Here is a 68,944-nt window from a genome sequence, read left to right as displayed (position 1 = left end):
ACCCGGAGCCCGCCGGCGCCCATCGCCGCCCGCCCCAGAAACGGGCACGACCCCGTCTCGGTGCTCGCCCGAGGCCGGGCGGATCCGGGACCGGCCGCCGCCGCGGGGGAGAGGGGAGCCCCTCCGGGCACCCGCGGCTCCGCCGTCCCCATCCGGCAACCGGGCGCAAGGCTCGGGTGTCACCCGGGGGCCGAGGGCGCGGGCAGAGGAGGGGAGGGTTCCGGGGTGGCGACGAGGGGCGGCAGAGGGGACGGGGGGACGGGGGGACGGGGGGGGCGGGCACTTACGGCTCGGACCCGCAGGAGGTGCGTGATGGCGGCCTGCAGCTCGTCGCTGTAGTGTCTCAGCTCGGTGAACCTCCTGAGAGCGGGGCGGGGAGTCGGGCGGGGAGCCGGAAGGGACGGCGGGGCTCCGACGGCCCACGCCCCCGGCCCGGCCCCCGACCCCCCGGGGACGGGGGCCCGCGGGGTCCCGGCCGCAGCGGGCATCACCTCGGACGAGCCGGGCCCCTCAGGGAGCCCCGGGCCTTACCTGTCGGGGTTCCTCACGCGGTAGGTGGCACTGAGCGCTCGGAGCCGGGAGTCGGCCTGGAAGACGCCACCCCGTCAATCCACCGACGGTATTTACTGAGCGCTCGCTGACCGTGGGCCGAGCGCCGTACCGGCCGCTTGGGAGGACGGTGTCGGTGGACCAGTCCCTTCCCCTCTTCCCTCCCTGACCGCCGCCTTCGACCGTTGGCTCTCCGCTGGCTTCTTCCCCACTGCTTTCAAACCCGTCCGCGTCTCCCCCATCCTCAAAAAAATCCCTCCCCTGACCCCACGGCTCCCTCCAGTTATCGCCCCATCTCCCTCCTGTCATTCCTAATAATAATGATGTTGACGGTATTGGTTAAGCGCTTACTAGGTGCAGAGCGCTGTTCTAAGCGCCGGGGGAGATGCAGGGCCATCGGGTTGCCCCTCGTGGGGCTCCCGGTCTTCATCCCCATTTGACAGAGGAGGTCACCGAGGCCCAGAGAAGCGAAGCGACTCGCCCAAAGTCACACGGCTGCCAAGGGGCGGGGCCGGGATTAGAACCCAGGACCTCTGACTCCCAAGCCCGGGCTCTTGCCACTAAGCCACGCTGTTTCCCCACCCTCTGCCTCCATTTCCTTTAACTCCTTTCTAGACCCCTCACGTGGCAGGCGCCCAGTACGGTTCAGGGCTCCGCCCACGGCAGCCTCCCAGGACAATCGCATTTATTGAGCGCTCACCGTGTGCAGAACACCGTACTAAGCGCTCGGGAGAGCACAGTACAATAAACAGACACATTCCCCGCCCACAGGAGCTTACGTTCTAGAGGGGGAGATGGACGTCAAGAGCTCAGCTTTACGGTGCTTTACACACAGTAAGCGCTCGACAAATACGATTAAACGAATGTACATCAACACATGAGTGATACGGACAGTTCGGCGCTCTGCATACGGCAGACGCCGAGCGCGGCCGAAAGCTCTGTAAATCCATTCAACTCCTTCAGTCGTATTCATCGAGCGCTTTTTCTGTGTGCAGAGCACTGTACTAAGCGCCTGGGAGTGTAAGAATAATGCTGGTATCTGTTAAGCGCTTACTACGTGCAGAGCACTGTTCTAAGCGCCGGGGGAGATACGGGGTCATCAGGTTGGCCCCCGTGGGGCTCACGGTCTTCATCCCCATTTTCCAGGAACTGAGGCGCCGAGAAGTGAAGTGACTTGCCCAAAGTCACACCGCTGACAGGGGGCGGAGGCGGGATCAGAACCCACGACCTCTGACTCCCAAGCCCGGGCTCTTCGCACCGAGCCTCGCTAACCACAGACAGACACGTCCCCGCCCACGACGAGCTCGCGGTGTAGAGGGGGAGACGGACGTTCATATAAATATACAAATAAATAACATTCGCACACGGTAAGGGCTCAGTGAATCCGACCGAATGAATGAATGGATGAAGTGGTGCAGCCGGGATCAGAACCCGGGTCCTTCGGACTCCCGGGTCCGGGCTCTACCCACTGACCCCACCCCGCTTCCCATCCTGTGCCGAACCCGAAGGACGAAGCTCGGTGCAGGTCCCGCATCCGGATCCTCGGCCCCGCCCCCGGGCCGATCCCCAGACTCATTCCTTCATTCAATCGGATTTAATGATGATAACGATGACGACGGTGGTATGTGTTAGGCGCTTACTAGGCGCAAAGCACCGTTCTAAGCGCCGGGGAGGATACAAGGCGATCGGGCTGTCCCACGTGGGGCTCACGGTTTCTAGTCCCCACCTGACAGATGAGGGACAGAAAAGTGAAGTGCCTCGCCCCAAGTCACACAGCTGGCAAGCGGCGGGGCCGGGATTCGAACCCATGACCGCCGACTCCCAAGCCCGGCCTCTTTCCACTCAGCCAGCTGCTTCTCTGGATTTACTGAGCGCTTACCGCGCCTAGGGCACTGTACTAACGTACACCAGAGAAGCAGCGTGGCTCAGTGGAAAGGGCCTGGGTTAAGGGTTCGAATCCCACTCTGCCGCTTAGCTGCGTGAGCGCGGGCAGGTCGCTTCACTTCTCTGTGCCTCGGTTACCTCGTCTGGAAAATGGGGATGAAGACGGTGAGCCTCCCGTGGGACGACCCGATGACCCTGTATCTCCCCCGGCGCTCGGAACGGTGCTCCGCACGTAGTAGGCGCTGAACAGATACCGACACCAAGAGAGACCATCCCCGCCCACACCGGGCTCGGGCCCGACCCAACCCGCCGGTCCCGCTCGGTACCTTGGATTGAAATCCGGTTTCGTTCACCGTCTCCTTCCAGGACGTCTCCTGAAAACCAAACGGGGCGAGGGGTTGCCGCGCCCCGCCCTGGACGTGGGAACGGTCAACCCCCTTTCTGCCCCCCACCTCGCACCCAGCACCAGGGACCTGGGTTTTCGGACCCGGGCGTCCGGCGGAGCGGTGGCCGCGGGCTCCGCGGGTGCCCCTCGTCCCCACCCCCCGAGCCCCGCCGCCGGCGGGGACGGACTGGACGCGCCCCCGCCCCCCGTGCCGAGCCCCGTGCCCGGCGCCGGGGCGGGGGGTGACGGCAATAATAGTAATAATACTAGTGTGTTTTAATAATAACGTTGGTATTTGTTAAGCGCTTACTACGTGCCGAGCACTGTTCTAAGCGCTGGGTTAGACACAGGGGAATCGGGTCGTCCCACGTGGGGCTCACGGTCTTAATCCTCATTTTACAGATGAGGTAACCGAGGCACCGAGAAGTGAAGTGACTTGCCCAAAGTCACACAGCTGACAAGCGGCCGAGCCGGGATTCGAACCCATGACCTCTGACTCCAAAGCCCGGGCTCTTTCCACTGAGCCACGCTGCTTCTCTTTGCCAAACGCGTGATTATAATAACGTATCCGTTAAGCACCGACTACGTGCCAAGCACCGTTCGAAGCCCTGGGGTAGATACCAGTCAACCAGGTCGGACACAGTCCCCGCCTCCCGGGGGGGGGCGCGCGCTCTTTCTCCCCGTTTCACAGATGAGGAAACCGAGGCCCAGAGAAGTGAAGCGCTCCGCCCCGGGCCGCACGGCGGACGCGTGGCGGAGCCGGGATCAGAACCCAGGTCCCGCTGGCTCCCGGGCCCCGGCTCTACCCACTGGGCCACGCCGCTTTTAATAATGTTGGTATCTGTTAAGCGCTTACTACGTGCCGAGCACCGTTCTAAGCGCTGGGGGAGATCCAGGGTCATCGGGTCGTCCCACGGGAGGCTCACGGTCTTCATCCCCATTTTACAGATGAGGGAACCGAGGCCCAGAGAAGTGAAGCGACTCGCCCGCAGTCACCCAGCTGACAAGCGGCAGAGCCGGGAGTCGAACTCGTGACCTCTGACTCTGAAACCCAGGCTCTTTTCCACTGAGCCACGCTGCTTCCCTGCTCTTGTTGAACGCTTACTATGTACCAGGCACTGTACTAAGCACTGGGGGAGATATGTGATCACCCTGCCCCGCGCGGGGCTCAGAGTCGAAGTAGTAATAATAATGATAACGTTGGTATTTGTTAAGCGCTCGCTATGTGCAGAGCACCGTTCTAAGCGCCGGGGGAGACACGGGGTCGTCGGATTGTCCCTCGAGAGGCTCACGGTCTTCAGCCCCATTTTACGGACGGGGTCACCGAGGCCCAGAGAAGTGAAGTGACTCGCCCGCAGTCCCACAGCCGACAAGGGGTAGAGCGGGCATTCGAACCCATGCCCTCCGACTCCCAAGCCCGGGCTCTTTCCACCGAGCCACACTGCCCCTCACGGGGACCGAACCCCCATTTTGCAGCTGAGGGAACGGAGGCACAGGGAGGTGAGATGACTTGCCCAGGGTCACACGGAATGGAGCTGGAGGCCGGATTAGAACCCAGGTCCCCCGCGTCCCAGGCTCTTTCCCAGCATCGCCACTTGTCAGCTGTGTGACCGCGGGCGAGTCACTTCACTTCTCTGGGCCTCAGTGACCTCATCCGGAAAACGGGGATTAACCGCGAGCCTCCCGCGGGACACCCCGACGACCCCGTATCTCCCCCGGCGCTCGGAACGGTGCTCGGCACGTAGTGGGCGCGTAACAGATGCCAACGTTGTGATTATTTCCATTAGGCCGTACCGCTTCAGTCTGACGGGACCCAGGCCCCGCCTCCCGGGGGGCTCCGAGCGTGAGGGGGGACGGGGACCGCAGGGGGTCTGAGTTCTGCGGAAAAGGAAACCGAGGCCCGGCGAGGTCGGGCGGCCGGCCCGCGGTCCCGCAGCGGGCCGGGGTCGTCGGTGAGGACGGGGCGAGGGTCCGGGCGGAGCGGGGGGCGGGGGGCGGGGGGGTCACCTGGGTGAGGAAGGCGTGGAGGCCGGGGTCGTCGGTGAGGACGGGGTGGGCGTTGAGGCGCAGCAGGAAGTTCTCCAGCCCGACCCTGCGCCGCTCCACGAACTCCGGGTCCAGGTTGTCGGCCGACAGCTTGTGCCAGACGAACTCCGCCTGCGGGCGAGCCCGGAACGAGGCTGCGGGCGGCGCGGGGCCGGGGCCGATGACGACCGTGGTACTTTCTGAGCACTCGCTATGTGCCGGCCACCGGACTAAGCGCTGGGGTGGACCCGGTCCCCGTCCCCCGCGGGGCTCCCGGTCTCCAGCCCCATTCGACAGACGAGGGAACCGAGGCCCGGGGAAGTGACCGGCCCGAGGTCACCCAGCAGACAAGTGGCGGAGCCGGGATTAGAACCCATGACCCTCTGACCGCCAGGCCCGGGCTCCATCAGCTACGCCCCGCTGCCTCTCGTGTTGACTCTTAAGCGCTGACCGCGTGCCACGTCGGTATCCGTTAAGCGCTCACCACGTGCCGAGCACCGTTCTAAGCGCTGGGGGGGACACGGGGGAATCGGGTCGTCCCGCGGGGGGCTCCCGGTCTTAATCCCCATTTTACGGGTGAGGTAGCCGAGGCACCGAGAAGTGAAGTGCCTCGCCCCGGGTCCCACGGCTGCCAGGTGGCCGAGCCGGGATTGGAACCCGCGACCTCCGACTCCAAAGCCCGTGCCCTTTCCGCTGGGCCACGCCGCTTCTCGCGAACCGGACTAAGCGCTGGGGCGGATCCAAGCCGATCGGGACGGACGCCCTCCCTGTCCCGCGCGGGGCTCACAGTCCCCGCTTTCCAGATGAGGGAACGGAGGCCCGGAGGAGTCGGCGTGACTTGCCCGAGGCCGAGACGGGCGGCGGAGCCGGGATCAGAACCCACGACCTCCCGACTCCCGGCATAAATACCACGGGAGGATCGCCTGACGGGTGGGAGGGGACGGCGAGGGTCCGGGGAGGGGGCTCACCCTCTTCTCCGGCAGCGGCGGGACGACGACGTAGGGGTGCTGGGCGACCAGGTAGGTCCGGAGCAGCTCGAATTCGCTGTAGCGTCTCCAGACGGCGTCCGTCAGCGGCCCCCGACCGTCCGTCGACCTGGACGGGGACAGGCGGGCCCCGGGTCCGCACGGGGAGGGACCGCCCCCCGCCCCCGCCCTCGGACCCGCCACCCGACCCCCCGGCCCCTCCGGGCCCCCGTTTCCCCATCCTCCGTAGGTCGTCCCCGGGACCGGATCCCCTCCCTCCGGCCTCAGTCCCCCGGTGCCAACTGTCCATCAAAAATAATACTGACGATTACAGCGTTTAAGCGCTTACTAGGTGCCGAGCGCTGTTCCGAGCGCTGGGGTAAATACGGCCTCGGGTTGGCCCACGTGGGGCTCACGGTCTTCCTCCCCGTTTTCCAGATGAGGGGACCGAGGCCCAGAGAAGTCAGGTTGCCCAAGGCCACGCGGCAGACGAGCGGCAGAGCCGGGATCAGAACCCACGTCCCCCCGACTCCCGGGCCCGGGCTCCGTCCGCTACGCCAGGCTGTTAAGATGTGGAGCACTTACTCCGTGCAGAGCACTGTACCGAGCGCTCGGGAGGGTACGATACGACACATTCCCCGCCCTTAACGAGCTCATGATAATAATGATAACGTCGGTATTCGTTAAGCGCTTACTACGCGCAGAGCACCGTTCTAAGCCCTGGGGTAGACACGGGGGAGTCGGGTTGTCCCACGTGGGGCTCCCAGTCTTCATCCCCATTTTACAGCTGAGGTCGCTGAGGCCCAGAGAAGTGAAGTGACTCGCCCACGGTCACACAGCGGACAAGTGGCAGAGCCGGGATTCGAACCCATGACCGCGGAGTCCAAAGCCCGGGCTCTTTCCACTGAGCCACGCTGCTTACGGAGGAGAAGGTCCACCGAGAGCTGACGGCGTCCAACTCATCACTCGGTTCTGCTCCCCGAGCGCCTACTGGGTGCGCAGCACCGCACTGAGCGCTCGGGAGAGGAAATCGGAGCTAGAATAATCATGATGTCGGTATCTGTTAAGCGCTTACTACGTGCCACGCGCCGTCCTGAGCGGTGGGGGAGATACAAGGGGATCAGGTTGTCCCCCGTGGGGCTCCCGGTCTTCATCCCCGTTTTACAGATGAGGGAACCGAGGCCCAGAGAAGCGAGGCGACTCGCCCACGGTCACCCGGCTGACAAGCGGCGGAGCCGGGATTAGAACCCACGACCTCTGACTCCCAAGCCCGGGCTCTCGCCGCCGAGCCACGCCATCCCTGGCCTCGGACAGCCGATGGCGCGGCTGCCGACGCCTTCGGTACGGTGTCCCGCGCGCAGGAGGCGCTCGGTAAATATGACCGGATGAACGGAGAGAAAGTGGCTGAGAGAAACGAGGGGCCGCAGGGACAAGGAAGAGCGAGGGAGCGGAGGCGTGGAGCAAGTAGGAGGTCGTGAGACGCCGGCATAAATCCCGGCGGACGGGAGGTGGAGGGCGGGAGTTTCACGGTGCGCAGAGGACGGGGGGGGGGGAGGCAGCCGGCAGACACAAGGTGGGAAGATGAAGGAGTCGTCGGGGAAGGCCTCCGGGAGGAGGTGGGAGAGCAGCGTGGCTCGGCGGAAAGAACCCGCACTTGGGAGGCCGGGGTCATGGGTTCGAATCCCGGCTCCGCCCCTCGGCAGCCGTGTGACGTGCCCTCATCTGCAAAATGGGGACGGGGACCGGGAGCCTCCCCGGGGGACGACCCGACGACCCCGTATCTCCCCCAGCGCTTCGAGCGGCGCTCGGCACGTAGTGGGCGCTCAACGGATACCATCATCGTTATCAGTGATTCCGACTCCGCCGGGCGCCTTGCCGTGTGGCCCCGGGCAAGGCGCGTCGCTTCCCCGGGCCTCAGCCGCCTCACGGGTAAGGTGGGGATGGGGACCGCGAGTCCCACGTGGGACGAGGACCGGGTCCGGCCCAGCGCTCAGTACGGCGCCTGGCGCTCTGCAAGCATTCAGCCGACACCGTGACCGTCATCGGGTGGGCGAGGGGTCGGCGGCCGGAGAGACGAGATCGAGGCCCGGGGAGAACGACCACCTTCAGGGTGGCCCTGGCTCTCGGATCCGCCTGCTCGTTCGCTCCTTCCTCGGCCCCACGGCCCTTGGGCCCGTGACCATCGTTCATTCACTCAGTAGTACTTACGGAGCGCTCACTATGCGCAGGGCACCGGACCGAGCGCCCGGAATGGACAGATCGGTAACTGTGACGGGCTTACGGTCTAATCGGGGGAGAGATTTATTATTTTTTCATCATCGTTTAGAGACCACCCCCTCTAGACTGTAAACTCCCCGTGGGCAGGGAACACGCGGTACTTGTTAAGCGCTTACTACGTGCAGAGCACCGGTCTAAGCGCCGGGGGAGATTCAGGGTCATCGGGTTGCCCCACGTGAGGCTCACATTTTTTAGTCCCATTTTTACAGATGAGGTCACTGGGGCCCAGGGAAGGTGAGTCGCCCAAGGTCACAGAGCGGACGAGTGGCGGAGCCGGGATCAGAACCCGCGACCTCTGACTCCCAAGCCCGGGCTCTTTCCACTGTTATTCCGTATCCTCCCAAGCGCTTGGTCGGACCATCGCCGGTATTTAATAATAACAACCATGGCATCTGTTAAGCATTTACTACGTGCCAAGCACCGTTCTAAGCTCTGGGATAGATACGAGGTGATCGGGTTGTCCCACTTGGGGCTCCCAGTCTTCATCCCCATTTTCCAGATGAGGGAACCGAGGCTCAGAGAAGGGAAGTGGCTTGCCCTAAGACACGCAGCTGACAAGTGGCGGAGCTGGGATCAGAACTCGTGACCTCTGACTCCTAAGCCCGGGCTCTTTCCACTGAGCCACGCGGCTTCTCTCTGTTTCTATTTAGCGCTTAGCGCGTGCACAGCACTGTACGAAGCGCTTGGGAGAGGACAGGTGTCCAGCCCCTCGATTCTATTTATCGTGATTAAGTTGTCTTGTTTTTGTCCGTCCGTCTCCCCCGATTAGACCGTGAAGCCGTCAGTGGGCAGGGATGATAGAGAAGCAGCGCGGCTCAGTGGAAAGGGCACGGGCTTTGGAGTCAGAGGTCACGAGTTCGAATCCCAGCTCTGCCACTTGGCAGCTGCGTGACCGTGGGCGAGTCGCTTCACTTCTCTGGGCCTCAGTGACCTCATCTGGAAAATGGGGATGAAGACTGGGAGCCCCACGGGGGACAACCTTTCATTCATTCATTCATTCATTCAATAGTATTTATTGAGCGCTCACTATGTGCAGAGCACCGGACTAAGCGCTTGGAATGAACAAGTGGGCAACAGACGGAGACGGTCCCCGCCGTCTGACGGGCTCACGGTCCGATCGGGGGAGACGGACGGACGAGCACGATGGCGATAGATAGAGTCGAGGGGAAGGACGTCTCGTAAAAACCGATGGCGACTAAATAGAATCAAGATTCTATTTGAGTCCCGTGTCTATTCCAGCGCTTAGAACAGTGCTCGGCACAAAGTAAGCGCTTAACAAATACCAACATTATTATTATTATTATTATTATTACTGTTTCTATCTGTTGCCCAACTGTCCATTCCAAGCGCTTAGTACAGTGCTCTGCACATAGTAAGCGCTCAATAAATACTATCGAGTGAATGAATAATAAACAGACACGTTCCCTGCCCACAATGAGTTTACAGTCTGGAGGGAGAGGGAGACAGGAAGAGAAACAAATGCCAGATCTGGACCTAAGGGGTGCGGGGCCGGGAGGGGGGATGAAGAAAGGGAGCGAGTCGGGGCGACGCGGAGGGGAGCGGGAGAGGAGGAAAAGGGGGGCTTAGTCAGGGCAGGCCTCCCGGAGGAGGCGGGCCTCCAGGAGGGCTCTGAAGGGCGGGGAGAGTCATCGTCGGGGGGATCTGAGGAGGGAGGGCGTTCCGGGCCGGAGGCGGGACGCGGGCCGGGGGGGCGGCGGCGGGACGGGCGAGCCGGAGGCCCGGGGAGGAGGCGAGCGAGCGGCGGCAGAGGGGCGGAGCGTGCGGGCCGGGGACGGAGGAGGAGGGGAGGGAGGGGAGGCAATTCTGTTGCCAAATTGTACACTCCAAGCTCTTAGTCCAGTGCTCTGCACACAGTAAGCACTCAATAAATACTACTGAATGAACGAATGAATAACGGACGGCTTTAGAGCCAAAGGTGAGAAGTTTCTGTTTCACGCAAAAGGCGGCTGGGCAACCACTGGAATTTTTTTTGAGGGGGGAAAACACGTCCCGAGCGATTCTGTAGAAAAATGATAACAACGTTGGTATTTGTTAAGCGCTCGCTATGGGCCGAGCACCGTTCTAAGCGCTGGGGTAGACACGGGGGAATCGGGTCGTCCCACGTGGGGCTCACGGTCTTGATCCCCATTTTACAGATGAGGTAACCGAGGCACCGAGGAGTTAAGTGACTCGCCCAGAGTCACACAGCTGACAAGTGGCCGGGCCGGGATTCGAACCCACGACCTCCGACTCCAAAGCCCGGGCTCTTTCCACCGAGCCACGCTGCTTCTCTGAGCGATGCTGTAGAAAAACGATGCGGGCAGCAGATCCGCGTCTGGACTGGAGTGGGGAGAGACGGGAGGCTGGGAGGTCAGCGAGGAGGCTGATGCGGTCGTCCAGGCGGGATAATAATAATAATAATAACGATAACGATGGTACGTGTTGAGCACTTAGTAGGTTCCAAGCACTGGGGTAGGTACAGGTTTAGACCACCGTCTGCGCTTAGGAAGCGCTTGACCAATACCATCGTCATTATCATTAAGTTAATCAGGTTGGATTACGGTCCCTGTCCCACCCGGGGCTCACGCTCTTACTCCCCATTTTACAGAGGCGGTCACTGAGGCCCAGAGAAGCGATATGACTTGCCCGAGGTCACACAGCAGACACGCGACCGAGCCGGGATCAGAAGCCAGGTCCCTCTGACTCCCGGGCCCGTGTTTCAGGCTTTAGGCCACGCTGCTTCTCCGCCTGAAGTGCTTTTCTCTATCCTCTCTCTGACCGGACCCCGTTGCCAGTGAGAAACAAGCCTGGAGTCGGAAGACCTAGGTTCTAATCCCAGCTCCGCCGCTGGCCTGCTCGGTGACCTTGGACGAGTCACTTCACCTCCCCGAGCCTCGGTCTCCTCACCTGTCAAATCGGGAGAATCCGCAGGAGGGGGTGTGAGACCGGAGAGCAGCGCCGGGGAGGGAGATTTGGGGATCGTCCACGGAGAGGTGGGAGCCGAAGCCGCGGGAGCGGACGGGTCCTCCGAGGGAGCGGGTGGAGACGGAGACCAGAAGGGGACGGAGAACCGGGCCTCGGGGGACCCCCGGAGCGAGGGGGCAGGAGGCGGAGGAGGAGCCCGCCGGGGGGACGGAGAACGAGAGGCCGGAGGGACGAGAGGAGAACCGGGCCGGCGGCCGGGAGGCCGAGGCTGGATAACGTTTCCGGGGGCGGGGGGTGGCCCGTGGCGTCCGAGGCAGCCGAGGGGTCGGGGAGGATGAGGGCGGGGTAGACGCCGGTGGGTCCGGCGAGAAGGAGAACGCCGGCGACCTCCCAGAGGGACGTCGCGGCGGGGCCGGGGGGCCGGGGGCCGGATCGGGGCCGGGGGGGCCGGGACAGAATCGGAAGAAGAGCGGAAACGGCCGGCGTGGACGACTCGCTCGAGGAGCTTGGACGGGAACGGCAGCAGGGAGGCGGGGGCGTAACCGGAGGGGGCCGTGGGGTCGAGGGATGATTTATTTTTAGGATGGGGAGACACGGGCATGTTTGAAAGAAGCCGCTGGAGAACCAAGAGTTGAAGGGGGCTGTTAGGGAGGGGAGAAGCGGGGCGGGGGGCGGGTATTTCAGTAAGATGCGAAGGAATGGGGGTCGGGTGCACGGGCGGCGGGGGTGGCTTTCGAGCGGAGGCAGATCTCCTCTGGGGATACTGCCGGGAAGGATGGGAGAGTCGGAGACGGGGCAGGACGGGGGTGGGACCGAGGAGGGGCAGGGGGAGATTTTAGGGAGACGGCGCCCGATAGCGTCGATCTTCTTAATTAAGTAGTTGGCCGGTTCACTGGGGGCGAGGGACGGGGGAGGCGGGGGGACCGGAGGCCAGGGGAGGGAGCTGACTGTCCCGAACAACCGACGAGGGCGGTGGGCAAGGGGGTCAGTGGGGGAAGAGAGAGAGGTCTGCCGGGCAGAGGAGAGGACAGAGTTAAAGCAGGCAAGGAGAAACCTCGAGTGGGCCGAGTCGGCCCGGCATCCAGATTTCCGGCGGCAGCGCCCTGCGGCTTGGCTCGAGAGCCAAGGGGGCGGACGGTGGAGGCGATCCGGGGCCGTGGGTTCCCGGTACGAGATCGACGGAGGGACGGGGGAGCGGGTGAGTTGAGTTCCGCAGAGAGGGAGGTGTGGAGAGCGTCTGTTCGGTCACCCCTCCCTCTTCTCCCACTCCCTTCGGCGTCGCCCCGACTCGCTCCCTTTCTTCACCCTCCCCTCCCGGCCCCGCACCGCTTACGTCCACGTCCCTCATTTATTCATTTCTATCCAGGTCTCTCTCCCCCTCTAGACTGTAACCTCCACGTGGGCAGGGAATGTGTCCGTTTATCGTCCTCTCCCAAGCGCTCAGTACAGTGCTCCGCACACGGAAGGCGCTCCTTGAATACAACCGAACGAAGCGGGGCACGGCGAGTTGAGAAAACGGGGTCTAAAAATCGGAGGTCTCTGTGGGGGAAGAGGACAGATTCGCCCGAGGCGGGGCTAGTTGGTCACCAAGGACCCTGTACTTGGGAAGCAGCGTGGCTCAGTGGAAAGAGCCCGGGCTTGGGAGTCGCGGTCATGGGTTCGAATCCCGGCTCCGCCGCTTGTCAGCCGTGCGACTGTGGGCGAGTCACTTCACTTCTCTGGGCCTCAGTTCCCTCATCTGGAAAATGGGGATCCAGACCGTGAGCCCCACGTGGGACGACCCGATGACCCCGTATCTCCCCCAGCGCTTAGAACGGCGCTCTGCACGCGGTAAGCGCTTAACAAAGACCAACATTGTTATTATCACTCGAAGCTCTGCATATAGTAAGCGCTCAGTACGTACCACTCAATAAATGCTGACGACGGAGCGGTGGAATCTGTCAAGCGCCTACTACGTGGCAAGTATCGTGCTAACCCCTGGGGTCGATGCAAGACGACGGGGTTGGACGCCGACCCTACTCGGGGAGGGCAGGCGCTTCGAAGAGGGAGGGAGGCCGGGACGGGACGCCCGTCTTCAGATGAGGAAACCGAGGACCAGAGGAGCCGAGTGACTTGCCCGAGGTCACCCAGCGGGCCCGAGGTGGGCCGCGTACCAGCCCGCGTACATCTCCCACCCGTTCCCGGATGTCCTGCCCGCCTGGCTCCTCCACCCGCCGGCCCCCTCCCGCCCGCACGGACGTCTCCCACGCAGTCACGGCCCGCCCGGCCCCCGCCCCGGTCTCCACGAAGTAGGCCGGGGTCGCCTCCCACCTCTTCACGGTCGCCCTGCCCACCTTAATAATAAAGATGTCGGCGCTCGTTAAGCGCCTACTGTGGGCCGAGCGCCGCTCTAGGCGCCGGGGGAGATACAAGGTCGTCAGGTTGTCCCCCGCGGGGCTCACGGTCCTCGTCCCCCTTTGACAGACGGGGAACTGAGCCCCAGAGAAGTGAAGCGACTTGGCCGAGGTCACACGGCGGACACGTGGCGGGGCCGGGAATAGAACCCGTGACCTTCTGACTCTCAGGCCCGGGCTCTGTCCATTAAGGCACGCGGCTCCTCCGCCCGCCGTCGTCGCCCCCGGCCCGACCCGGTCTCCGCGAGGGAGGCCGAGGACGTCTCCCACAGGGTCCCGGCTGCCCTCCTCCCGGCCCGGTCCCCCGGAGGTGGGCCGAGGACGCCTCCCGCGCGGTCACGGGCGCCCTTCCCGCCCGCTCCTCCCACCTGGTCTCCACGAGGTAGGCCGTGTAGGTCTCCTGCAGGTTCACGGCGGTCCTGCCCGTGCGCTTCTCCGCTTCCGAGATGCCGATCTCCCTCTTCCTCGCCGCCGCCGCCGCCGCGCGGCTCCCGCCCGCCGCCTGCAAGGTGCCGGGGCAAGAGAGGGGGAGACGCAGAGACGCGGAGACACGGGGGGGGGGGGAGGGAGGACGCCGTCAGGCCGACCCGGCCGCCCGGGGACCCCGCGGGGGGACGGCCGCCCACGAGGTCACCCCCCCGGCCCGAGCCGTTCCGGGGACCCCCGCCCCCCCCCGGACGACAGACGGACTCCGATTCACGACGGCCCGACGGCCCTGAGCTCCTCTGGACTGGAAGCTCACTGTGGGCAGGGCACGGGTCTGTTATCCTCTTCTAGTGGATTCCCCCAAGGACTTAATGATTATAATGACGTTGGTATCTGTTAAGCGCTTACTATGTGCCGAGCACCGTTCTGAGCGCCGGGGGAGACACGGGGGGAATCGGGTCGTCCCCCGTGGGGCTCGCGGTCTTCATCCCCGTTTTACAGATGAGGTCACCGAGGCACCGAGGAGGTAAGTGGCTCGCCCAGAGTCACACAGCTGACAAGCGGCCGAGCCGGGATTCGAACCCATGACCTCCGACTCCAAAGCCCGTGCTCTTTCCACCGAGCCACGCTGCTTCTCTACGGTATCTGTTATTTGCCAAGCACCGTTCTAAGCGCCGGGGGAGACGCAGGGTCATCGGGTCGTCCCCCGTGGGGCTCGCGGTCTTCGTCCCCATTTTCCAGATGAGGTCACCGAGGCCCAGAGGAGCGAAGTGACTCGCCCCAAGTCACCCAGCTGATAAGTGGCGGAACCGGGATGAGAACCCAGGACCTCTGACTCCTAAGGCCGGGCTCTTTCCACCGAGCCAGGCTGCTTTTCAATAAGAATAATAATCATTACGGTATCTGTTGGGCGCTTCCTATACGACAGGCACCGGACTAAGCACTGGGGTGGACACAAGCTCATCGGGTTGGCCGCAGTCCTTGTCCCACGTCAGGCTCACCGTCTCCATCCCCATTTCACGGATGAGGGAACTGAGTCACGGTGAGGTGAAGGGACTCGCTCAGGGTCGCACGGCAGGCGAGGGGTGGAACCGGGATTCATAATGTTGGTATTTGTTAAGCGCTCGCTACGCGCCGAGCACTGTTCTAAGCGCCGGGGTAGACGTAGGGGAATCGGGTCGTCCCACGTGGGGCTCACGGTCTTCACCCCCATTTGACAGATGAGGGAACTGAGGCCCGGAGAAGTGAAGTGACTCGCCCGCAGTCACACGGCCGACAGGCGGCAGAGCTGGGATTCGAACTCACGAGCCCTGACTCCAAAGCCCGTGCTCCTTCCACTGAGCCACGCTGCTTCTCCCCCTTCTGACTCCCAGGCCCGGGCTCTAGCCACTAGGCCATCCCGCCGCAGCGCCTAAGACCCCCCGAGCTCCTGCTGCCCCTTACTGTCCTCTTCCAAGCGCTCAGCACAGTGCTCAAGCACACGGTAGGCGCTCAGGTGTCGGAGCCGGGATTAGAACCCACGACCTTCTGACTCCCGGGCCCCGGGTCCAGCCCACCCCGACCCCTTCGGCTGTCGCCGGTCTCTTCGATCCCCAACCCCCACTTCCCCCACCCACTCAAGACCCCCTGACGCTCCATCAAGCAGGAAACCCCCCGCCCCCCCCCCCGAACCCCACCTCTCCAACCAGACCCTCCCATCCCCCCCACCCCACCGGGACCGAGCCCCAGGTCGTGGGTTCTAATTCTACCTCCACCACTCGTCTGCTGTGTGACCTTAGGCAGGCCGCTTCTGCGGGCCTCGGCGACCTCATCTGTAAAGTGGGGATGAAGACGGGGAGCCCCATGTGCGACAGGGACAGAGAAGCGGCGTGGCTCAGTGGAAAGAGCCCGGGCTTGGGAGTCAGAGGTCATGAGTTCGAATCCCAGCTCTGCCCCTTGTCAGCTGGGTGACCGTGGGCGAGTCGCTTCACTTCTCTGGGCCTCGGTGACCTCATCCGTTAACGGTGGGCCTCACGTGGGACGACCCGATGACCCTGCATCTCCCCCAGCGCTTAGAACGGGGCTCTGCACGTAGTAAGCGCTTAACAAATACCAACATTATGATTATCAGGGACTGTGTCCAATCTGATCAGCTTCTATGTAAACCAGCGCTTAGTATAGTGCCTGGCAGAGAGAGAGCACCCAAGTACCATTATTAGTATCATCATCATCCTTCCCATCCAAGCGGACCCTCCTAACCCCCAATCTCCCTACCCCCCCGGACCCTCCCATCCTCCCACCTCCCCATGCAACCAGAAGACACAAGGTCGTGGGTTCCAATCCACCTCTCCTCAGCTAAGCCCCCTTTCCCTCGGCTCCTCCTCCTCCCCTCAGCACCGTGCTCATTTGGAGAGACTTTTATTCCCCAATTTATTTTGTTAATGAGGTGGCCGTCCCCTTCGTTCTATGTATCGTGATTCTGTCGTCTTGCTTTCGTCCGTCTCGCCCGATTAGACCGCGAGCCCGTCACCGGGCAGGGACGGTCTCCGTCTGTTGCCCAACTGTCCATTCCGAGCGCTCAGTCCAGTGCTCTGCACAGAGTAAGCGCTCAGTAAATACTGTTGAATGAATGAATAGTCCTGCCTCCGCCGCCTGCCTGCTGCGTGGCCTTGGGCAAGTCCCTTCACTTCTCTGGGCCTCAGTTCCCTCATCTGTCAAATGGGGATGGAGACTGGGAGCCCCGGGGGGGGGGGACGGGGACTGCGTCCGACCGGACCAACCTCTATCCACGCCGCCGGCATTTAGAACGGCGCTCTGCGCAGCGTGAGCGTTTATCAAGTACCATAATTATAATTATGTTCATTAGGCTCCCCAGCCTTCCCACCCAACTAGGCCCCCCCGCCCCATTCCGCCAGACCCTCCCTCCATAATTCTGTTGATTTCTGTTGATAATAATAAGGTTGGTATTCGTTAAGCGCTTGCTACGTGCCGAGCACTGTTCTAAGCGCTGGGGGAGATAAAGGGGAATGAGGTTGTCCCCCGTGGGGCTCCCGGTCTTCATCCCCATTTGACAGATGAGGGAACGGAGGCCCGGAGAAGTGAAGTGACTGGCCCGAAGTCACCCGGCTGACAAGGGGCGGAGCCGGGATCCGAACCCATGACCTCTGACTCCCGGGGCTCTTTCCACTGAGCCACGCTGCCGATGCCTGTTGACTTGTTTAGTTGTGGAGATATCGACAGTTCTATTCATTTCCATCGCTGCCTGGTTTTTTTTTGAACTGTCGATATCTACCATCGCTCTATTTATTTATATCAGTGCCCGTCTACTTGTTTCGACGTGTAGACATCTATAATTCTATTTACTTCTATTTATTTATATCGACGCCTGTTCACCCGTGGGGACATCCGTAATCCTATTTATTTCTACTGCTGCCCGTCTACTTATTTTGCCGCGTACGTATCGAGAGTTCTATTCGAGAAGCGGCGGGGCTCGGCGGAGAGAGCCCGGGCTTAGGGGTCGGAGGTCATGGGTTCGAATCCCGGCTCCGCCGCCTGTCAGCTGTGTGACCGTGGGCGAGTCACTTCACTTCTCAGTGCCCTCATCTGGAAAATGGGGATGAAGACCGGGGGCCTCACACGGGACAACGCGACGACCCCGTATCTCCCCCGGCGCCTGGGACCGTGCTCGGCACCTAGTAAGCGCTTAACAAATACCGACGTAATTATTATTATTTATTTCTGTCGATGCCTGTTGTTTTGTCGTGTAGATATCTGTAATTCCATTCATTTCTATTGCTGCCTGTGGACTTGTTTCGTTGGGTAGATATCTATAAACGTATTTATTTCTACCGATCCCCGTGGACTTGTTTCGTTGTGTAGATACCTAGAAACGTATTTATTTCTGCCGATCCCTGTCGACTCGTTCTGAGGAGTAGACGAGAAGCAGCGTGGCTCAGCGGAAAGAGCCCGGGCTTCGGAGTCGGAGGTCATGGGTTCAAATCCCGGCTCCGCCACTTGTCGGCTGTGTGACCCTGGGCGAGTCACTTCACTTCTCCGGGCCTCAGTTCCCTCATCTGTCAAATGGGGAGGAAGACTGGGAGCCCCCCCCCCCCCCGTGGGACCACCTGATTCCCCTGTGTCTACCGCAGCGCTCAGAACAGTGCTCGGCACATAGGAAGCGCTTATTCGAAGCGCTTAGTCCAGGGCTCTGCACCGAGTAAGCGCTCACTAAATACGACTGAATGAATCCTCCACTCTCCCTTGCCCATTAGGCGCTCAGTCCAGAGCTCTGCACATCGTAAGCGCTCAATACAGCCGATTGAATGAATGAATGAATCTCCCACCCCCTCTGGACCCTCCCATCCATTAGGCGCTCAGTGCAGCGCTCTGCACACAGTAAGCGCTCACTAAATACGACTGAGTGAATGAATGCCCCACTCTCCCTTGACCATTAGGCGCTCAATCCAGCGCTGTGCACAGAATAAGCGCTCACTCCAGATGACTGAATGAAAGACTCTCCCCCCGTGACCCTCCCATCCATTAGGCGCTTAGTGCAGCGCTGTGCACAGAGTAAGCGCTCACTAAATACTATTGAATGAATGAATGAAGGCCGGCACGTAGTGAGCGCTGCGTGCGGAGGACTGGCTGCCGCGCCCCGCCCCCCCCCCTTTACCGGTTGGGGCCGCCCGGGCAGGGGGAGAGTCCGTGTGTCCGGGCCTTCGTCGTCGTCGTCGTCGTCGTCGTCCTCCTCCTCCTCCCGGTCGTGGTCCAAGCCCGGGTCCTCGTCCGGCGGCCGCTCCATGGGGACCCCGCGGGAGCCCGGGCCCGTCTCACCGACTGCGCCTGCGCCCCGCCCGCGCCCCGCCAGGCCCCGCCCCCGCCGCGCGCCCGCGCCCCACGTGACGGCCGGCGCCGGAAGGAGGGGGGCGGGGCCCGGGCGGGGAGGGGAGGGGTCACGTGAGGAGCGGGAGGGGGCGGAGAGGAGGTCGGAGGGGGGCGGGGACAGGACGGGGAGGGGCGGGGTCACGTGAGGAGCGAGAGGGAGAGGAGGGCGGAGGGGGGCGGGGCCTCGAGCGGACCGGAAGTAGACGGGCGGGGCCCGGCCGGAGCCCGACGTTGGCGGCGGCCAATCAGCTGGAGGCCGGAGGGCGGGGCCGGCCAATGACGGGGAGGGGCGGGGCTAAAACAGGACGAGGGGGGCGGGGGAGTCAGAGGTCGTGGGTTCGAATCCCGCCTCCGTCGCTGCACTTCTCTGGGCCTCGGTTCCCTCATCTGGAGAATGGGGAGGAAGGCCGTGAGCCTCCTGTGGGACCGCCCGATGGACCCCGTATCTCCCCCAGCGCTTAGAACGGTGCTCGGCACCTAGGAGGCGCTTAGCAAATATCAACATTACTATTACCCCAGCACGTAGAGGGGGGCTCAGTACACAGGAAGCGCTTAGCAAATGCCAACATTATCATTATTACCCCAGCGCTTAGAACAGTGCTCCGCAGACAGGAAGCACAGCCAATACCAACACTATTACATTATTCTTCTCTGGGCCTCGGTTCCCTCATCTGTCAAATGGGGATGAAGACCGTGAGCCTCACGGGGGACGACCCGATGACCCTGGATCTCCCCCAGCGCTCAGAACGGCGCTCGGCACGTAGTAAGCGCTCCCTCTGCTCCCTCTCTGCCCACCCCTTCCCGTCCCCTTTCCCGTCCCCTTTCCTTCTGCTCCTCCCCCTCTCCCCTCCCCTCAGTTCTGTGCTCATCTGTATAGATTTTTATGACCCTGTTTATTTTATCGGTGAGGTGTCCATCCCCTTCATTCTATTTATCGTGATGATGTTGTCTTGTTTTTGTCCGACTCCCCCGATTAGACCGTGAGCCCGTCATCGGGCACGGATGGTCTCTCTCTGGTGCCCGATTGTCCGTCCGTTCCGAGCGCTCGGTCCAGCGCCCTGCACCTAGGAAGCGCTCAATAAATACGATCGAGTGAACAAATACCAACGTTATAAATATTGAAGCTAGGGGGGAGTGGGCGGGGCTGAAAGGGGCAGGGAGAGACGAGCGCCCTCAGGTGGGCGGGGATAAACGTGCCGGGCGAGGGGGGACGGGCGGGGGGAGGAAAAAAAATATGTTGTTTGTTGTGTTCGCTATAATAATAATGTTGGTATCCGTTAAGCGCTTACTAGGTGCAGAGCGCCGTTCTAAGCGCTGGGGGAGACCCGGGGGAATCGGGTCGTCCCACGTGGGGCGCCCGGTCTTCATCCCCATTTGACAGATGAGGTCACTGAGGCCCAGAGAAGCGAAGTGACTCGCCCACGGTCACACAGCTGACGAGTGGCAGAGCGGGGATTCGAACTCATGCCCCCCCGACTCCAAAGCCCGGCCTCTTTCCACTGAGCCACGCCGCTTCTCTCTCCCTAGGTGCCAAGCACCGTACTAAGCGCTGGGGACACACTAGAATTCGTTTTGCCCTTCTTTGCTCTGCTGTCCGTCTCCCCCGTTTAGGCCCGTGGGCCCGTCCTTCATTCACTGATTCATTCCACGGTATTTCTTGAGCGCCTACAATGTGCAGAGCGCCGGACTGAGCCCTTGGAATGGACATCTGGGCAACGGATAGAGACGGTCCCTGCCCGATGACGGGCTCACGGTCGGATCGGGGCAGACGGACGGCAGAGCAAAATAATAACGTTGGTGTTCGTTAGGCGCTTACTATGTGCCGAGCACTGTTCTTCTAAGCGCTGGGGGGGGGGGGGGGGATGCAGGGTGATGAGGTCGTCCCCCGGGGGGCTCACAGTTAATCCCCATTTGACAGATGAGGTCACCGAGGCCCAGAGAATACTAATAATAATAACGTTGGTGTTTGTTAAGCGCTTACTCTGTGCCGAGCACTGTTCTGAGCGCCGGGGGAGATACGGGGGCATCGGGCTGTCCCACGTGAGGCCTACAGTCTTCAACCCATTTTACAGATGAGGTCACTGAGACCCAGACAAGTGAAGTGACTCGCCCAGTCGCACAGCTGACAGGTGGCAGAGCCGGGAGTCGGACCCGTGACCTCTGACTCCGAAGCCCGGGCTCTTGCCACTGAGCCACGCGAACAGATGACCCTTTACCTACCCCAGCGCTTTAGAAGAATGCTCGGCACGTTGTGGGCGCCTAGCAAATACAACATTATTATAATTAAACCCTCTTCTCCCCCCTCTCCCGTCCCCTCCCCTCAGCACCGTACTGGTCCGCGCAACCGTATCTGTCTTCATCACCCTATTTATTCCGTCGACGAGACGCACATCGCCTCGATTCTGTTCATGTGCTACCGTTTCGACGAGACGTCCATCCCCTCGATTCTATTCGTCGCCATCGTCCTCGTCCGTCCGTCTCCCCCGATCAGACCCGCGAGCCCGTCGGAGGGCGGGGACCGTCTCTGTGACCGATCTGTCCATTCCAAGTGCTTAGTCCGGTGCTCTAGTAGGCGCTCAATAAATACTCTCGAATGAACGAAGAGAATAATGATAACGATGTTGGTATTTGTTACGCGCTTATTATGCGCAGAGCGCCGTTCTAAGCGCTGGGGGAGATACGGGGTCATCGGGTCGTCCCACGCGAGGCTCCCAGTTCATCCCCATTTTACAGATGAGGTCACTGAATGCTCGGCACAGAGTGAGCACTTAACAAATACCAACATTGTTCTTCTTATTCTTATTATTGAACACCCGGCACCGGAAAGGAGGTCGTGAGGTCATCTCGTAGACGTCCCCGCCTGTGGTTCTCCGGGGCTCCCGGCGGGGCCGGGGGAGAGGAGGCAGGTCGGGGCCGGTTTGCCCCCCCCGGGGGGGGGGGGAACGGTGAGTGCCCCCTGCTCATCTGAGCCGGGCCAGGCTGCGGGGGCCACCGGGGTTTGGGGTCGCGCTCGGGGTCTCGGCCCGGCCGCTCTGTAGGCCCGAGGCCTTCGAGGTCAGCAGGGGTCCGAGTCTTCCCCCCCGTCCCCCGGTCTCGCCCCCACGGGGACGGGGAACGGGCCGGACCCCCGCCCCCCGCCCCCCCACTCTCCAGCCGGATCGGTGACGTCCTCGTCTGGCCGCAGGCCGACGTCCCCCGGGGTCCCGGCCCTCCCGGGGTCGCCGACAGCCCCCGTGCGGGGCTCCGGGCATCCCCCCGACCAGCTGGTCGCGGGCAGGGAATGTGTCCGGTGAATCGTACCGTTAACGATGGCATTCGTTAAGCGCTTACTCTGTGCCAAGCGCCGTTCTAAGCCCCGGGATAGATCAGAACAATGCTGGCATCTGGTAAGCGCTCACTTCGTGCGGAGCGCCGCTCTAAGCGCCGGGGGAGATCCCGGGGCGTCGGATCGTCCCACGTGGGGCTCACGGTTTTTAATCCCCGTTTGTCCGGATGAGGTCACCGAGGCCCAGAGGAGTGAGGCGACTTGGCCGAGGTCACGCAGCAGACAAGTGGCGGAGGCGGGATTAGAACCCGCGACCTCGTGCCGCCAAACCACGGAGTTATCGGGTCGTCCCCCGTGGGGTTCATCCCCATTTTCCAGATGAGGTCACTGAGGCCCGGAGAAGTGAAGGGACTCGCCCCCCCCAGTCCCACAGCTGACAGGTGGCGGAGCCGGGATCAGAACTCGCGACCTCCGGCTCCCAAGCCCGGCCCCTTGCCACTGAGCCACGCTGCTCCCCTAATTCTCTGGTTAGTGCTGCAGCGTCTTCTCCCAGACGCTTAGTACAGTGCTCTGCCCTCCGTAAGCGCTCAATAAGTACGACCGACTGGCCGACCGCCCCGTCTCGGCAAACTCCACCTCGCCCTCCCTCTCCCGTAGACCAGAAACCCCTTGGCGGCGAGGGAGCGTGTCCGCCGACTCGGTCGTACTGTCCTCTCCCAGCCGCTTAATACGGTGCTCCGCGCTCAGTAGGGGTCCAATAAATACCAAGTGCCGGGGTAGGTACCAGATGACCAGGTCCCACGTGGGGCTCGCAGTCTAAGTAGGAGGGAAAACGGGGATTGAATGCCCATTCTGCAGATGAGGAAACTGAGGCCCAGGGAGGCGGGGTGACTGACTCACCGGAGGTCCCGCGGCCGCCAAGCGCACGGCGCAGCGGCTGCAGCCCCGGCCCGGGAGTCGGGTGGTCACGGGTTCCGATCCCGGCTCCGCCGCTTGCCTGCTGTGCGACCCTGGGCCAGTCGCTTCACCTCTCTGGGCCTCAGTGACCTCATCCGGAAAATGGGGATAATAATAATCAGGGCATCTATTAAGCGCTTACTACGTGCCAAGCGCCCGGGGGGATACGAGTTAATCAGGTTGTCCCCGGGGGGGGGGGGGGGCTCGCACTTTTAATCCCCATTTTCCAGATGAGGGGACTGAGGCGTAGAGAAGCGAAGTGACAGCCAAGTGGCGGAGCCGGGATTAGAACCCACGTCCCCCGACTCCCAAGCCGGGGCTCTTTCCACTGAGCCGCGCTGCTTCTCTACAGTCCGCTCGACTGTATATATTTTCATTACCCTATTTATTTTGTTAATGGAATGTACATCGCCTCGATTCTATTTAGTCGCTATCGTTTTAAGGAGACGTTCTTCCCCTCGACTCTATCCGTCGCCATCGTGCTCGCTCGTCCGTCCGTCTCCCCCGATCGGACCGCGAGCCCGTCGTCGGGCGGGGACCGTCTCTCTCTGTCGCCGATCTGTCCGTTCCAAGCGCTTAGTCCGGTGCTCTGCACACAGTGAGCGCTCAATAGATACTATTGAATGAATGAATGGGGGGGGGGGGGGATGGAGCGCGAGCTCTACGTGGGACGGGACTGCGACCAATCTAACTTGTAACTACCCCGGCGCTTAGGACATAGTAAGTACCCTAATTATTGCTGTCGGGGGGAGGAGGGGGATCAGAACCCAAATCCTTGGCCTGAATGGCTCGACCTCCCTGGCGCCGAGGGTAACGATAATAACAATGACGTTGGTACCTGTTAAGCGCCTACTATGTGCCGAGCGCCGTTCTAAGCGCCGGGGGAGATACGGGGTCATCGGGTTGTCCCCCGTGAGGCTCACAATCTTCATCCCCATTTTCAGATGCGGCCACTGAGGCACCGAGAAGTGAAGTGACTCGCCCACCGTCACCCAGCTGACAAGTGGCGGGGCCGGGATTCGAACCCAGGACCTCCGACTCCCAAGCCCGGGCTCTTGCCACTGAGCCGCGCTGCCACGGTTTGGCCGGGTGTGGGCAGCGTTAGGGGGCGGGTGATTTTCCCGCCCTCTGCCTCTGCCCCGTGCCACGGGATGGGGTGGGCAGGGTCCGGGTTGTCCATTCCAAGCGCTCAGTACAGTGCTCTGCACATAGTAAGCGCTCGATAAATACTATTGAATAAATGGGCTTTAGAAATATTGATGATAATTGTACTATTTAAGAACTTACCAAGTACCCCTCCCTGCACAGTTCAGAACCCCGTGGACGGAGCTCTTTATTGCCGAATTGGGCTTCCCGAGCGCTCAGCGTAGCGCTCTGCCCACAGTAAGCGCTCAATAAGTACGATCGAATGAATGGGCTTTAGAAATATTAATAACAACTGTATTATTTAAGAACTAAGTACCCCTCCCTCCACAGTTCAGACCCCAGTGGCGTCGCGGACGGAGCTATTTATTGCCGAACTGGACTTCCCGAGCGCTCAGGACAGCGCTCTGCCCACAGTAAGCGCTCAATAAGTACGATCGAACGAATGGGCTTTAGAAATATCAATAACAACAACGTACTATTTAAGAACTCGCTAAGTACCCCTCCCTCCGTTCAGACTCCCACGGTGTTGCAGACGGAGCTATTTATTGCCGAACTGGACTTGCCGAGCGCTCGGTGCAGCGCTCCGCCCACAGTAAGCGCTCAGTAAGTACGATCCAATGCATGAAGGAATGGAGCCCGAGCCCGGGGGTCTAATCCTGGTGCCGCCACCTGTCCGCTGCGTGACCTGGGGCCAGCCACTTCGCTTCTCTGGGCCTCGGTTACCGCCTCTGGAAAACGGGGATGAAGTCCGTGAGCCCCCCGTGGGACCGCCCGATCGCCTTGTATCTCCCCCGGCGCTTAGAAAGGTGCTTGGCACATAGTAAGCGCCTACTAATGGTAATCACTATTATTCTGACCTTCTGACTCCCAGCGGGCAGCCGGGGTGAGTGCGAAACTCGCCTAGGGACACTGGGGGGGTGACCCGGGCGACTCGGGGGGGGGGGGGGGGGCGTGGGACCTAGGGCAAGTCCCTTCGCTTTCCTGTGCCTCAGTTCCCTCGTCTAATGATGATAACGTCGGTATCGGTTAAGCGCTCACTACGCGCCGAGCACCGTTCCAAGCGCCGGGGGAGATCCGGGGTCATCGGGTCGTCCCGCGGGAGGCTCCCGGTTAACCCCCGTTTTCCAGACGAGGTCACCGAGGCCCAGAGAAGCGAAGCGACTCGCCCACGGGCACCCGGCTGACGAGTGGCGGAGCCGGGAGTCGAACCCGTGACCTCTGACTCCCAAGCCCGGGCTCTCTTCCACTGAGCCACGCTGCTGATGACAATAATTGTGGCATTCGTTAAGTGCTGAACTACGCGCCAGGCACCGTACCAAGCGCCGGGGTGGGCACGAGCGGATCGGGCCGGACGCGGTCCTCATCCGTCCAACAGAGGTGAAGACTGAGCTCCGCTGGGGACGGGCTCCAACTCGACTTGCTCCCCTCCACCCCGGCGCTTAGTCCGGTGCCTGGCGCATAGTAAGCGCTTCACCGATACCACGCTTATTTATTCTGGGGGGCACCAGGGGAACCCGGGGGCCGGGGAAGGGCCGCGATCCTCTAGGCCGTGAGCCCGTCGTGGGCGGGGACCGCGTCTGCCGGCACAGCGTCCTCTCCCCAGCGCTCAGTACAGCGCTCCGCACTCGGTGAGCGCTCGATACGATTACCGACGAATGAATCACTCCGGTCGCGCGAGAAGCAGCGTGGCTCCGTGGCAAGAGCCCGGCTTTGGGAGTCGGGGTCAGGGGTTCGAATCCCGGCTCCGCCGCCCGTCAGCCGGGTGACCTCGGGCAAGCCACTTCGCTTCCCCGGGCCTCGGTCCCCTCGTCCGGAAAACGGGGGTGAAGGCTGGGAGCCCTACGTGGGCCGACCGGATTAGAACCCGCGACCTGGCGACCCCCAGGCCCGGGCTCTCGCCGCTCCACCCCGCTGCCTCCCCAGGGCGCGGAGGGCGGGGGGCCCGGCGGGTCCCTCGCCCGCGGGAGAAGCCGGCCCCCGGCATCCCCTCGCCCACCCCCGGCCCGCCCTCGCCCCGGGTCAGACCGAGGCACGGCCAGAGCGGCATCTCTTTATTGTTCCCGGCCCGGGGCCCGCCCGCGAGGCGGAGGGGGGACGTGGGGGCCGGCCGGGCCCGGCCCGGAAGACGACGTCGGGGGCGGCGCGGGCCGGGGACGCGGTGGGGGCGCGGCCCGACGCCCGCGGTCCCCTCGCCCCGGGAAGACCCGCCGATAAAAAGGGGGGGGCGCGGACACGTGGAGGGAGGGAGGGAGGGAGGGAGGGACGGGGAGAGACGGGACGCTTCCGGCCGGTCCACGCGACCGCCACGTCGCGGATGCCGGCGGGGCTCGGCGCCCGGCGGCCCCCGGCCCCCCCCCCCGCCCCGCCCCGGACGGGCCGCCCCCGTCCGACGCCGGAGGCCGGCCGGTCGAGCGGCCGGTCCTCGCCCGGCCCTCGGCGGCGGGGCCGCTCTCCGGCCTCCGAGCCACGGTCCGACCCGGAGGGCGGAGAGGGAATCCCGTTGCCCCCGAGCCGGGGTCCGGCCGCCCGGGGGGGCCGGGGCCCCCCCCCCCCCCGCCCCCGGTTAAAAGCCGGCCCGGCCGGAGCCCTCGCGGGGTGACCTCCGGGAGGAGGAGGAAGGGGGCGAGGGGGCGAGGGGGCGAGGGGGCGAGGGGAGAGGGGAGAGGAGAGAGGCACCGGGCCCCGCCCGCTCCCTCTCTGACACTGATTCCGGCCGGGGTGGGGGGAGGAGGCGAGGGCCGCCCCTCCTCCGCCCCCGCCCGGGCCGACGGGCCGCCCGGTCCGTCCCCGGGACCCCCGCGGCGGGGCGGGAAGCCGGGGGGAACCGCGCGGCGCGGGGACGGGACGCGGCCGTGGCGGCCCAGCGGAGGTCGGGCGGTCAGTCGTCCGGCTGGGGCTTCGGAGCGGTCTTCCCCAGGGGCTTGCGATAGACCCAGCCGTCGCCCTGCGGAACGAGCACGGGGGGCCGGGTGGGGGGGCGGGCGGCGGGAGCGGAGGACCCCCCCCCCCGCCCCCCGGGGCCACGGCGGGGTGACCGGCGGCACCGGGGATCTGGGGAATCGGCCCGGAGCCCGGCCGGGCGGGGGTCCCGGGGTCCGTCCGGGGGAGTCGGGGAGGGAGGGGGGACGGTCAAGGGTGCGGGACGGTGAGCGGGGGGGGCGGGAGCCGGGGACGGAGAGGGGAGATCGGGGGCCCGGGCCGGGGCGCCGGGGGAGGGGGCGGGGGGGCGGGCGCGGGCCCTACCTCCGGCAGGAAGTACTTGGTGTGCCAGGGGGTGCCCGTCTCGGCGCGGTGGCGCTCCTCGCTCCTCTGCCGCTCCTCCAGGACCCGCTTGTGCTCCGTGGCTTTGTCCAGCTCAGACTCCCGCAGGGCCTCGGTCACGCGGCTCCACAGACGCCTAGGTCGCGGACGCGGACCCTGAGGCCCGGCCCGCCGGCGGCGGCCGCTCCGAAACCCGGCCCGGGTCACCGGGCGCGTTCGCGTTGCGTGAGCGGAGGGATTCGGGGCGGGGGACTGTGGTCCCGCCGTCACCCCGGGGGCCGGTCGGCGGGGGGCGTCTAGGGGGTGGGGGCCGGCTAGCCGGGGGACTCTGGGGCCCGGACGTCACCCCGCGGGTCGGATGGCGGCCGACCGGCGGGGGGCACCCGGGGGAACTGGGGGGGGGGGGACGGGACGCGAGGGCAATTCCGGGGGCCGGGGGGGAGGGGGGGGTCCCGGGGGAGACTCGGGCAAGTCCCTCCGCTTCTCTGTGCCCCGCTTCCCTCCTGTGGAAAACGGGGATGGGGACCGTGAGCCCCACGGGGGACGGGGGCCGCGGCCGACCCGACCCGCCCGCATCCGCCCCTGCGCTCGGTCCAGCGCCCGGCGCGCGGTAAGCGCTTAACGGAAACCCCGACCGCTGCCGTTATCCCGCGGGGGGCGGGAGGGCATCCGGAGGGCCGCCGTCGGGCGGGACTGACCTGGATTCGTAGGGCCCCTGCTTCTCCAGGGGCCTGACCCTCTTGGGGGTGACGGGCAGCTTGGTGAGGTCCACCTGCTTGGTCTCCCCGTTGCTGTAGGTGAACTCCAGCACGCTGTTCCACTCCCCTTGTACCCGGCACACCACCGCGTTGCCGGGGTTCTGCTTCACCTCCGCCGTGACCCTGCGGGGAGGGGCCGGGGGCGGACGGCGGGGCCGGGGGAGGGGGCCGGCTCTAGGAAGGGACGCGCGGCCCAGTTCCTCCCGTCCGGCGGGCGCTCGGTCCGAACCCTCCCTCCGACCTGAGACCGCTGGACGCCCGCCGTCGGCCGCCACCCCGTCGCCCTCCTTTTTCAAAAACGGTATTCGTCGAGCACCGACTCTGTGCCGGGTCCCGTTCTAAGCGCCGGGGTAGATACCGGTTAATAATAACGACGATGGCATTTGTTAAGCGCTCACTACGTGCCAAGCGCCGTTCTGAGCGCTGGGGAGGAGCCAAGGTGAGCGGGTTGTCCCACGGGGGGCTCGCGGTCTTCATCCCCATTTTACAGATGTGGTAACGGAGGCACGGAAGTGAGGGGACTTGCCCCAGATCGCCCCGCCGACAAGTGGCGGAGCCGGGATTTGAACCCACGACCTCTGACTCCCAAGCCCGGGCTCTCGCCGCTGAGCCGCTGTGACGCGGTCCCCGGCCCCCATGGGGCCATTGAACACACGAGGGAACTGAGGCCCAGAGAATGATGATGGTAATCATCATAATGACAACGAAGGGATTTGCTGAGCGCTTCCTACGTGTCAAGCACCGTTCTAAGCACGGCGTGGCTCAGTGGGAAGAGCACGGGCCCGGGAGTCGGAGGTCGTGAGTTCGACGCCCGGCTCTGCCGCTCGTCGGCCGTGCGACCGTGGGCGAGTCCCTTCGCTTCTCCGGGCCTCAGTTCCCTCGTCTGGAAAATGGGGATTAACCGCGAGCCCCACGGGGGACGACCTGATTCCCCTGTGTCTCCCCCAGCGCTTAGAACAGCGCTCTGCACATAGTAAGCGCTTAACGAGGACCGACATCATTATTATTATGGAAGGTAATCAGGTTGCCCCATGTGGGGCTCCCAGTCTTCATCCCCGTTTTACAGATGAGGGAACTGAGGCCCAGAGAATAATAATAATGATGATAATGATAACGATGGCATTAGTGAAGCGCTTACTATGTGCCAAGCGCGGTTCTAAGCGCTGGGGGAGATAGAAGCGAACTAGGTCGGACACAGTCCCTGTCCCCCACGGGGCTGACGCGGTCCCCCTTTTCCAGATGAGGGAACTGAGGCCCGGAGAAGTGAAGTGCCTTGCCCGAGGTCACAGAGCAGCCAAGTGGCAGAACCGGGATAAAAATCATAATCATAACAATGCCGGTACGGGTTAAGCGCTCGCTATGTGCCGAGCCCTGTCCTAAGCGCTGGGGGAGACACGGGGCACTCGGGTTGTCCCCCGGGGGGCTCCCGGTCTTCATCCCCGTTTTCCAGATGAGGGAACTGAGGCCCGGAGAAGCCAAGCGCCTCGCCCACGGTCACCCGGCCGCCGAGCGGCAGAGCCGGCACTCGAACCCACGACCTCTGACTCCCGAGCCCGGGCTCCGGCCGCCGAGCCCCGCCGCCCCCTGGGAAGACGGGCCGGGTCCTTCTGACTCCCAGGCCCGGTCCCCGGCCCCCCCGGCCCCGCCGCTTCCCCCGACCGGTGACCCGACCGGGGCGACGCAGCGGGCGGCTGGCAGGACCGGGACGGGAACCCCCGTCCTCCCGACTCCCAGGCCCGATACGGATCACGTGTGGTCGTCTCGGATGACGCGGCGGCCCCAGGGGGCCGTCGGGACCGGGGAGAGAGGTCGGGGGTGGGGCGGGGGGCCGGGGGTGGGCTCACCGGTGCACTCTGCCCCCGTAGAAGGGCTTGGTGTGGAAGACGACGCTGGCCGAGTAGCCGGTCTTGGCGCAGTTGATGCCGACCTTCCCCCCCAGCTCCACCCACGGGACGGTGAGGATGGAGCGGGCGTAGGCGGAGGGCAGGGTGAACGTGTACTCCTCGCCGTGATCCAGCAGGCTCAGGAGCCCTGGGCAGGAGGGAAGGAGAATATGGAACCGCGACCCGCCGCCGCCGGCGTCCGCGAAGCGCCTACCACGCGCCGAGCGCCGGGGGAGGCCCCGCGGGAGGCCCCGCGGTCTTCGGCCCCATTCGACGGAGGCGGTCACCGAGGCACGGAGAAGTGGCCCGCCCGCGGTCGCGCGGCCGAGCGGCCGGCATTCGAACCCGCGACCTCGGAGTCCCGGAATCCCGGCTCCGCCACTCGCCAGCTGGGCGACCGTGGGCGAGTCACTTCGCTTCTCTGGGCCTCGGTTCCCTCACCTGGAAAATGGGCATGAAGACCGTGAGCCTCACGTGGGACCGCCGGATGACCCTGCCTCTCCCCCAGCGCTTCGAACGGCGCACAGTCAGCGCTTAACAAGTACCAACGCTATCATCAGGACGACCGGTCCGGGACCACCGTCGGGTAGAACGACCGGGCCGGGGCCGCCGCGGGAGGCAGGGCGGCCAGTCCAGGCCCACCGTCAGGACGATGGGTCCGGGACCTCCGTGAGGGGTAGGACGACCGGCCCGGGGTCCCAATCGGGGGCAGGAGGGCCAGTCCGGGGCCACGATCGGAGGCAGAGCGACCGGTCCGGGGCAACTGTCGGGCAGAACGACCGGTCGGGGGCACTACGAGAGTTAGGATGACCAGTCCGGGGCCACTCCGAGGGGTAGGACGACGGGTCCGGGACTCTCATCGGGGGCAGACCGACCGGTCCGGGGCCACTACGGGAGGCAGAGTGACCGCTTCGGGGCCGCCATCGGGTAGAACGACAGGGCCGGGGCCACCGCGAGAGGCCGGGCGACCGGTCCCGAGGCCGCCGCCCCCCCCCCCCCGCCCCGCGGGGCGTCGCGGGCCGGCCCGCTCACCTTCGCCGGCCATGGTCACGCCGATGGACATGCCCAGGAACTTGCTCTTGGTCCAGACGTGGGCGCCGACGCTCACGCCCCGCTCGGGGCACTCGGCGTAGAAGCCGGACACGGGCGGGTGGTGGGACACCTGCTCGGCCACGAAGCGGACGGTGTAGCTGCCCGGCTCCGCGGCGGGGGTCCCGTCCGCGGCGGGGGGCGCGGGGCGGGCCACCCTCCACGAGCAGTGGAAGGTCTCCCCGAGGATGGGGTTGTAGGGCTTCTTGGCCACCGCCCCTCTGCGGCCCTGGCGGAAGGCGGTCAGATAGTAGTGGACGAAGCGGACCATGCGGTCCTCGGCCGTGCGCCCGCCGGGGATGGCCAGGAACAGGTCCGGGTGCGACAGGAAGTCGGCGTACATCTCCAGCAGCGAGCGCTTCTCCAGGGTGAAGGTGGGCAGCACCACCTGCCAACGGGCGGGCGGCGCCGTCAGCGCGGCCCGGGGCCGCCTCCCGGCCGCCCGGGGCGGGGGTCCCGCCCCAAGAGGCCCTGCCCCAAACCCGTACCGAGGCCGCTCGTCGCGGACGGGGATCGTCACCGTTTACCGGCGTACCGTCCCTTCCCAGGTCCGGCGCTCGGCGCACGGCAGGCGCTTAACGAAAGCGGGCCGGGGTGGGGCGCGGACCCCCGGAGGGCGGAGGGGGCGGTCGGGGAGCGGCCGGGCAGGGGCCCGAGGCCCCGAACGGGTCTCCGCGCCACGTGGCGGCCCCCCCCGGCCCGCCAGGAGCGGGGACCGAACCTTCCGGACGACCGGCTCTCCGCCCCGCGGGCGGCGGGGCGGGGGTCTCCGGAGGGCGGGGTCTGGGGGCGTGGCCCCAACCCCCCCGCCCCCGCCGCCCCCCCCCCCCCGTCCCCCCGGACCGGCCTTCCCACAGAGGCTCCCCCCCGGACCACCCCCCCCACCACAGGGGTCCCCGGGGACCAGCTTTCCCACGGGGCTCCGTCCGTTCAGTCGTACTGAGCGCGTGCCGTGTGCAGGGCGCTGTACTAAGCGCTCGGAAAGTAGAATTCGGCGACGGGGACGATCCCTACCCGACGACGGGCTTCGGCCTTCTCGCGGAAGCCCCGCCGGCCCTCACGCGGGGATAGTCCACGCCAGGTTTCAGGCGGGACGGGCGCCCTCCACCGCACCGGCCTTTCCCCGGGGAGCCCTCGACCCCGGACCGGCCTCCCCTCGGGGGTCCCCCGGGATCCACCCTCCCACGGGGGTCTCCGGGGATCCGGCCTTCCCTCGGGGCCCCCCTGGGACCGGCCTCTCCTCAGGGGCTCCCCGGGTATGGCCTTCCCTCAGGGGTCTCCCGGGATTCACCCTCCCTCAGGGGTCCCCCAGACTGGCCTTCCCACGGGGGTCCCCCAGAACGGCCTTCCCACAGGCGTTCCCCAGGATCCGCTTTCCCTCGGGAACCCCCCCCCCCCAGGACCGGCCTTCCCTCGGGGGTCCCCCAGACCGGCCTTCCCACGGGGGTCCCCCACACTGGCCTTCCCACAGGTGTTCCCCGGGATTCGCCTTCCCTCAGGGCACCCCCCGCCCCGGGACCGGCCCTCAGGGGTCTCCCGGGATTCCCCCTCCCACGGGGGCGCCCCGGGATCCAGCCTCCCCACGGGGGTCCCCCAGACCGGCCCTCCCACGGGGGTCCCCCGGGATCCGGCCTTCCCACGGACGCCCCCCAGGATTCACCCTGCCCCGAGAGACCGCCCGGGTTCCACCCTCTCACGGGGGCCCTCCGGGGAACGGCCTTCCCTCAGACGCCCCCCCCCCCCGGGATCTAACCTCCCACGGGGAGCCCCCCCCCCCCCCCCCCGGGGGGGCCAGCCTCCCCCGCCTCCCCCCGCCGGGCCTCACCCGGGTCAAGTCCATGCCAAGTTTCAGCTGGGACAGAAGGTGCAAGATGACACTCCGCTGCTCCTCCACGGTGCCCAGGTCGTCCTCCTCGTCCTCCCCCGCGTCCTCCACCTCCTCGTCCGGGTCCACTTCCTCGGGGGCCTGGCCGGCGGCACCTCGGGGGTCAGCGCCGGGGGGCGGGCCCCTATCGCCAGACCCCGGCTCCCCCCGCCGCCGAGGGCCGGGCCCGCGACCCGGCCCCCGGAGATGACGACTCTCTCCCGCTCGCTGAAGGCTCACCTCCTCCAGGAGGCCCTCCCAGACTGACCCCCCCCCGCTTCTCCTCGGCTCCCCCTCCCTTCCGGGTCACCCCGACTCGCTCCCCTTGCTCCCCCTCCCTCTCCCCTTCCCGCGGCGCTTAGGTCTCTCTCTGGCGTTTCATTCATTTCCGTCGACGTCCTTCGACGTGTACTGATGTCCGCCCCCCCCCCCCCCCCCCGTCCGGACCGCGAGCTCGTCGCGGGCGGGGATTGTCTCTCTGTTGCCGTTCTGTGCTTTCCCAAGTGCTCGGTACAGCGCTCTGCACACGGTGAGCCCTCAGGACAACTGAATGAATGGCCCCCTGGCAGAGGGTTGTGCCCAAGCCCAGGGCCCCCCGACGGAGAGCCCTGCCCGAACCCCAGGACCCCATTTTCCTCCCGAGGAGGAGACCGTTCGGAGGGCGGGCCGGACCAGCCGACGTGCCAACTGTCCCGCGTGGACCATCCCCCGACTTTCATTCCTCCGACAGTATTTACCGAGCGCTTACCGTGTGCGGATCACTGTACCGAGCGCTTCCCCTCTCCATCCCTGACTCTCCCCCGTGACCCTTATCGCTACCGTTCTCGTCCGTCCGTCTCCCCCGATCAGACCGTGAGCCCGGCAGAGGGCCGGGACCGTCTCCATCTGTTACCCATCTGTCCATTCCAAGCGCTCAGTACGGCGCTCTGCACGTAGTAAGCGCTCAATAAATACCATCGAATCAACGAACCATCCCACACCCCCGTCTCTCCCCGGTGACCCAGTACGGATCACCGATCTGCCGGTATCCACGCCGGCGCTCAGTACGGTGACTGGCACGTAGTAAGCGCTTAATAATAAATACCATTATTATTATTATTATTACGATGATCCAACACCCCGACTCTCCTCTCCAGATCCCGTGGCCTAGAGGGAAGAGCGCCGTCCTGGGAGTCGGGGGACGTGGTTTCTAACCCGGGCCCCGGACGCGTCACCTCTCCGGGCCTCGATTTCCTCAATCCGTCAACTGGGGATTCGATACCCGTTCTCCTTCTTACTTAGACCCCGAGCTCCAAGCGGGACCTGATGGGCCGGCACCCACCCCAGCGCGCGGTACAGCGTCAGGCACACGGTGAGCGCTTTAAAAAAAACCACCCCAGCCGTCGCCGTCCCGAGCCGCCCGCCGTGCTCCCCGATCCTCTTCCCTCCGCCGAGGACCGGGGGCGGCGGCCCCAGTCGTTCGCTCGGCCGTATTTATCGAGCCGCCGAGTGCGGACGCCGTACCGAGCGCTCGGAGAGTGCGCTACAAAGACGAACGGACGCATTCCCTGCCCGCGGGCTTCCAGTCTACCGATCAAAGCCAGGGCCCCCGGCCACTTACCCTCTCCGAGAGGCCGGCCCCCGGGGCCGCCTGGTCCTCCGGGGCGGCCCCCGGCTTCTCGGGCCCGGCCACCGGGGATCCGTCGGCTCCGTTCTCGTAGCGGTCCGGCAGCGGACCCCGCGGGTCCGGCCAGCCGACGGCCGGGCCTGCGGGGGCGACGGGAGATGGGCGTCGCGGCCCGCTCACGGTGCGCGCGTCGGGGAGGGGGCGGCCCGGGGCCCCGCCGGGCCGGGTGAACCTGAGCGCGCCGGGGCGGAGGGCGCCGACCCGTGCAGCCGGGTGGGCGGAGACCCCCCACCCCCACCCCAGGCCGAGGGCCGACGTCGGCCGGGCCCCCGGCTCCCTCGGGTGCGGCGGCGGCCCGGGGGACGCCCGATCGCCGCGGCCGGGGGGTGACCGGGCGCCGTCTCGGGCGTCCCGCGGCCGGGCGGCTCCGGTGGCCCGTCGATAATGGAGGCCGATCCCCCGGCCCCGCCCCCCCCCCCCCCCGCCCTCGCCCGGGGCGACGCGGTCAGCGGGGCGTCCGGCCCCCGGCCCCTCCTCGCTTCTCCAGCTGGGCCGGACCCCTGTCCCGCCCCTTGGCCCCGAAGCGGGAAGGCACCCCCGCCCCCCCCCCCCCGGTCACAGGGAAGTAAGCACGGCTCAGTGGGGACAGCCCGGGCGTCCGGAGGACCTGGGTTCTAATCCCGGTTCGGCCACTTGCCTTCTGGGTAAGCTCGGGCAAGTCCCTTCACTTCCCCGTGCCTCAGTTACCTCCTCTGGAAAACGGGGACTGAAACCGGGAGCCCCAGGTGGGACGGGGACCCTGGCCAATCTGATTGAAACTTGTATAAGAATGACGACACTTGTTACGCGCCGGGGGGCGGATACAAGGTGATCAGGTCGTCCCACGTGGGGCTCAGTCTTCATCCCCATTTTCCAGACGGGGTAACCGAGGCACAGAGAAGTGAAGGGACTTGCCCGGAGTCACCCAGCTGCCGAGCGGCGGAGCCGGGATTTGGCTGCGGTAATAATAATAATGTCGGTATCTGTTAAGCGCTCACTACGTGCGGAGCACCGTTCTAAGCGCCGGGGGAGATACGGGGTCATCGGGTCGTCCCCCGTGAGGCTCACGGTTAATCCCCATTCCCCGGATGAGGGAACCGAGGCCCAGGGAAGCGAAGCGACTCGCCCACGGTCACACAGCTGACGAGCGGCCGAGCCGGGGGTCGAACCCGTGACCTCTGACCCCGAAGCCCGGGCTCTTTCCGCTGAGCCGCGCCGCTTCCCCGGAAGCCCCCGAGGCGGTGGGAAGGTGGGTCCGAGGACCCCAGCCTGGAGCCCCGGGTCTGCGGCCCCTCGGGGCTCAGCTGGTTTTGGTTTGGGGAGCCAGAAGGTCGCGGGTTCCAATCCCGGCTCCTCCGCAGGCCTGCTGCGTGACCTCGGGCAAGTCGCTTCACCTCTCAATGTCTCAGTCACCTCCTTTGAAAAATAATCACGATACCGGTATTCGTTAAGCACCGCGTGCAAAGCACAGTTCTGAGCGCCGGAGAGCACAGAAGGGGGACCGGGTGTCCCCCGGGGGGCTCCCGGTCTTCATCCCCGTTTTCCAGATGAGGGGACTGAGGCCCGGAGAAGTGAAGGGACCCGCCCAAGGTCACACAGCAGACGGGCGGCGGAGCCGGGATCGGAACCCGTGTCCTCCGACTCCCGAGGCCGGGCTCCTTCCGCTGAGCCACGAGCCTGGGATTCGTAGGTGGGGCAGGGATCGCGTCCGACCGATTTGCTCGTATCCGCCCCAGTGCTCAGGACGGTGTCTGGCACGTAGTAAGCGCTTAACGAATACCAAAATTATTATTATTCGGCGCGGAGGCCCGGGGAGGGCCAGGCCGCTGGCCCCAGGCACGTCCTTCCCCCTAAATTCTATTCGTCGCCATCGTCCCCGTCCGTCCGTCTCCCCCGATCGGACCGTGAGCCCGGCAGAGGGCGGGGACCGTCTGTCTCTGTGGCCCATCTGTCCATTCCAAGCGCTCAGTCCGGCGCTCTGCACATAGTGAGCGCTCCGCAAGCACCACTGAATGAAAGCGCGGGCGAAAGCGAAGCGTGAGGTCGAGCGCGTCATCATAATAATTACTTCGGTACTCGTTAAACGCTATCTGTGTGCCAAGCCCTCAGTGAAGCAGCGTGGTTCAGTGGAAAAAGCACGGGCTGGGGAGTCAGCGGTCATGGGTTCGAATCCCGGCTCAGCCGCTAGTCAGCCGTGTGACTTTGGGCGGGTCACTTCGCTTCTCTGTGCCTCGGTGACCTCATCTGGAAAACGGGGATCGAGACTGGGAGCCCCACGCGGGACGACCTCGTCACCCTGTATCCTCTCCGGCGCTTAGAACGGTGCTTTGCGCATAGTAGGCGCTTAACAAATGCCATCATCATCATTATGTCAACGCTGGGGTAGATACCAGCAGCGCGGCTGAGTGGAAAGAGCCCGGGCTCGGGAGTCGGACGGAGGTCATGGGTTCTAAACCCGGCTCCGCCGCTTGTCTGCTGTGCGACGTTGGGCGAGTCACTTCGCCACCCTGTGCCTCGGTTCCCTCCTCTGGAAAATGGGGAGGAAGACTGGGAGCCCCACGTAAGGCAACCTGATGACCCCGTATCTGCCCCAGCGCTTAGAAAACGGTGCTTGGCACACAGTTAGCGCTGAACAAACACCATCGTCATCGGCATCATTATTACTATTAGAGAAGCAGCGTAGCTTAGGGGCACGAGCACAGGCTTGGGAGCCAGAGGTCGCGGGTTCTAATCCCGCCTCCTCGGCTCGTCGGCTGTTGACCCTGGGCAAGCCACTTAACCTCTCTGTGTCTCAGTGACCTCTTCTGTAGAATGGGGATGAAGACCGTGAGCCCCACGGGGGCCAACCTGATCACCTCGTATCACGCTCAGAACAGTGCTCGGCACACGGTAAGCGCTTAACAAACGCCATCGTTATTATCGTGACCCCGGCGCTTAGAACAGTGCTCGGCACGTAGTAAGCGCTTAACGAACACCGTCATCGTCGTCATCGTTATTATTAGAGAAGCAGCGCAGCTCAGTGGCGAGAGCGCAGGCTTCGGAGCCAGAGGTCGCGGGTTCGAACCCCGCCTCCTCGACTCGTCCGCTGTTGACTCCGGGCGAGCCACTTCGGCGTGGCTCAGTGGCAAGAGCCCGGGCTTGGGAGTCGGAGGTCACAGGTTCGAATCCCGGCCCTGCCACCCGTCAGCTGTGTGACCGTGGGGGAGTCACTTCGCTTCTCTGGGCCTCAGTGATCTCATCTGTCAAATGGGGATGAAGACCGTGAGCCTCACGAGGGACGACCCGATGACCCCGTATCTCCCCCGGCGCTCAGGACAGCGCTCTGCACATCGTAAGCGCTTAACAGATGCCAACGCCATTAACCTCTCGGTGTCTCGGTGACCTCGTCTGTAGAACGGGGGCGAATGACGTCGTCGGTGTCCGTTGCGCGCCAGCTGTGTGCAGAGCACCGTTCTGAGCGCCGGGGGAGATCCGGGGTCACCGGGTCGTCCCACGTGAATCCCCATTTTCCAGATGAGGGAACCGAGGCCCGGAGAAGTGAGGTGACTCGCCCGCGGTCACCCGGCTGACAAGCGGCAGAGCCGGGATTCGACGAAGACCGCGAGCCCCACGGGGGACGACCCGCCGACCCCGTACCCCGCTCAGCGTGCCCGGCGCCTAGGAAGCGCTCAACCCATACCTCCGTCATCGTGACGGTTATCATCACCGTCGCTGACCCAGGTCCCTCAGGGGCCCGGGCCCGGGCCCAGGGCGGGGGGGGGGCCGGGCCGGACGTACCGGGGGGCAGGAGGGCCCCTTTCTGGTGGGCGGCGTGCTGGAGCTGCAGGATGTGGAAGCAGTCGGCCAGGCAGCCGAGGGTGGCCATCGACGTGGCCTTGAGCAGCAGCAGGTCCTGGTCCAGGGCGCTGAGGTGGCCGGAGGCGGGCAGCCCCTCGATGGTCTTCGTCAGGTCCCTCTGCTGCCCCTTGGCGTGGGTCATCATCTGCGGACACGGCCGCGCCCGCCCCTTACCGACTCCCGGCCAGAGCCGGGACTTCCGCGGCCCCCGGCCGGGGAGGCGGGGTCGGGGGCGAGACCCGACCGGGCCCCCCTCCCCCCCCCCCCCCGCCCCCGACGCCTCCGTCCACAGCCCCCGGGGAAGCCGCGCGGCTCGGTGGCAAGGGCCCGGGCTCGGGAGTCAGAGGTCACGGGTTCGAACGCCGGCTCCGCCCCCCGCCAGCTGCGTGACCGAGGCACTTCTCCGGGCCCCGGCGACCCCATCCGGAAGACCGGGGTGAAGGCCGGGAGCCGCACGTGGGGCAACCTGACTGACCCTGAAAATCGCCCCCCGCGCTTAGAACGGCGCTCGGCACACAGCGAGCGCTTAACCAATTATTAAGGGTCGCCGCTGACCGCCCCGAGGGTGGGAATTCGAGGGGCTGATAACGATGGCATTTGTGAAGGGCCGACTACGCGCCGAGCGCTGCTCTTAAGCGCTCGGGGGGAGGATACGAGGTGATCCGGTCGCCCCCCCCCCCCCCCCGTGGGGCTCCCGGTCTTCGACCCCATTTTCCAGATGAGGTCGCCGAGGCCCAGAGAAGTGAAGCGGCTTGCCCGAGGTCACGCAGCTGACGAGCGGCGGGGCCGGGATTAGAACCCCCGTCCTCGGCCTCCCGAGCCCGGCCCCTTTCCACCGAGCCACGCCGCCGATGTCGGGGGGATGGCAGTGAAGGGGGGGTGGGGGGATGTGGGGACCGGGGAGGGAGTGGGAAAGGAGGATATGGTTCTGTTGGCCTCTCCCAAGTGCTCAGTACAGTGCTCTGCACACAGTGAGCGCTCAACAGATACGACGGACGGATCGGGGAGGGAAGGGGGACAGAGGGAGAGTCAGCTCTGAGTCTCCTCCCTCCCCGACTCAGCCCTCCTCTCCTCTCTTCCGCATCGCTCTCACTCGCTCCTTCATTCATCCTCCTTCCCAGCCCCGCGCGGAATAATGACAACGACCGTATTTAATAACGTTGATACTCGTTAAGCGCTTACCAGGCGCCGGAGCACCGTTCTAAGCGCCGGGGGAGATACGGGGTCATCGGGTCGCCCCACGTGAGGCTCCCGGTGTTCATCCCCCTTTCACAGATGAGGGAACTGAGGCCCAGAGAAGCGAAGCGACTTGCCCACGGTCACGTATCCGTTAAGCCCTCCCTATGTGCCGAGCACTGGCCTCAGCACGTACGACTATATCTGAATAAATGCAGCGTGGCGCGGTGGAAGTGCATTCCAAGCGCTCGGTACAGTGCTCTGCACACAGTAAGCGCTCAGTCGATACTATCGAATGAATGACGCACGGGCCCGGGAGTCAGAAGGTCACGGGTTCTAATCCCGGCTCCGCCACCAGTCTGCCGGGTGACCCTGGACAAGTCACCTGGCTTCTCTGGGCCTCGGTGACCTCCCCCGCGAAGTGGGGACGGAGACCGTGAGCCCCCGTGGGACAGGGACGGTGTCCAGGCCGATTTGCTGGGATCCGCCCCAGCGCTTAGTACGGCGCCTGGCGCACAGTAAGCGCTTACCAGATGCCATAATTATCATCTGTAATTTCTTGATCTAATCATATTAACGTCTGCCTCCTCCTCCGGACCGTGAGTTCACCGTGGGCACGGGACGTGTCTGTTGTTCGACTGAACTCTTCCAAGCGCTCAGTACGGCGTCATGCACGCCGGAAGCGCTCGGTACGTACGATCGAAAGGATGACCCTTCCCACCCCGTGCCTCGACGGGGCTCGGAGCATTTCCCCACGTTGGGGGGGGGGGGGGGGGGGGGCCCGGGGTGGACAGGGCCGGCCTCTTCCGGCTCAGCCTCCGCCGCCTCGGGCGGCGGCCCTCCCGGGTGGTCCGCGGGGCCCGCGGGATGATAACGTTGGTATTTGATCAACGCTTACTGTGCGCCGAGCACTGTTCTGAGCGCCGGGGAGATCCGAGCTCAGCGGGTTGTCCCCCGTGGGGCTCGCGGGCTTCGTCCCCATCCTACAGACGAGGCAACTGAGGCCCAGAGAAGTGAAGTGACCCCCCCAACGTCACGGGGCGGACGAGTGGCGGAGCCGTGATCATTCAATCGTATTTGCTGAGCGCTCACTGTGGGCAGGGCACTGTACCGAGCGCTCGGAAAGTCCAATTCGGCAACAGACCGAGACGATCCCGACCCAACTTGGGGGCTCACGGTCTAGAAGGTCGGGAAGGCCGACAGCAAAATGAAAGTAGACAGGCGTCAATAGCATCGCATTAAGTAGAATGATCATAAATGATAATAATAACGTTGGTATTTAAGCGCTGACTATGTGCAGAGCACCGTGCTAAGCGCTGGGGGAGATACAGGGTCCTCAGGTTGTCCCACGTGAGGCTCCCGGGCTTCATCCCCATTTTATTAATAATAACGATAATAATGACGTCGGTATTTGTTAAGCGCTTCCCATGCGCAGAGCACCGTGCTAAGCGCTGGAGGAGATCCAGGGTCATCAGGCGGTCCCACGTGAGGCTCCCGGGCTTCATCCCCATTTTATTAATAATAATGATAACGCTGGCATTCGTTAAGCGCTTACTATGCGCAGAGCACCGTTCTAAGCGCCGGGGGAGATCCGGGGTCATCGCGTTGTCCCACGGGAGGCTCCCGGTCTTCACCCCCATTTTCCGGATGAGGTCACCGAGGCCCAGAGAAGCGACCTGCCCCCCCCCGTCACCCGGCCGCCAAGGGGCACAGCCGGGATTCGAACCCACGCCCTCCGACTCCCAAGCCCGGGCTCTTTCCACCGGGCCGCCACGCCCACCACGGACTGAATAAACGGAATGATAAACGGCTACGGGGAGGGGCGGGGAGAGCGGAGGGCAAGCGGGGGGGCTCGGCTCCGCCCCCCCCCGGCCCCCGCCGACCACCCACCTCTTGGACCTGGACCAGGTGGTCCAGCTGGAGCGGCTCCCCGCGGGCGGCGGGCAGCGGGCGGGCGTGGGCCGGGGGGCCGGCCAGGCTCCCGGCGGAGGCGGACTGGCTGGGCCGCCGCTGGGCGACGGGGGAGCTGCCGTTCCCCGGCGAGGCCCGGGAGAAGCTGCGCGACTTCAGCGGGGGGTTGTTCTGCGGGCGGGGAGAGGAGGGCTCCTTGGGGGCGACCGAGGCGTCTCTCACCGCCCCGCGGCCGCCTCGCCCGACCCCGCGCCACTCCGTCGGCGGCGCGGACCGACGGCGGTATCCGTCGCGCGCTGACTACGCGCGGGGCGCCGTTAGAGATGTTGGCAGCGGTTAAGCGCCCACTACGCGCAGAGCGCCGTCCTAGGCGCCGGGGGAGATGGCGGGTCGTCGGGTCGGCCCGCGGGAGGCTCCCGGCCTCCGTCCCCGTTTTGCAGACGAGGAAGCGGGGGCCCGGAGAAGCGAAGTGACCCGCCGGCGGGGGCGGGATACGAACCCGTGACCTCGGGCTCCCAGGCCCGGGCTCCTGCCGCTGAGCCGCGCCGCCGTTCTAAGCGCGGGGGGGAGATACGGGGTCGTCGGGTCGTCCCGCGGGGGGCTCACGCTGTTTCATCCCCGTCTTTCCGGATGAGGTCACCGAGGCCCAGGGAAGTGACACGACTTGCCCGAGGTCACCCGGCGGGCGAGGCGGGATTCGAACCCACAACCTCTGACTCCCAAGCCCGGGCTCTCGCCGCTAAGCCACGCGCAGGGCGGTCGGTCCGGCAGCGGTATTTACTGAGCGCTTACGGGGTACGGAGCGATCGGTCAACTGTATTTATTACTATGGTACCTGTTAAGCGCTTACCACTGCTAATGATGATGTTGGTATCTGTTAAGCGCTCACTCTGTGCAGGGCACCGTTCTAAGCGCCGGAGGAGATACAGGGGAACGGGGTTGTCCCACGGGGGGCTCACCGTCTTCGCCCCCATTTTCCACATGAGGCCACTGAGGCCCAGAGAAGTGAAGCGACTCGCCCACGGTCGCCCGGCTGACGAGCGGCAGAGCCGGGATTCGAACCCACGCCCTCCGGCCCCCGAGCCCGGGCTCTTTCCGCGGAGCCACGCGTAGGCGCCGAGCACCGGGGGAGACACAAGGCGACCGGGTTGCCCCCCGGGGGGGCTCACGGTCCTCATCCCCGTTTTCCAGACGGGGTCGACCGTATTCCGTGAGCGCTCGGGGTGTGCGGAGCGGTCAGTCAGGCGGTGGCATCCCCTGAGCGCTCGCTGTGCGCACAGCGGTCGGTCGATGGGATTTACCGCGCGCTTACTGCGTGCGGAGCACCGTACTGAGCCCTGGGAAAGTCCGACTCGGCAACGGGCGGAGACGACGGGCTCGCGGGCTGGAAGGGGGACACGGACGACAGGGCCAGACGGGGAGACGGGCGGCCCGGACTGCGAGCCCGTTGTGGGCGGGGACCGCGTCCGTTCATTGGGACCCCCAAGCGCTCAGCCCAGTGCCCTGCACCCCGACGGTAATGACGCCGGTAGGTGGCTCGGTGGAGAGGGCCCGGGCTTCGGAGTCGGGGGTCACGGGTTCGACTCCCGGCTCTGCCCCCCGTCAGCCGGGTGACCGCGGGCGAGTCGCTTCGCTTCTCCGGGCCTCGGTTCCCGCATCTGTAAGACGGGGATTAACCGGGAGCCTCACGGGGGCCGACCCGATGACCCCGTGTCTCCCCCGGGGCTTAGAACGGTGCTCGGCACGTAGTGAGCGCTTAACAGATACGGATATTATCATCAAGCGCTTACTATGGGCCGAGCACCGTTCTAAGCGCCGGGGGGGGATACGGGGTCACCGGGACAAGCGCTCGATAAATACGGCTGAATGAGTGAATAAAAGGTAGCTTCCACGGGCAACCCCGGGGGGCGATCAAGAAGGCCGGAGGGCTTGGGGGCACCGGGTGGTGGGAACAGGGGCGCGGGCCAAGAGCCCCGGAGCGTTTCCCCGAAGGGGCCGCGTGCTTCCCTGCCCCACTCTGGATTCCCGCCCAGCGTCGCAGGGCGGCGGCGGGCAGGGCGGCCTGCTGGCCGGAGCCCGGGGGTCAGAAGGACCCGGGTCAATAATAACGATGGCATCTGTTAAGCGCCCACTATGCGCCAAGCACTGTTCTGAGCGCTGGGGGAGACACGAGACCGGTTGGACGCAGTCTCCGGTCCCCACGGGGCTCACGGTCTCCATCCCCGTTTTCCAGACGAGGGGACTGAGGCCCGGAGGAGCGAAGGGGCAAGCGGCGCGGCTCAGTGGGAAGAGCCCGGGCTTGGGAGTCAGAGGTCGTGGGTTCGAATCCCGGCTCTGCCCCTCGGCGGCTGTGTGGCCGTGGGCGAGTCGCTTCACCGGGCCTCAGCGACCTCATCTGCAAAATGGGGATGAAGACCGTGAGCCCCACGGGGGACAACCCGATTCCCTTGTGTCCACCCCAGCGCTTAGAAGAGCGCTCTGCACATAGTAAGCGCTTAACAGATACCAACATTATTATTATCCCCATTTTCCAGATGAGGGAACTGAGGCCCAGGGAAGTGAAGTGACTTGCCCACAGTCACACAGCTACCAGGTGGCAGAGCTGGGATTGGAACCCATGACCTCCTCCCTCCCAGGCCCGGGCTCTGCCCCCTAGACCGTGAATTCCACCGTGATTATTACTGCATTCTGCACCTAGCCGGCGCTTAATAAACACGATGGAATGAATTCTCATTGCCGTCATTATTTTTACCACACCTGTGCTCCGGCGCCTCGGCCCGGATCCCGAGGGGGAGGCGGGGAGACCGCCGCCTCCCCGGAGCGGCGGTTTCTAAGAGGCCGGTCTCCCCAGCTTCCGGGCCCGAGGGCTGGGCGGTGCCCGTGGCCAGCCGGGGCGCCACCCCGACGGGTCCCTTGCCCCTCCGTTTCCAAAGAGAGGTGGAAACATTTCGGGGGGAAAAAAAGTAAATAAATCAGGACTCCGGACCGATCGGTTCGGGGGACGAAAAGAAAACACAGGCAACTGAACTCGGCCAAACGCACGACAAAGGTCACGTTACGAGGGGTCGCCCGGGGGGCCTCGGTATCCCCAAACCCGGTTGAGATTTTGTTTTAATGGAATTAGTAAGCGCTGACTGTGTGCCGGGCACTGCACTAAGCATTAGGGTAGATACGAGACAGTTAGTATTATTAGTTGTTGGTATTCGTTAAGCGCTTACTACGTGCAGAGCACTGTTTTAAGCGCCGGGGGAGATACGGGGTAGTCAGGCGGTCCCACGTGAGGCTCCCGGTCTTCATCCCCGTTGCGCAGATGAGGTCACTGAGGCCCAGAGGAGTGAAGTGACTCGCCCACAGTCACCGAGCCGACAAGGGGCAGAGCCGGCATTCGAACCCATGACCTCTGACTCCCAAGCCCGGGCTCTTGCCGCTGAGCCACGCCGGAATAGCTGGGGTACTCGTCAGGCGCTCACTATGCGCCAGGCACTCTGCTAAGCGCCGGGGCGGACACGAGCCCATCGGGTGGGACACGGTCCCCGTCCCACGTGGGGCTCCCGGTCTCGATCCCCGGGGTCCGTTTACTGTTCTACTGTCCTCTCCCCAGCGTCTAGTACGGTGCTCCGCATGCGCGAGGCGCTCGATAAACACCGCCGGATGAGTTTTCCGGACGGGGTCACCGAGGCCCAGGGAAGGGAAGCGACTTGCCCAAGGTCACGCGGCGGACCAGTTAGGTCGGACGCGGTCCCCGTCCCCCCCCCGGGGAGCACAGTCGTCACCCCCGTTTCGCAGACGGGGTGACTGAGGCCCAGAGAAGCGACTCTGCTCCCTTTCTCATCCCCAGCCCCGGGGCGTTTACGCGCAAACCTCCGATTTACTGATTTCTATGAAAAAGCAGCGTGGCTCAGCGGCAAGAGCCCGGGCTTGGGAGGCAGAGGTCATGGGTTCGAATCCCGGCTCCGCCTGCCGCGCGACTTAGTCGCTTCACTTCTCTGGGCCTCAGTTCCCTCGTCCGGAAAATGGGGATGAAGACCGTGAGCCCCACGGGGGACCACCCGATGACCGCGCATCCCCCCCGGCGCTGAGAACGGTGCTTTGCACAGGGTGAGCGCTGAACCGACGCCGTCGGCCTTATTCGCGTCTGTCTCCCCTTCTGGACCGTCGGCTCCTTGTGGGCGGGGGACGCGTCCGGCAGGCTGTCCTACTCGGCTCTCCCAAGCGCTCGAGACAGGCACGAGTAGACATGAATAGAGGACAGATACGTAAATGAGGGACGCCGGGCCGGGCCGGGCCGGGCCGGGGGAAGAGGAAAGGGAGCCGGTCCGGGCGACGCAGAAGGGAGAAGAGGAAAGGGGGGCGCAGCCCGGGAAGGCTTCTCGGAGGAGGCGGGCCTCCCGCGGGGCTCCGAAGGACAGCACGGTGACTGGCGCCGCGGCCCGCCGCGCGCGGTGAGCGCTCCGTAAATCCGACGGCTCGTCGGACCCGCTCGCCCCGCTCGGACCTCCCCGCCGGCGTTCCCGGCCTACCTTCCCGATGGCCTCGGTGTGATGCTGCGTGCAGACCTGCAGCCGGCTCACCCAGTGCTGCCGCTCCTTGGCGTCTGTGGCTGAAGCGGCGGAGGAAGCGGCCGTCACCCTCCCTCGGGCCGGGGACCCCGCCCCCCGCCCCCCGCCCCGCCGCCCCCCCCCACCCCCCCCCGGCCCGCACCTCGGAGCTTGTACTGCTCGCCGCTGGCGGCGTTGACGGCGAAGGTGTGCGAGTCCTCGTCGCTGGGCGAGATGACGGCCCCGGCCAGCTGCAGGGAGCCCCGGGGCTTCTGGTTCCGCGACTGCTCGTTCACGAAGTACTCCAGCAGGCCCGCCTCGTTGTTCAGCACGAAGAACCTGGGGCGGGCCCGGGCGCCGGGACTCTCACCGGCCCCCGGGCACGTGCCCACCTGACGCCGCCCTCCCCCGGGGCCCGGGCACCCGCCTCCCCGGGCCGCGGCCTCCCGCGGTCCCGGAAGGCCCTCCCTCCTCGCCTCCGCCGAACTCGTTCTCTTCCCCTCTTCGAAACCCTACTTAGAGCTCACCTCCTCCGAGAGGCCCTCCCGGACCGAGCTCCCCTTTTCCCTCCGCTCCCTCCACCCCCCCTTCACCTCTCCGCAGCTAAACCCTCTTCTGCCCGCATTTCCCTCCGCCCCTCCCCCTCTCCCTTCCCACCCCCTCGGCACCGTACTCGTCCGCTCGACCGTCTAGATCTTCGTCACCCTATTTATTTTGTTAACGAGCTGTACACCGCCCCGATTCTATCTGCGATCGTTTCAACGAGACGTCCTTCGCCTCGACTCTGTCGGTCGCCATCGTCCTCGTCCGTCCGTCTCCCCCGATCGGACCGTGAGCCCGTCGGAGGGCGGGGACCGTCTCTATCCGTTACCGATCTGTCCGTTCCGAGCGCTTAGTCCGGTGCTCTGCGCATAGTGAGCGCTCGGTAGATACTACTGAATGAATGACTCCCACCCGCCTCCGGTCACGCGCTCACGCCCCCCGACCGCTTCCCCCTTTGGCTGCTTTTCCGGTATCTGCTAAGCGCTTACTCTGTGCCGGGCGCTGTAATAATCGCAATAATGATGACGGTTTCCGTTAAGCGCTTACTAAGTCCCAAGCGCCGTGCTAAGCGCCCGGGTAGACACGAGATAATCAGGTTGCCCCACGTGGGGCTCACTGTCCTGATCCCCATTTGACAGATGAGGGGACTGGGGCCCAGAGAACAATAATAATAATAATAACGTTGGTATCTGTTAAGCGCTCACTACGTGCGGAGCCCTGCTCTAAGCCCTGGGGGAGATACAGGGGAATCAGGTCGGCCCACGTGAGGCTCACGGTCTTCATCCCCATTTGACAGATGAGGTCACTGAGGCACAGAGTGAAGTGACTTGCCCAAGGTCACACCGCAGATGAGCGGCGGAGCCGGGATTAGAACCCACGACCTCTGATTCCCAAGCCCGGGCTCTTTCCACTGGGGCCACGCTGTACTAAGCGCTGGTGTAGATACGAGAGAATCGGGCTGGACGCCGTCCCACGGGGGGTTTACAGTCGGTCAATCACGTTTATTGAGTACTTACTGTGTGCAGAGCACTGTACTAAGCGCTTGGGAGAGGACGATATAACAATCTGGGGAAGCAGCATGGCGTCGGGGGATAGAGCCCGGGCCTGGAAGTCAGAAGGTCACGGGTTCTAATCCAGCCTCCGCCACTTGTCTGCTACGTGACCTTAGGCAAGTCACTTCGCTCTTCTGTGCCTCAGTTCCCTCATCTGTGAAACGGGGAATAAACCTGCGAGCCCCACGTGGGACGGGGACGGTGTCCGACCCAATCCGCTTGTAACCACCCCAGCGCTCGGTACAGTGCCTGGCACGTCGTAAACATTTAACAGATACCATCATTATAATGGTATAATATTTTTTTGTGATAACATTATACTATTATGCTATTATTTACTATTATCATGATGTAATAAACACACACCCTGCCCACAACGAGACTATAGCCTTCAGGGGGAGACGGACATTAACGTGAATGGGGATTGAGGCTCTAAAGCCAGATGAGGGAACCGAGGCCCAGAGAAGCGATGTGACTTGCCCCGGGTCACACGGCCGACCGGGATCGGAACTCAGGTCCTTCCGACTCCGGGCCCGGGCTCTAGCTACTAGGCCGTGCCGCTCCACACGCTGACAACGCCGAGTCCCGAAAGGAGAGAAGGAGCTGGAAAAGGCCCCTTCCTTCCTCTGAGCGTCGGGCGGGGGAAGTGAGGGGCGCTCGGGAGGGGGTAGGGAGGGGTGGGAGGCGGCCCCCCGCCCCTGAAGCCTGGGGGCTCCTGGAGGAGGGGGGAAGGGAGGCTGGGCTCTCCCAGCCGCTCAGTACAGTGCTAAGCCTTTATCGGGGAAACTGCCTTTGACTGACTGATGGCGGCACAAGCTTGGAATAATGATGTTGGTATCTGTTAAGCGCTTGCTACGTGCCGAGCACTGTTCTAAGCGCTGGGGGAGATACAGGGGAATCGGGTTGTCCCACGTGAGGCTCCCAGCTAATCCCCATTTTACAGCCGAGGTAACTGAGGCCCAGAGAAGTGAAGTGACTTGATGACGATGATGGTATCTGTTAAGCGCTTACTATGTTCCGAGCACTATTCTAAGCGCTGGGGGAGAGGGGAAGAACACAAGGTAATCAGATGGTCCCACATGAGGCTCACAGTCTTAATCCCCATTTTCCAGATGAGGGAACTGAGGCACAGAGAAGTGAAGTGTCTCGCCCACGGTCACACAGCTGACAAGTGGCCGAGCCGGGAGTCGAACCCATGACCTCTGACTCCGAAGCCCGGGCTCTTTCCACTGAGCCACGCTGCTTCCCTTAATGCTTCCCCCTCTGCCCTTCATCATCAGCTCGTCCGTTTTCCGAACATGGGCGGCCCGGCCTGGAGGAGCCCGGTCCCGGGGGAGCCCGGTCCCGGGAGAAGCCCGGTCCCGGGGGTGCCCGGCTCCTGGAGATCTGGTCCCGAGGGAGCCCGGGACCGGAGGAGTCCGGTCCTGGGGGAGTTGGGTCTCCCGGGAGCCCGGTCCCGGGGGCGCCCTGTCCTTGGGGAGCCCTGTTCTGGGGGAGCCCAGTCCTAGGGAAGAGAAGCAGCGTGGCTCGGGGGAAAGAGCCCGGGCTTGGGAGTCAGAGGTCATGGGTTCCAATCCCTGCTCCGCCACGTGTCAGCTGGGTGCCTCTGGGCAGGTCGCTTCACTTCTCTGGGCTTCGGTTGCCTCATCTGGAAAACGGGGATGAAGACCGTGAGCCCCACGTGGGACAACCTGATCACCTTGTATCCCCCAGGGCTTAGAACAGTGCTTTGCACCTAGTAAGCGCTTAACAAATACCAGTATTATTATCATCATTAGGGGAGCTTGGGCCTGGGGAGGTCCAGTCCTCGGGGAGCCCGGGGCTGGGGGAGCCCAGTTCTGGAGGAGCCGGTCCCGGGGAAGTCTGGTCCCGAGCAAGTCCGGGCCTGGAGGAGCCGGTCCTGGGGGAGGCCTGTTCTTGGGGAGCCCATTTCTGGGAGAGCCCGGGCCTGGGGGAGCCGATCCTGGGGAGGCCCAGTCCCGGGAGGAGCCCGGTCGCTGGGGAATCCCGTCCCGGGGGGGCTCGGTCCTAGGGGAGCCCGGTCCCGCGGCTGCCGGGATTCTAAAAACTGTGGGCTCGGGGCGGGCCCGGCGCCGGGCAGCTGCGGACCCCCCGCAGCGCAGGGCATCGCGGCCGGCCGGAGCCCTCCCTCCGCAGAGGCGGTCTGGCCTGGTGGGCGGAGCCCGCCCCGGGGGTCCGGACCCCCGGCTCCGCCCCTCCCGGCCCGCCGCGTGCCCTCGGGCCCGTCGCTCAGCCTCTCCGGGCCTCCGTTTCCCGCTCCCTCCCGGGGGACCGAATCCGAGCCGTCACCCTGCAACAACCCCGGCGCCGGGAGCAGCGCGGGGCACAGAGTCGGCGCCCGATCGATCCCGCCCTTCTCCCGCCCGCGGGTCTCGAAGCCGGGGCACGCCGACCGCCACGAGGGAGGGGCGTCTGACAACTCACCGGAACTGCCAGCCCGTGACGAGGTTGGTATATTTCATCAGGTAGCCACACACGCTCTCCAGGTGGTCACTGTTTCAAAACGAGAGGGAGACGAGGGCACTCTACTGAACGCCGGGGTAGATACAAGCAGATTAGTCCCTGTTCCGCATGGGGCGCACGCTCTTCGTCCCCATTTTGCAGAGGAGGGAACCGAGGCCCGGAGAAGTAAAGCGACCTGCCCACGGGCACACAGACGAGTGGTAGAGCCGGGATTAGAACCCGGGGCCTTCTGACGCCCAGGCCCAGGCTCCAGCCACTATACCACGCTGCTGAATTCATTCATTCCATCGGATTTATTGGGCGCTTACTGCGCGCAGAGCGCCGGGCTGACCGCTTGGAAGTACAATCCAGCAGACCTGCCAGCCGTGTGACCGGGGGCAAGTCACTTCGCTTCTCTGTGCCTCGGTTCCCTCGTCTGCAAAACGGGGATGAAAACCGTGAGCCTCACGTGGGACCACCTGTATCTCCCCCAGCGCTCAGGACGGTGCTCGGCACATAGTGAGCGCTTAACAAATGCCAACGTTATTATTATTAATAGAGAGACCATTCCTGCCCACCCCGGGCTCGCAGTCTAGGGTGGGGAGACACAGACATTCATTCATTCATTCAATAGTATTTATGGAGCGCTCACTGTCGATACAAGTAAACAGGGATCAGTATAAATGAATAGAATTATAGAAGTATACATATATACATGAGTGGGGTGGGGTGGGAAGGGGGGGAAGAGCAAAGGGAACGAGCTGTGGTAACGTGGGAGAGGGAGTTGAGGAAAAGGGGAAGGCTGGGGAGGCTTCCTGGAGGAGGTGAGCCTTCAGTACGGCTCGGAACCGGGGGAAGCGTGACTGTCTGGCGGACGTGAGGCGGGAGGGCGTTCCGGGACGGAGGGAGGACGCGGGCCGGGGGTCGACGGCGGGACGGGCGGGGACGAGGCCCAGGGAGGAGGCGAGCGGGGGGCAGAGGAGCGGAGCGCGCGCGCTGCGATGGAGAAGGAGAGAAGGGAGGCGAGGTGGGAGGGGGCGAGGGGACGGACGGCTTCGGAGCCACGAGTGGGGAGTTTCTGCTCGATATGGAGGCCGATACAGGCAACCACCGGAGACTTCTGAAGAGGGGGGGTGACACGCCCGGAGCCCTCCTGTAGAGAGAGAATCCGGGCAGCGGAGTGAAATACGGACCGGAGCGGGGGGAGGCGGGAGGTCGGGAGGTCAGGAAGGAGGCCGACGCAGTCATCCGGGAGGGAGAGGAGGGGCGATCGTACTGAGACGGCAGCGGCTCGGACGGAGAGGGGAGGGCGGATCTCGGCGACGTCGGGAAGGTGAGACCGGCGGGCCTCGGGGACGGATCGGACGTGGGGGGGGGAACGAGAGAGCCGAGTCACGGATGACGCCGAGCTCGCGGGCCTGTGGGACGGGAAGGATGGTCGTGCCGTCCTCGGTGACGGGGAAGTCGGGGAGAGGGCTCGAGTTTGTCTGTCCCACGCGGAACTGGGACGACGTCTGACCTGATTAACTCGTACCTGTCCCAGCAATCAGAAGCGTCTGACACGTAATGAGCGCTTAAGGAATACCATTAAAAATATTTCTATTAACGTCCGTCTCCCCCTCGAATATGAGGTCGTTGTGGACAGAGAACACCTCTACCCGGGCCACACACGCGGCTCCTCTGGGGTCACTAACCTTCTCCCCGGGCCTCCGGCTCGCCCGGCCCGCCGCCGGCCCCCCGGCCCGCGTCCTCCCTCTGTCCCGGAACGCCCTCCCTCCTCAAATCCCGCCGTCGACCGCCGACTCTCCCTCAAAGCCTTACTGAAGGCCCACCTCCTCCCGGTGGCCTCCCCGGACGAAGCCCCCCTTTTCCTCAGCTCCCCCTCCCCTCTGTGTCGCCCCGACTCCCTCCCTCTGCTCTTCCCCCGTCTCCTCACCTCACGCCGCTTACGTCCAGATCCGTCATTTTATTTAAATGTATTGATGTCCGTCTGCCTAGACTGTGAGCTCGTTGGGGGCAGGAAACGTCACCGTTTACCGTTGCGCTGTACTTTCCCAGACGCTTAGTACGGCGCTCTGCACACAGCAAACGCTCAATAAATAGTGAATGAATGAATACTAACAATAATGTCGGTATCTGTTATGCGCTTACTACGTGCAGAGCACCGTCCTAAGCGCTGGGGTAGACACAGGGGAATCAGGTCGTCCCACGTGGGGTTCACGGTCTTCATCCCCATTTTACAGAGGAGGGAACTGAGGCACAGAGAAGTGAAGTGACTTAGCACCCCCTCCGGGAAATCACACCTCCTCCAGAAGGTCTTTCCTAATCGATCTCTTAGCTCCCCACCCTCTGTCCCCCTTAATGCCGTTTTCACAATTTTCAAGCCATCAGTGGTATTTACCGAATGCTTAACTGTGTGCAGAGCACTGTACCGAGCGCTCAGGAGAGGACGAGAGAGTTGGGAGACACGACCCCCGCTCTACGAGGAGGTTCCGGTCAACAGCGTGCAGAGCACTGTGCTGAGCGCTTGGGGTGGGACAACAGACTTAGTAGACGTGATCCCTACCCTCAAGGAGCTGACGGACAACTGTGTGCACAGCACTGTGCTGAGCATTTCGGAGCGGACCACAGAATCAGTAGACGTAATCCCCGCCCTCGAGTGCCTTCCCCTGCTCAACTGCGTGCAGAGCACTGCGGCGAGCATTTGGGAGGGGACGAAAAAGCTGGAAGACAAGATCCCTGCCCTCAAGGAGCTGAGGGTGGGCAGAGCACTGTGCTGAGCACTGGGGAGGGGACGATCGAGTTAGCAGACGGGATCTCTGCCCTCGAGGCAGGAGGGAAGAAGTTATTGGAGTGAGAGGTTACGGCGAGCGGAGAGGGAGGGGAGGAGGCGGCGAAAAGCGGTTTAGGGAGGTGAAAGTGAATCGAGTCAGAGGTGCCAGGGTCGAGCAGCATGGCCTAGAGGAAAGAGCCCGGGTCTGGGAGTCAGAAGGACCCGGGTTCTAATCCCGCTCGGCTACTTAATAATGTTGGTATCTGTTAAGCGCTTGCTATGTGCCGAGCACTGTTCTCAGCGGTGGGGTAGACACAGGGGAATCGGGTCGTCCCACGTGGGGCTCGCGGTCTTCATCCCCGTTTTACAGACGAGGTAACTGAGGCACCGAGAAGTCAGGTGACTTGCCCAAGTCACACAGCTGACAAGTGGCCGATCCGGGATTCGAACCCATGACCTCGGACTCCAAAGCCCGTGCTCTTTCCACGGAGCCACGCTGCTTGGCAGCTGTGGGACCTGGGGCAAGTCACCCCGCTTCTCTGGGCCTCAGTCCCCTCAACTGTAAAACGGGGATTGAGAGTGTGAGCCCCACGCGGGACAGGGACTGGGTCCAACCCGATTCGCTTGGATCCACCCCAGCGCTTAGTACAGTGCCCGGCACAAAGTCGGCGCTTAGCAGATACCACAGTTATTATCGCTGGAGTCGGATTCAGAGAGCGGAAGACGGACTCTCTGAGGAACAGCTGGGAAGCGGGACAGAGGCGAGAATGCGTCGGAGAGTGAGGGACTCTGGGAAACGCCTTCCCCATCCAGGTGGCCAATGTAGAAATTTTGGGATTTATTTTTTTTATGGTCAAGGTTAAGCGCTTACTAAGTAATAATGTTGGTATTTGTTAAGCGCTTACTATGTGCAGAGCACTGTTCTAAGCACTGGGGTAGACACAGGGGAATCGGGTCGTCCCACGTGGGGCTCACGGTCTTCATCCCCATTTTACAGATGAGGGAACTGAGGCCCAGAGAAGTGAAGTGACTCGCCCACAGTCACACGGCTGACGAGTGGCCGGGCCGGGATTCGAACTCATGATCTCCGACTCCAAAGCCCAGGCTCTTTCCACTGAGCCACGCTGCGCGCTGTACTAAACGCCATCAAGCGCAAGCCTGGGTCTCAGAAGGCGGTGCGTTTTAAACCCCGCTCTGTTACTTGCCTGCTGTGCGGCCTCGGGCAAGTCACTTCACTTCTCTGTGCCTCAGTTACCTCATCTATAAAATGGGGATGAAGACGGTGAGCCCCACGTGGGACAGGGACCGCGTCCAACCCGATGTGCTTGGATCCACCCCGGTGCTTAGTACAGTGCCTGGCACACAGTAAGCACTCAACAAATACCACCCTTATTATTATTATACAAGATAATCGGGCTGGACCCAATCCCTGTCCCACGTGAGGCTCCCGGGCTTAATCCCCATTTTACAGATGAGGGGACTGAGGCCCAGAGAAATGAAGAGACCTGCCCCAGGACACACAGCAGACGGGGAGCAGAGACGGGATTGGAACCCAGGTCCTGGTGACTCCCAGGCCCCGGCTCTTTCCACTAGGCCCCACTCCTCTGAAGTTGGCGTCAGGGATTGCGGGGGAGGTGCTGGGGAAACAAACCATCAGTGGTATCTACTGAGCACTTACTGGGGACAGAGTACCGTACTAAGCGCTCGGGAGAGTCCCACGTAACAGAGACGCGGACACGTTCCCTGTCTACGATGAGCTCACGGTGAAGAGGGTGTCCCGTCGAAACTCAGATCACTCAGTCGCTTCGAAGCCGTCCATCGGGTCGCCCCCTCCTACCTCCGCCGGCTGCTCTCCTCCAGCCCAGCCCGCGCACTTCGCTCGAAACTCAAATGATAATGTTGCTATTTGTTAAGCGCTTACTATGTGCGGAGCACCGTTCTAAGCGCTGGGGGAGACACAGGGGAATCAGGTCGTCCCCAGTGGGGCTCCCGGTCTTCATCCCCGTTTTCCAGATGAGGTCACTGAGGCCCAGAGAAGTGAAGTGCCGACTTGTTCATTCCAAGCGCTTAGTACAGTGCTCTGCACATAGTAAGTGCTCAATAAATACTAACGAATGAATGAATGAAGTGACTCGCCCACAGTCACACAGCTGACGAGTGGCGGACCTGGGATTCGAACCCATGACCTCCGACTCCAAAGCCCGTGCTCTTTCCACTGAGCCACGCTGCTTCAGATCACTCGATCCCTTTGAAGCCGTCCATCAGGTCGTCCCCTCCTACTTCACCCGGCTGCTCTCCTCCAGCCCAGCCCAGCCCAGCCCAGCCCAGCCCAGCCCGTACACTCCGCTCCTCTCACGCCAACCTCCTCGCTGCACTTCGATCTCGTTTATCTCGCCACGGACCTCTCGCCCCCGTCCTAACTCCGGCCCGGAAGGCCCTCCCTCCTCCTATCTCACAATGACTCTCCCGCCTTCAAAGCCTCCCCGAAGGCCCATCTCCTCCAAGAGGCCTTCCCCAAGTCCCTCCTTTCCTCCCCTCCCACTCCCTTCTGCGTCCCCCCTGACTCGCCCTTTCTTCATCCCCCCTCCCCGCCCCGCTCACGTCCAGATCTCTAATTTTATTTATTTCCGGTGATGTCTGTCTCCCCATCTAGACCGTAAGCTGGTTGCGGGCAGGGAACGCGTCTGTTTACTGTGGTACTGAGAAGCAGCGTGGCTCAGTGGAAAAAGCCCGGGCTTGGGAGTCAGAGGTCACGGGTTCCAATCCCGGCTCCGCCACTCGTCGGCTGGGTGACTTTGGGCAAGTCACTTATCTTCTCTGGGCCTCAGTTCCCTCATGTGGAAAATGGGGATGAAGACTGTGAGCCCCACGTGGGACAACCTGATCCCCTTGTATCCCCCCCAGCGCTTAGAACAGTCCTTTGCACATAGTAAGCGCTTAACAAATGCCATCATCATTATTATTATTATCGCCCTCTCCCAAGCGCTCAGTACAGTGCTCTGCACTCACTAGGCGGGCCCGCCTCTGTAGGCGGCGGCTCCTCCCTCTCCTCCACCCCCAGAACAGGCCCCAAACCCGACTCCCCGCGGGCGGCCGATGACCCCCTCGCCCGCGACCTCTCTCCCAGACACATCGGGGGCCCCGTGCCGAGCCCGGCCCCCCGCCGACAGAGGACTGGCCCTCTCGGTGGCGAGGGAGCCTTCCGGGGCCGGCAGCTGGTCCCTGACCTAGGTCCCGCCTGGCAGGGCTGCCAGCCTTCCTGCTCTGCCCGGCCCCGGGCCCCGCTGCCCGCGGGGCACAGGTCAACAGCGGAGCATCCAAGGCGACTGCTGCCGACCGCGCTCGGCTACCCGCCACAGTTTTCTACAAAAGGTCACGTTTCCCTTCTCCTCAAGACCCTCCAGTGGTTGCCCATCCACCTCCGTATCATATGGAAACTCCTCACCATCGCTTTTAATGCCCTCCATCCCCTCGCACCCATCTACCTCCCCTCCTCTCTCTCCTTCTGCATCGCAGCCCGCACACTCCGCTCCTCTGCCGCCGCTCACCTCCTCCCTGGGCCTCCATCTCTCCCGTCCCGCCGCCGACCCCCGGCCCACGTCCCGCCTCCGGCCCGGAACGTCTTCCCTCCTCGCATCCCACAGACAGTCCCTCTCCCTCCGCTTCAAAGCCTCATTCGTTCATTCGATCGTATTTATTGAGCGTTTCTTGGGTGCCGAGCACTGTGCTAAAGCACTCGGGAGAGTACGTGGGTTCTAATCCCGGTTCCGCCACTTGTCTGCTGTGTGACCTCGGGTAAGTCACTTCGGTTCTCTGGGCCTCAATTACCTCATCTGTAGATGGAGATTGAAACACTGAGTCCCACATGGGACAGGGTCTGTGGCCAACTCAATTTGCTTTTATCTACCCCAATGCTGAGTACAGTGCCTGGCGCTTTGCTCCTCTGGTGCTAACCTTCTCCCTGGGCCTCCATCTCGTCTGTCTCGCCGCCGACCCCCGGCCCAGGTCCCGCCTCTGGCCCGGAACGCCCTCCCTCCTCTAATCCCACAGACGATGACTCTCCCTCCCTTCAAAGCCTTCCCGAAGGCCCATCTCCTCCAAGAGGCCTTCCCCGACTGCGTCCTCCTTGCCTCATCCTTCTGCGTCGTCCTGACTCGCTCCCTTCGTTCATCCCCCCTCCCGGTCCCACACCATTTATGTCCAACTCCCTCATTTATTCATGTCCGTCTCCACTTCAAGACAGTAAACTCATGCGGGCAGGGACTGTGTCTGTTCTAGTGTTCTACTGTCCTCTCCCAAATGCTCAGCCCAGGGCTCTGCACACCGTGAACGCTCAATAAATACAACTGACTGACCTGACTGGCCGTTCCCGCTCCCTCTGTGAGGCCGGTGGGCAGAAGGTTGCCCATTCACTCTCTCCCTGCCATCTTCCCGCGCACCCCCCGTGCCCGGCCTTGCCTCGTGAGCCAGAGCTTGGGGGGGGTCTGCAAATTTTGCTCCAGACCAGATAATGGTCTCCACTCGGGGTGACCTGGACCTTGGCCACAAAAGCCCCCCTGTGCCCATCCAGGGCAACCTGGCCCTCACCCTCTCCCCGTGTCCACCCAGCCCTCCCTGCCCATGGTGACCCGGCCCTCCCTCTCCCCTCCAGCCTGGACGGGATGACCCACCCCCTACGATAATAATAATAATGACGATGGTATTTGTTAAGCTCTTACTAAGTGCCGGGCACTGTTCTAGCGCTTAACAAATACCATAACTATTATACAAGCAAATCGGGTTGGACGCAGCTCCGATCCCACGGGAGGCTCACCGTCTCAATCCCCATTTTCCAGATGAGGGAATAAGGCCCAGAGAAGTGAAGTGACTTTCCCGAGGTCACGCAGCAGACGGAGCCGCGCCCATGCCCTTCTGGCACTCGAGCGCGGGCTCTACCCACTAGGTCACGCTGCTTCCCAAGGTCACGCCAGAGGAGACCGAGCCCTCGCCGTTCCTCCGTGCCCACCTGGGATGACCCTCCCCCCATTCCCACATGGAATGACCGGGGCCCTTACCCTCTCCCGATGCCCGCCCGGGGCGACCCGGTCCTCGCCCTCTCTCCGTGCCCACGTGGGAAGCCCCGGCCCCCGCGGGGCAACCGGCCCCGCCAGGCCCGCCCGGGTCCATCCGCCCAAGACCGGGTCCTGCCCGGGAAGCCCGAGTTCCACCCACCTGAACAGCCAACACTTCGTCCCGTTGCCTCCGCTGTTTCCTCGGCCACCTCCTGCTCCGTTGCCGCCCCCTCCTCCGTTGCCTCCTCCTCCTCCAGCTCCGGGCCCGCTGCCGGTCGGGACCGTGCCGAGGCCGCCGTCGCTGCCGCCGTTCTTGCCGTGGGCGGCCGCCGGGGAGACCGGGCCCTCCAGCTTGCCCTCGCTCTCCGACCCCCTCGTGGCCGAGGCGGGTTCCCCGCCGTGCATGGCGGCCCGGCGGGGCGGGGGCGGACAGTGCTGTGGGGGGGTGGGGGTGGGGGGGGGGCGAGAAAACGGAATGATAATAGTGAGATGCTATTCGTTAAGCGCTTCCCGAGCACCGTCCTAAGCGCCGGGGCGGAGACGAGGTCATCGGGTCGTTCCACGTGGGGCTCACCGTCTCGACCCCCATTTTCCAGATGAGGTCACTGAGGCCCAGAGAAGTGAAGTGGCCTGCCCAGGGCCACCCAGCTGCCAGGTGGCGGAGCCGGGATTAGAACTCACGTCCTCTGACTCCCAAGCCCGGGCTCTTGCCACCGAGCCACGCTGCTTCTCTGATAGCGCTGGTGATCTTTCGGCGACCCACCGTCGCCTCCCCTGCCAGGGCAGAGAGTAAGCGCTTAACAAATACCATCTACGCACTCTATTACCCTCTCCCAAGCGCTCGGCACAGTGCTCTGCACACAGTAGACTGTCAGCTCCTTAAGGGTAGAAATCTTGTCTACTCTACTGTCCTTTCCCCAGCGCTCAGCACAGTGCCCCGCACACAGTAAGCCGGATGCTTCTCGAAGGCAGGGATCCCGTCTGCTCCCTCTATCGTCATTCATTCATTCAATCGTATTTATTAAGCGCTTACTGGGTGCAGATCGCTGTACTAAGCACTTGGAAAAGTACGCCACAACGTGTCCTTTCCCCAGCGCTCAGTGCAGTGTTCTGCACAAGTAACTTATAAGCAGGACATGGGGCTGGATTCCGGAGGTGAAGATGGCGGGCTGGGCAGTCCCCCAGTTTCCCTGAGTCCTCCCAGTCCCCCCAAGTTCCCTGAATCCCCCCCCGGGACCCCCCTCCGGATTTCCCCCAGCCCCTCCCAGTCCCACCGAATCCTCCCAATCCCCCGGAATTCTCCTAGGCACTCCCAGCCCCCCTGAATCCCACCAGCCCCCTGAATTTCTTCAGTCACCCATAGCCCCCCTAAGCTCCCCAAGTCACCTCGAGTCCCCCCAGTCTCCCTGGTCCACTGAGTTCCCCCAGTGAACCCCCAGTCTCCCCCCGGCATCCCCCAAGTTCCCCCAGTCTCCCGGGCCCCCTGAATTTCCCTAGTGAACCCCAATCCCACCGGGTCCCCCAAATTCTCCCAAGCCAGCTGAATTTTCATAGTCGCCCCCAATCCCCCCAGAGCTCCCTGAGTTCCCCCAGCCTCCTGAATTCCCCCAGTCCCCCCCCGCCCCCTGAATTCCCCCAGTCCCCCGCAAGTCCTTCTGAGATTCCCTAGTTCCTCCCAGTCCCCTGAATTCCCCCAGTGACCCCCCCAACCCCCCAGTTCCCCCACCCCCTGAATTCCCCCAGTGACCCCCAAAGCCCCCTAAATTCCCCCAGCCTCCTGAATTCCCCCAGTCCCTCCAAGTCCCTCTGAATTCCCTTAGTCTCCCCAGTGACCCCCAAGTCCCTCTGAATTCCCCTGGTCCCCCCCAGTCCCCTGAATCCCCCCGTGACCCCCAACCCCCCCCCCCCGAGTTCCCCCAGCCTCCCCTAACTCCCCTAGTCACCCCCCAGTGACCCCCGATCCTCCCAGAGCCCCCTGCACCCCCCCATTCCTATTAATAATCGCATTTACTGTGTGCACATCACTGTAGTAAGCGCTTGGGAGAGGACACCATGCCATCAGACCCCCTCCCTGCCCACAAGGCGCTCCCGGCCTCCAGGCTGGCCCCCAGCCCCCCTGAATCCCCCCCCCCAAAAACAATAATAATCGTCGTATTGGTTAAGCCCCTGAATTCCCCTAGACACCCATCGAAAAGCAATAATAATGGTGGTACTGGTTAAGCGGGCACTGTACTAAGCGCCGGGGTGGCGAGCAGCGGGATGGATAGGAGGCAGTGTCTGGTCCCATTGGGCAGGGGAGGAAACTGAGGCAGGGAGAAGCAAGGGGCGAGCCCAACGGCGAGGGGGCGAACCCCCACTCACCCCGGCTGGCCGCCGACAGGGCCCAGGCCGGCCCAGCCTGGCCCCTCCGCCGCCCTCCGCCTTCACTTCCGGCTCAAAGGAAGGGCCGCCCTCCCCTAGGCCCCGCCGCCATCTTGGGAAGGACAAGGCCTCGGCCAAGGGGCGGCACCGGAAGTGCGCCCGCCTCCCCTCCTTCACCCTCTCGGTCCGCCATTCGTGAGGCGGAGGTTGATAATAAAAATCACCGTCATCCTTTCTGTTATGCGCTCACTCTGTGCCAAGCGCTGTTCTGAGCACTGGGGGGAGTGGAGGTCATCGGGCTGGGGGGCTCCCCGTCGTCATCCCCGTTTACAGTTGAGGGAACTGAGGATAATAATAATAATGATGTTGGTATTTGTTAAGCACTTACTACGTGCAGAGCACTGTTCTAAGCACTGGGGAAGATACAGGGTCATCAGGTTGTCATTCATTCATTCATTCAATAGTACTTATTGAGCACTTACTATGTGCAGAGACTCACAGTTAATCTCCATTTTACAGATGAGGTCACTGAGGCCCAGAGAAGTGAAGTGACGTGCCCGCAGTCACACAGCTGACAAGGGGCAGAGCCGGGATTCAAACCCATGACCTCTGACTCCCAAGCCCGCGCGCTTGCCACTGAGCCACGTTGATGATGATGTTAAACGCTTATATTTGTTAAGTGCTCACTGTGTGCCGAGCGCTGTTCTAAGCGCTGGGGGAGGATACGGGGTCATCAGATTGTCCCACGTGGGGCTCACAGTCTTCATCCCCATTTACAGATGAGAGAACTGAGGCCCAAAGAATAGTAGGGATGGTACTTGTTAAGTGCTTACTATGTACCAAGCACTGTTCTAAGCACTGGGGGGAGAGGAGGTCATCGGGTTGTCCCCCATGGGGCTCCCCGTCGTCATCCCCCTTTACAGATGAGGGAACTGAGGCCCAGAGAATAATAAGGATGGTAATGAGTGCTTATATTTGTTAAGCACTTATTATGTGCCGAGCGCTGTTCTAAGCACTGGGGGGATACGAGGTCATCAGGTTGTCCCCCGTGGGGCTCACCGCCTTCATCCCCATTTACAGATGAGGGAACTGAGGCCCAGAGAATCGTAATAATGATGATACTCGTTAAACACTTACTCTGTGCCAAGCACTGTTCTAAGCACTGGGGGGATAAAAGGTCATCAGGTTGTCCCGCGTGGGGCTCACGGTCTTCATCCCTGTTTACAGATGAGGGAACTGAGGCCCAGAGAATAATAAGGATGGTATTTGTGAAGCGCTTACTATGTGCCAAGCGCTGTTCTAGGCGTCTGGGGGGAAGACGAGGTCCTCGGGTTGTCCCACGTGGGGCTCACGGTCTTCAACCCCATTTACAGATGAGGGAACTGAGGCCCAGAGAATAATAAGGACAGTGTCTGTTAAGCGCTTACTATGTGCCGAGCACTGTTCTAAGCAATGGGGGGGATACATGGTCATTCGCTGATTCATTCAATAGTATTTATTGAGCGCTTACTATGTGCAGAGCACTGTACTAAGCACTTGGAATGTACAATTCAGCAAGAGATAGAGACAATCCCTGCCCAATGACGGGCTCACAGTCTAAACGGGGGAGACAGATGGCAGAGCAAAACAGAACAAAACAAGACAACATCATCAAGATCAATAGAATGAAGGGGATGGACACCTCATTAACAAAATAAATGGGGTAATAAATAATATATACAAATGAGCACAGTGCTGAGGGAAGGGGAAGGGGAAGGGAAAGGAGCAGAGGGTGAGGCGGGGGAAGGACGGGGAGCAGAAAAGAAAGGGGGGCTCAGTCTGAGAAGGCCTCTTGGAGGAGGAATAGGTCATCAGGTTGTCCCACGTGGGGCTCACAGTCTTCATCCCCATTTGACAGATGAGGGAACTGAGGCCCAGAGAATAATAATGATGGTATTTAAGCGCTTATTATGTGCCGCACACTGTTCTAAGCCAAGCTTTTAGAAGAATTTTTCACTTATGCGTACGAATGTCCCCAGGAAGTCAAGCATTGTCCCCCAGGAAGTCTGGGGGAGATACATGGTCATCAGGTAGGCCCCCGTGGGGCTCACGGTCTTCATCCCCATTTGACAGATGAGGTAAATGAGGCCCAGAGAAGTGAAGTGACTTGCCCAAAGTCACACAGCAGACAAGTGGCTGTGTCGGGATTAGAACCCACAACTTCTGACTCCCTAGCCCGGGCTCTTGCCAACGAGCCATGCTGCTTCTCAATAATGTTGGTATTTGTTAAGCGCTTATGTGCTTACTATGTGCCAAGCACTGGGGTAGATGCAAGGTAATCAGGTTGCACCCTGAGCCACGCTGCTTCTCAATGATGATGATGGTATTTGTTAAGCGCTTACTATGTGCCAAGCACTGTTCTAAGCGCTGGCGGGGATACGAGGTCATCAGGTTGTCCCACAGGGGGCTCACAGTCTTAATGAAGCAGCGTGACTCAGTGGAAAGAGATCGGGCTTGGGAGTCAGAGGTCATGGGTTCAAATCCTGGCTCAGCCACATGTCAGCTGTGTCACTTTGGGCAACTCACTTAACATCTCTGTGCCTCAGTTACCCCATCTGTAAAATAGGGAGCCCCACGTGGGACAACCTGATCACCTTGTATCCTCCCCAGCACTTAGAACAGTGCCTGGCACATAATAGGCACTTAATAAATGTCATCATTATTGATCCCCATTTGACAGAGGAGGGAACCGAAGCCCAGAGAAGCGAAGTGACTTGCTCAAGGTCACACAGCCGACAAGTGGCGGCGCCGGGCTTAGAACCCACAACCTCTGACTCCCAAGCACGGGCTCTTTCCATTGTGCCACGCCGCTTCTCGATTCATTCATTCAGTCGTATTTATTGAGCGCTTACTATGTGCAGACCACTGGACTAAGCGCTTGGAAGGTACAATTCGGCAACAGATAGAGACCATCCCTGCCCAACGATGGGCTCGCGGTCTAGATGAGGGAGACAGACAACAAAACCAAACAAGCAGTCTGGCATCAATATCATCAAGAAAAATAGAATCATGGATCTATACACATCTTTCAAATAAATAGAGTAATAAATAATTTATACAAATATAGACAAGTGCCGTGGGGAGGAGAAGGGGGAAGAGCAGAGGGAGGGAGTCGGGGGAATGGGGAGGGGAGAGAGAAAGGGAGCAATCAACAGTTGACCGAATAATAATAACAATCGTGGTAATAATAATAATAATAATAATGTTGGTATTTGTTAAGCAGCGTGGCTCACTGGAAAGAGCACGGGCTTTGGAGTCAGAGGTCATGGGTTCGAACCCCGGCTCTACCACTTGCCAGCTGTGTGACTTTGGGCAAGTCACTTAACTTCTCGGTGCCTCAGTTACCTCATCTGTAAAATGGGGATTAAGACTGTGAGCCCCACGTGGGACAACCTGATTCCCCTGTGTCTACCCCAGCGCTTAGAACAGTGCTCGGCACATAGTAAGCGCTTAACAGATACCAACATTATTATTATTATTATTAAGCGCTTGCTATGTGCAAAGCACTGTTCTAAGCGCTGGGGGGATACAAGGTGATCAGGTTGTCCCTCGTGGGACTCACAGTCTTCATCCCTATTTTCCAGAAGAGGTCACTGATGCCCAGAGAAGTCAAGTGATTCGTCCAAAGTCACACAGCTGACAAGTGGCGGAGCCGGGATTAGAATCCACGACCTGACTCCCGAGCCCGGGCTCTTTCCACTGAGCCACAGTGCTTCTCTATTAAGCACTTACTATGTGCCTGGCACTGTACTAAGCCTGGGGTAGAAATAAAGTGGCCCTATTCTCTCCATCGTCCATTCATTCACTCAATCGTATTTATTGAGCGCTTACTATGTGCAGAGCCCTGGATTAAGCGCTTGGAATGGACAATTCAGCAACGGACAGAGACCGTCCCTGCCCAACGACGGGCTCGCGGTCTTAAAGGGGGAGACAGACAACAAAACAAAACAAGAAGTCAGGCGATCCAAACTGCTACGGCATTAATGCAAGCGCATTTCCTCTCCCACCTTGATTGGTCTATCGGCCTCCTGGCTGACCTCCCTGCCTCCCGTCTCTCCCCATGCCAGCCCGCCTCATTTGCCTCCAAAAATAATAATAATAATGTTGATATTTGTTAAGCGCTTACAATGTGCAGAGCACTGTTCTGAGCGCCGGGGGAGATACAGGGTCATCAGGTTGTCCCACGTGAGGCTCACAGTCTTCATCCCCATTTTACAGATGAGGGAACCGAGGCCCAGAGAAGTAAAGTGACTTGCCCACAGTCACCCAGCTGCCAAGTGGTAGAGCAGGGATTGGAACCCATGACCTCTGACTCCCAAACCCGGGCTCTTTCCACTGAGCCACGCTGCTTCCCATATATACGTTCAGTCCACGTCTCCCCGACTCCTCGAGGCCTTCCGGTCATGCTCGTCCAGCCCCACGCCAAAAAAACCTCGACACCACCGGCTTTGGAGCCGTCCTTCAGGCCCCCCTTCCTCTCTCCCCTCCCTTCTCTCCTCCTCCAGCCCGGCCCGCACACTCCGCGCCTCTAATGCCAACCCGGGGCTTAGTACAGTGCTTGGCACCCAGTAAGCACTTAACAAATACCATAATTATAATTATGATTTTTACTAGTGCTTCTTCCAGCAGCGTGGCTTAGTGGAAATAGACCGGGCCTTGGGAGTCAGAGGTTGCGGGTTCTAATCTGCTTTTTTGCTGTGTGACCCTGGGCAAACCACTTTTCATTCATTCAATAGTATTTATTGAGCGCTTACTATGGGCAGAGCACTGGACTAAGCGCTTGGGATGAACAAGTCGGCAACAGATAGAGACGGTCCCTGCCATTTGACGGGCTTACTTTCTAATCGGGGGAGATGGGCAGACGAGAACGATGGCAATAAATAGAGTCGAGGGGAAGAACATCTCGTAAAAACAGTGGCGACTAAATAGAATCGAGGCGATGTACAATTCATTAACAAAATAAATAGGGTAACGAAAATATATACAGTTGAGCGGACGGGTACGGTGCTGTGGGGATGGGAAGGGAGAGGTGGAGGAGCGGAGGGAAAAGGGGAAAAAGGGGGTTTAGCTGCGGAGAGGTAAAGGGGGGTGGCAGAGGGAGTAGAGGGAGAAGAGGAGCTCGGTCCGGGAAGGCCTCTCGGAGGAGGTGAGTTTTAAGTAGGGTTTCGAAGAGGGGAAGAGAATCAGTCTGGCGGAGGTGAGGAGGGAGGGCGTCCCGGGACCGCGGGAGGACGCGGCCCGGGGGTCGACGGCGGGACGGGCGAGACCGGGGGACGGCGAGGAGGCGGACAGCGGAGGAGCGGAGCGTGCGGGGTGGGCGGGAGAAAGAGAGAAGGGAGGAGAGGTAGGAAGGGGCGAGGTGACGGAGAGCCTCGAAGCCTAGAGTGAGGAGTTTTTGTTTGGAGCGGAGGTCGACGGGCCACCACTGGAGTTGTTTAAGAAGGGGAGTGACAGGCCCAGATCGTTTCTGCGGGAAGATGAGCCGGGCGGCGGAGTGAAGAATAGACCGGAGCGGGGCGAGAGAGGAGGAAGGGAGGTCAGAGAGAAGGCCGACACGGTAGTCTAGCCGGGATATAACGATAGCCCGTAACGGTAAGGTAGCCGTTTGGGTGGAGAGGAAAGGGCGGATCTCGGCGATATCGTAGAGGTGAAACCGGCAGGTCTCGGTAACGGATAGGACGCGTGGGGCGAACGAGAGAGACGAGTCAAGGATGACACCGAGATCGCGGGCCCGAGAGACGGGAGGGACGGTCGTGCCATCCACGGTGATAGAGAAGTCTGGGAGAGGACCGGGTTTGGGAGGGAAGATGAGGAGCTCAGTCTTGCTCATGTTGAGCACTTCACTTCTCTGGGCCTCAATTACCTCATCTGTTCAATGGGGATTAAGACTGCGAGCCCCACGTGGGACAAACTGATGACCCCGTATCTACCCCACCGCTTAGAACAGTGCTCTGCACATAGTAAGTGCTTAACAGACACCAACATTATTATTATCATTATTACAGTGGGCATTAAGACTGTGAGCCCCACACGGGACAACCTGATTACCTTGTATCTCCCCAGCGCTTAAAACAGTGCTTGGCACATAGTAAGCGCTTAACAAATACCATAATTATTATGAGTAGTAGTAGGGAGAGATATTTGAGTAGCAGAGATTGCCGTGCTAGTCAAGGCCGGCTCAACCTCAAGCAATACAGCATTTCCTTCTATACGGTGGGTAGAACCTCCATAATATAAGAGAAATACCATCTGGCACATAGTAAGAGCTTAAGAAACACAATTATTATTAAATACTTTCGGATAGAAATCAGAAAGTCTCTCGGGCGTTTTCCATTCAGCCCTGGACCTGCTTTGTTCTAAGTGATCTGTTACTTCTGATAATAATAATAATAATAATTGTGGTATTTGTTAAGCACTTACTACATGCCAGGCACTGTACTAAACGCTGGGGTGGATACAAAGCAAATCAGGTTGGATACAGTCCCTGTCTCGTGCAGGCTCGATCCCCATTTTACAGATGAGGCCCAGAGAAGTGAAACGGTTTGCCCGAGGTCACATAGCAGACGAGTGGCAGAGCCGGGATTAGAACCCACGACCTTCTAACTACTAGAGAAGCAGCGTGGCTCAGTGGAAAGAGCCTGAGCTTGGGAGTCAGAAGTCATGGGTTCAAATCCTGGCTCAGCCACTTGTCAGTTGTGAGCCTGTGGACGTCACTTCACTTCTCTGGGCCTCAGGTACCCCATCTGCAAAATGGGGATGAAGACCGTGAGCCCCACGTGGGACAACCTGATTACCCTGTATCTACCCCAGCTTAGCACAGTGCTCTGCACATAGTAAGCACTTAAATGCCATTATTATTATTATTATTAAACTTGTGCTCTACCCACTACACCATGCCGCTTCTCATAAAAGAGAAATACCACCTGGCACATAGTAAGCAAATAACACGGTAACAAATTTAAAGTATTTTCAAATACTTTAGGATAGAGAGCAGTAAGTCCATCTGGCGTTTTCCATTCAGCTCCGGACCTGCTTTGTTCTAGGTGATCTGATAGTCCGGACAAAGAGAGGCCGGGGGGTGGGGGTCTTAATTAGTTCAGGGGGTTCTTTTCATCATGTTTAGGATATATCCCCCGATTAGACTGTAAGCCCGTCAATGGGCAGGGACTGTCTCTATCTGTTGCCGATATGTACATTCCAAGCGCTTAGTACAGTGCTGTGTACATAGTAAGCGCTCAACAAATACTTTTGAATGAATGAAATGAATATATCGTCATGTGCTTGGCTCAGATTGACCTTGGGTCCTGATTCTATTTATTTGCTATTGTTTTAATGAAATATTCTTCCCCTCGATTCTATTTATCGCCCCTGTTCTTGTCTGTCCGTCTCCCCCAAAATGAATATATCGTCACGTGCTTGGCTCAGATTGACCTTGGGTCCTGATTCTATTTATCTGCTATTGTTTTAATGAAATATTCTTCCCCTCGCTTCTATTTATGGCCACTGTTCTTGTCTGTCCGTCTCCCCCGATTAGACTGTGAGCCCGTCGAAGGGCAGGGACTGTCTCTATCTGTTACCGATTTGTACGTTCCAAGCGCTTAGTACAGTGCTCTGCACATAGTAAGCGCTCAATAAATACTATTGAATGAACGAATGAATGAATTTGAGTTAATCAAATAACCAAGCTATTTGGGTCAATCCAACAACTAGGCTCGGCTTGAGTAAACCAAATCATCAGGTCAAGCAGCCCTAGCTGGCATATTTCACTCCTCTAGCGATAACCCCTCCCCGGGCCTCGATCTCGCCTGCGACGACTCCTGGCCCACATCCTGCCTCTGGCCTGGAACGCCCTCCCTCCTCAAATCCTCCGGACAATGACTCTCCCCTTCTTCAGAGCCTTCTTGAAGACCCACCTCCTCCAAAAGGCCTTCCCAGATTAAGCCCCACTTTCCCTCATCTCCCGCTCCCTTCCGCGTCGCCCTGACTCGCTCCCTTTGCTCTGTCCCCGTCTCCCAGCCCCACAGCGCTTGTCCAGATCTGTCATTTTATTTATTTGTGTCGATGCCTGTCTTTCCCTACTTCCCCCCAAGACCGGGAGCTCATTGTGAGCAGTGTGGCTCAGTGGAAAGAGCCCAGGCTTGGGAGTCAGAAATCGTGGGTTCTAATCCCGGCTCCACCGCTTGCCAGCTGTGTGACTTTGGCCAAGTCACTTCACTTCTCGGTGCCTCAGTTACCTCATCTATAAAATGGGGATTAAAACTCTGAGCCCCACATGGGACAACCTGATCACCTTGTATCCCCCAGCATGTAGAACAGTGCTTTGCACAGAGTAAGCGCTTAACAAATACCATCATTAATTAATTGTGAGCAGGGGAATGTCACTCTTTATGTTGTGTTGTAGTTTCCCAAGTGCTTTGCACTGTGCTCTGCACACAGTAAGCGCTTTAGAAATGCGATTGAACGAATGACTAAATAAAACAACTCAGAAGGAAAGGTCAGAGAAAAAGGGGGGACCAATGAAGGGCCTTGACCATGGTGCTTCCACACTTAGAACGCCCTCCTTCTTCCTATCAGACAATCCCTCTCCCCACATTCAAAGACGGTAGTCGATGAAGCCTGGAAAGAGTCATGAAATGTGCT

The 68,944-nt window shown here is 62.3% G+C and overlaps 2 protein-coding genes across 5 annotated transcripts in view; both read right to left on the bottom strand.

Moving 5' to 3' along the window:
- SNX4 (sorting nexin 4) overlaps positions 1–18,670 on the bottom strand; it is a 28,510-nt gene extending 9,840 nt beyond the window's left edge. The window contains exons 1-7 of one of the 2 annotated variants that reach the window (XM_029071217.1): positions 18,481–18,670; positions 13,772–13,905; positions 5,812–5,938; positions 4,826–4,975; positions 2,760–2,807; positions 532–587; positions 288–360 (exon numbers count right to left, since the gene is read on the bottom strand). In XM_029071217.1, the coding sequence (XP_028927050.1) occupies positions 288–360; positions 532–587; positions 2,760–2,807; positions 4,826–4,975; positions 5,812–5,938; positions 13,772–13,905; positions 18,481–18,609 (717 nt within the window). In that variant the 5' untranslated portion in view covers positions 18,610–18,670. The remainder of the gene's footprint in view (positions 1–287; positions 361–531; positions 588–2,759; positions 2,808–4,825; positions 4,976–5,811; positions 5,939–13,771; positions 13,906–18,480) is intronic. The other variant, XM_029071208.2, reaches the window with a different exon arrangement.
- An 8,005-nt stretch (positions 18,671–26,675) lies between these two features.
- Positions 26,676–60,375, bottom strand: OSBPL11 (oxysterol binding protein like 11). 3 transcript variants are annotated; one of them, XM_029071189.2, is made up of 14 exons: positions 60,266–60,375; positions 58,065–58,339; positions 50,063–50,131; positions 46,186–46,361; positions 46,005–46,084; positions 41,464–41,655; positions 38,338–38,542; positions 34,516–34,661; positions 32,877–33,017; positions 30,995–31,439; positions 29,924–30,110; positions 28,020–28,202; positions 27,304–27,457; positions 26,676–27,004 (listed from the first exon to the last, which is right to left on the bottom strand). In XM_029071189.2, the coding sequence occupies exons 2-14, from the start codon at positions 58,307–58,309 to the stop codon at positions 26,939–26,941; spliced, it is 2,289 nt and encodes a 762-aa protein (XP_028927022.1). In that variant the 5' UTR covers positions 58,310–58,339; positions 60,266–60,375; the 3' UTR covers positions 26,676–26,938. The 3 variants fall into 3 exon arrangements, with proteins under 3 accessions (XP_028927022.1, XP_028927013.1, XP_028927030.1); XM_029071180.2 differs by lacking the exon at positions 60,266–60,375 and adding an exon at positions 58,479–58,511; XM_029071197.2 differs by lacking the exons at positions 41,464–41,655; positions 60,266–60,375 and adding an exon at positions 58,479–58,509 and having other exon boundaries at positions 26,682–27,004.
- Between the last annotated feature and the right edge of the window lie 8,569 nt (positions 60,376–68,944).

Source organism: Ornithorhynchus anatinus, chromosome 1, assembly GCF_004115215.2.
Source record: "Ornithorhynchus anatinus isolate Pmale09 chromosome 1, mOrnAna1.pri.v4, whole genome shotgun sequence".
Classification (NCBI taxonomy): domain Eukaryota; kingdom Metazoa; phylum Chordata; class Mammalia; order Monotremata; family Ornithorhynchidae; genus Ornithorhynchus; species Ornithorhynchus anatinus.
This window is presented reverse-complemented; position numbering and strand designations above follow the sequence as displayed.

Coding starts and splice junctions, on each gene's coding strand:
- OSBPL11 (XM_029071180.2), bottom strand. Junction 46,085..46,185: donor CGAGCAGTACAAGCTCCGAG/GTGCGGGCCGGG, acceptor CCGCCGCTTCAG/CCACAGACGCCAAGGAGCGG. Junction 41,656..46,004: donor ACACCGAGGCCATCGGGAAG/GTAGGCCGGGAA, acceptor CCCCGCCCGCAG/AACAACCCCCCGCTGAAGTC.